This window comes from Gossypium raimondii, chromosome 4 (assembly GCF_025698545.1).
Source record: "Gossypium raimondii isolate GPD5lz chromosome 4, ASM2569854v1, whole genome shotgun sequence".
NCBI lineage: Eukaryota > Viridiplantae > Streptophyta > Magnoliopsida > Malvales > Malvaceae > Gossypium > Gossypium raimondii.
In genome coordinates, this window is record NC_068568.1 from 50,024,363 (window position 1) to 50,094,983 (window position 70,621).

General features: G+C 33.3%; 7 protein-coding genes across 15 annotated transcripts; 5 read left to right on the top strand and 2 right to left on the bottom strand.

The window, feature by feature from the left end:
* Positions 1–15,207: 15,207 nt before the first annotated feature.
* On the top strand, positions 15,208–23,586 carry LOC105779626 (pumilio homolog 4). Of its 3 annotated transcripts, none has more exons than XM_012603460.2 (12): positions 15,208–15,333; positions 15,448–15,476; positions 16,073–16,769; positions 17,552–18,401; positions 18,498–19,062; positions 19,144–19,285; positions 19,379–19,486; positions 19,869–20,081; positions 20,167–20,277; positions 20,625–20,819; positions 22,740–22,914; positions 23,026–23,586. In XM_012603460.2, the coding sequence occupies exons 3-12, from the start codon at positions 16,083–16,085 to the stop codon at positions 23,070–23,072; spliced, it is 3,093 nt and encodes a 1,030-aa protein (XP_012458914.2). In that variant the 5' UTR covers positions 15,208–15,333; positions 15,448–15,476; positions 16,073–16,082; the 3' UTR covers positions 23,073–23,586. The 3 variants fall into 3 exon arrangements, with proteins under 3 accessions (XP_012458914.2, XP_052485786.1, XP_012458915.1); XM_012603461.2 differs by having other exon boundaries at positions 15,211–15,333; positions 15,443–15,476; XM_052629826.1 differs by lacking the exons at positions 22,740–22,914; positions 23,026–23,586 and having other exon boundaries at positions 15,210–15,333; positions 15,443–15,476; positions 20,543–20,674.
* Positions 23,587–24,937: 1,351 nt separating this feature from the next.
* LOC105779627 (OVARIAN TUMOR DOMAIN-containing deubiquitinating enzyme 9) lies at positions 24,938–33,977 on the bottom strand. The gene is made up of 14 exons (XM_012603463.2): positions 33,840–33,977; positions 33,630–33,670; positions 33,387–33,473; positions 33,215–33,269; positions 29,684–30,064; positions 29,411–29,598; positions 28,600–28,673; positions 27,310–27,364; positions 27,046–27,120; positions 26,837–26,910; positions 26,697–26,745; positions 25,928–26,012; positions 25,361–25,417; positions 24,938–25,186 (listed from the first exon to the last, which is right to left on the bottom strand). Exons 1-14 carry the CDS (start codon positions 33,889–33,891, stop codon positions 25,149–25,151), a joined length of 1,311 nt encoding a protein of 436 aa, XP_012458917.1. The 5' UTR covers positions 33,892–33,977; the 3' UTR covers positions 24,938–25,148.
* Positions 32,959–36,141, bottom strand: LOC105779628 (protein WHAT'S THIS FACTOR 9, mitochondrial). Of its 5 annotated transcripts, none has more exons than XM_052629828.1 (3): positions 35,932–36,141; positions 33,387–35,416; positions 32,959–33,269 (listed from the first exon to the last, which is right to left on the bottom strand). In XM_052629828.1, exon 2 carries the CDS (start codon positions 35,236–35,238, stop codon positions 33,973–33,975), a length of 1,266 nt encoding a protein of 421 aa, XP_052485788.1. In that variant the 5' UTR covers positions 35,239–35,416; positions 35,932–36,141; the 3' UTR covers positions 32,959–33,269; positions 33,387–33,972. The 5 variants fall into 5 exon arrangements, with proteins under 5 accessions (XP_052485788.1, XP_052485790.1, XP_052485791.1 ...); XM_052629830.1 differs by having other exon boundaries at positions 33,387–33,473; positions 33,840–36,141; XM_052629831.1 differs by having other exon boundaries at positions 33,387–33,670; positions 33,840–36,141.
* A 3,135-nt stretch (positions 36,142–39,276) lies between these two features.
* Positions 39,277–40,895, top strand: LOC105781022 (lysM domain receptor-like kinase 3). Its single transcript, XM_012605588.2, has one exon. The coding sequence runs from the start codon at positions 39,466–39,468 to the stop codon at positions 40,732–40,734; it is 1,269 nt and encodes a 422-aa protein (XP_012461042.1). The 5' UTR covers positions 39,277–39,465; the 3' UTR covers positions 40,735–40,895.
* A 1,009-nt stretch (positions 40,896–41,904) lies between these two features.
* On the top strand, positions 41,905–45,203 carry LOC105781021 (synaptotagmin-3). Of its 3 annotated transcripts, none has more exons than XM_052629832.1 (12): positions 41,905–42,082; positions 42,493–42,597; positions 42,671–42,721; positions 42,806–42,929; positions 43,026–43,144; positions 43,218–43,319; positions 43,418–43,492; positions 43,606–43,682; positions 43,760–44,009; positions 44,090–44,467; positions 44,616–44,744; positions 44,809–45,203. In XM_052629832.1, the coding sequence occupies exons 1-12, from the start codon at positions 41,972–41,974 to the stop codon at positions 44,935–44,937; spliced, it is 1,650 nt and encodes a 549-aa protein (XP_052485792.1). In that variant the 5' UTR covers positions 41,905–41,971; the 3' UTR covers positions 44,938–45,203. The 3 variants fall into 3 exon arrangements, with proteins under 3 accessions (XP_052485792.1, XP_012461041.1, XP_052485794.1); XM_012605587.2 differs by having other exon boundaries at positions 42,499–42,597; XM_052629834.1 differs by lacking the exons at positions 41,905–42,082; positions 42,493–42,597; positions 42,671–42,721 and having other exon boundaries at positions 43,418–43,503; positions 44,809–45,202.
* A 2,540-nt stretch (positions 45,204–47,743) lies between these two features.
* LOC105780624 (uncharacterized) lies at positions 47,744–50,370 on the top strand. The gene is made up of 4 exons (XM_012605055.2): positions 47,744–47,944; positions 48,571–48,693; positions 49,526–49,628; positions 49,910–50,370. The coding sequence occupies exons 1-4, from the start codon at positions 47,850–47,852 to the stop codon at positions 50,153–50,155; spliced, it is 567 nt and encodes a 188-aa protein (XP_012460509.1). The 5' UTR covers positions 47,744–47,849; the 3' UTR covers positions 50,156–50,370.
* A 6,872-nt stretch (positions 50,371–57,242) lies between these two features.
* On the top strand, positions 57,243–60,311 carry LOC105780565 (auxin response factor 18). Its single transcript, XM_012604962.2, has 4 exons — positions 57,243–57,538; positions 57,745–58,891; positions 59,005–59,882; positions 59,967–60,311. The coding sequence occupies exons 2-4, from the start codon at positions 57,815–57,817 to the stop codon at positions 60,034–60,036; spliced, it is 2,025 nt and encodes a 674-aa protein (XP_012460416.1). The 5' UTR covers positions 57,243–57,538; positions 57,745–57,814; the 3' UTR covers positions 60,037–60,311.
* The last annotated feature ends 10,310 nt before the right edge of the window (positions 60,312–70,621 follow it).

Consider the following 70,621-nt stretch of genomic DNA (forward strand, 5'->3'; position numbering starts at 1 on the left):
CATTAAAAATTTGGGTCATATCTGCTCTTTTTGACACAAAGCCTAAAACCCATAAATAAGAAGATAATGTACTTCAGTGCACTCAAACTCACATCCTTCTATATTGACAATAGTACTCGTATTAATTAAATTAAGACTCAATCGGTTATATTTTATAATATTTAACTCTAAGCACGTGATGTGCTTGCAAGAAATTGATTGAATGGAAATTTAGATATGAGTTGATTAATTGTTAACAGTAAAACGTAACCTTCCAAAATTGGATGTGATATAACGCTCTTTCAAAGGTTCACGTGTCTAAGCTCTAAATTGGTCCCATTCCCACCTCCATGGAGGCCTCATTCACGTGTCCTCCAAAATTGTCTTTAAATTTTCCCCTTTTTTTTCTTTTTGTTTTTTGTTTTTATATAGATAAAACAACTATTTTAAATCGTGCATCAACTTAATTATGAAAATTACAAAAATATATTTTGTATTTTAAAATTAATTAAATTATTTAAAAGTACTTTAATATATATTTTTTAAATGCCGATAAAAAAATCAAATTAAGGCCTTTGCATGAAAATAAAAGGGTTTATTTGGTTAATATATATATATATATATATATATACTATTATTTAAGTTATTGATTAAGTTGATGTCATGAGTCAATCAGACACTAATTTAATTATGAAAATTATAAAATATCCTTTCAAACTTAAAATAAATTATATTATTTGAAGGTTCTTTTTCCTTTTATTTTTAAAAATGTCAAAAAAAATTAAATTAAGGCCTTTCATGAAAAAAAAATTAAATAAGGGCTTATTTGGTTAATATATATTATATAAATTATTTAAGTACCCGACTGAGTTGGTATGACGAGTCAATTTGCACCAACTCGGTTAGGAAAATTACGAAAATATCATTTCATATTTAAAATAAATTATATTATTTGAATGTATTTTAGTCTTTTATTCAAAAAAACTAATAAAAAATTTACATGTGATGGACTTTTAACCATACCATTTGCATCGGTTCATTATAGGTTCTGATCATATCTGCTCTTTTTGAAACAATAAATACATAGAACTATCCATATACCCTCCCCAACCCATGAATAGGAGGGTAATGCGTTTCAACACACTCGAACCCACATTCTCTTGCAATGACAACAATGCCTATGTCAATTGAGTTAAGACTCAATCGGCTAATTTAATAACTTTTTAAATATATTAATCATTCGTAATACTAAATTTGTATTTAATTAATAAAATGTAATTATCATGATAATATAAATTGTAATTATATAATTTTAAATTCTAAAAATAATATTAGTTATTATAAAAATTATCAAGTGAAAAATTCTCTAAACAAATAATAAAACCTAAAATCAAATCATTATATATAATATAAAATTTAAGAAAGTATTTACCAATACAATTATTAATAAAATTAAAACAAAAACAAACATCCTAAGTAAATTTATCTAATCGCTCTAACACTCTATATTTATTGACTATTCCGATGTAACATTAAATATATACTCTTGTCATCATTGACCGATACTTGATCAAGTATAAACAATTAATAATAAACACTATATAATTTAATTAAAATTATTGTAAATAGTTTATAATAATTTTTTAATTTAAAAAATACTTAAAATAATTTTATTTATTAAATGATTTTAATGATTTTTAAAAATAAATTTCATAACTTTTTTGAATTTTAAAAAATTTAAAAATTAAATATTTGCGTGTCATTCACGTGGTAATCCATACATATGCCATGTCAGCGAAGTTTTAAAAACGTCAACCTTTTCAACCATTTTGGGGTTATTTGACAAAAAATATAAGTTTAAGGGTTAAAAAAGACAACAAATTAAATAGAGAGTTAAAATGACTTTTGTTGTAAAGTTGGAGGGTTGAAAGGGTGATTATACCAAATTTAAAGAAAAACTTATAAGACACGTGAATGACGCCTCCATAAACGTGGTAGTGGGACCAATTTAAAGCTTGGAGCTTTTTGAAATTGAGAGTTCCATCTATCAATTTTGCTTCGAAATTTTCCTTCAATCAATTCTTCCTTTTCCAGCATTAGTAACTCATTACTGGGAATAGTATGTGACGATGTCTCGCTTAAGATGACCCACATGAATTTTTTTTGTATGTTACCTTAATCAGCTTAGAGACGATTTGCTGCATATTCCTGTGAGGACTATTAAGGGACCGCATTTATCATGAGTACCATTGAGACGCAATAATCTCATACAACATTAGAAAGGAGAATGTTAGAGTAGGATCATAGAATACACCACTGTATGACGATAATTGACTTGTAAAGGTCTTGCTACTTGACTGACCACACGGTCATACTTATCCTTCATATTGTCAACTACGTGACATTATAGGACAATGGTTAACCACTACATATATATATATATATATCTCAAAACACAAGAAACTGGTCTGACCAATTCGATTAAATAAATTATTAACAATTCATAAAAAATAAAAATATATTAAAAAATTTGGTTCATTTGATTCAACTAATTTTTACTAGATTCAACTGGTCTAATGTTTTTCTTCGGACTGAGTTACTGATCAGGCAATTCAATCCGATTCAAATAACCATGAATGAGTATGGAGATTCTTTATGTACTCTTTTCAATAAGTCAAAACACATGAAATTTACGAGGAATTATATATCAATGAATCTCGATATTCATAAGTGTCAAAAACATGACGTAAAAAAACACATTTTATAAATAATTATTTATTATAAATATTTTGAGAAAGAATAAAACCGCAAAAAATAGATAATAAACTCAATAATGGATATGATATTTTCTATGTTTTATAATTTTTATAATAAATCCATGAAATGTGCCTTATTGACTTATGAATGTTTAAAGGGTAGGAGAGAGTGTGAAACGACGTTGCACGTGTGGGTGAAAGCGAGAAGTCGGAGCGTCCACTTCACTCTCTTGCAACAATTCTCCCCGTCGTAAGTTCACGTCTCTCTAGAGTTCTTTATTTATTTATTTTTTAACGTTAATTTCATTATAAATTTTTATTTTATTTATTTTTTAGGAAAATATAAATATCAATAACAAAGATAAATCAGTTTCACTACAAACAAGCTACCTATCTATTCAAAATTGCTCAATGATTTCTGTCGAAACCTCATTGAACATTTTCGTATCATACGAGAGATTTTGCATTACACCAACCAGAGTATGAGCTGTAGCATTAGCTTCTCTTGAAAACAAAAATATATAAATATAAATAAATATATATTTATATAAATTAAATTGAATAATTTATATTTAATCAAATTGGAGGAATTTTGGAAGCGAACAAAAATATTCGCAGGCCCTTGATCGGTCTGAACATTTTGCGTGGGCGCCCTCAACCCCCACGGGTTTGGACCTACAACCCCTATGCGCAAGGCAAGGTTCCAAGCTTAATTATTCAATCACCTTTCAGTGAGTTGTCATATATATACACATCTCACACTTGGTATTTAACCAATGTGAGATCTAAAATTTTCTTTTACTCAACAAATATTTCCAAGTAGCTTACTTTAAGCATCAATTTCTCATTCATCACTCAATCATTTTGAGCATATGATATACCGTTGTAAAAGTCTCAACCTTTACCAATTAAGAATATGCCTCAAAGTTCCCATAAATTACAATTTTTCCAACACTTATAACCAAGCCCTATTCGATTTTCCACAAGTCTTGTTTGAAATTTCCGTAAGAGTTTGAGCACAATCCGTTTCAACAATAATATTATCCCATTTCGCATCCCAAGTCAGAGTATAGCCATTATATCTGCTATTTTTAATACAATGCTTAGAACTATCCATAACCCCTCCCCAATCCTTAAATAGGAGGATAATACGCTTTAGTGTACTCGAACCCACGTCCTTTTATACTGGCAACAATACCGATACCAATCAAGTTAAGACTTAATGGAAAAAAAAAGTTTAAATTTAAAATAGTTTAACTGAAACTAAGTGGTAAATGCATATGAATTTTCTTTTGGTATATTACAATTTAGGGCAGAGAATGATAACAATAAGACTATAAATACATATAATGGGCAAATTACCAATAATTTTTTTTTTAAATTACTAAAATGGGCTAGGTCCTAAATTAATTACCGGAATAAGCCAATTTCCACCAAAACGCGTCCACGTCAGCGCGTTGTCAGGTGATAAAGCATGAAAACACATCCTCAAGGAAGCACTTTGTCCACGTAGACATAAAGCGCGCCCTCAAGGACGCATTTTCAGTCCACGTGGATAAAGCGCTTCCTTGAGGAAGCGTTTTCGCCGTGGGTCTGTGTTAGGGTTTTGGGTTTAAGGTTTAGGGTTAGGGTTTTGAGGTTTTGGGTTTTTAAAAAAAATTCAAATAAATAAGGGATTATGGTTTAGGGTTTCTTAATTAAATTAATTATAAATTTTTAAAATTAGATAAGGGTTTTATGTTTATAGTTTTTAAGGAAAAAAATCAAATAAATTAGGGTTTAAGGTTGATTAAATTAAATATAAAATTTTAAAATATTAGATTAGGGTTTAGTGTTTAAGGTTTTTAAGGAAAAAACTCAAATAAATTAGGGTTTGGGGTTTAGGGTTACTTAATTAAATTATTTGATAATTTAAAAAAGCTCCCACGTGGACGCTCTTTTGCTACAGTTGTTCCTGAAAAAATAATTTTGAGAAGACGTTTCTGAGCAAATAGTGGCAAAAACGCTTTAAGTAGGATGCATTATCAGCAAAAGTACTAAAAAAAGCTCCCACGTGGACGCTCTTTTGCTACAGTAGTTCCTAAAACGATAATTTTGAGAAGACGTTTCTCAGCAAATAGTGGCAAAAACGCTTTAAGCAGGATGCATTGTCAGCAAAATTACTGAAAGAAGCTCCCATGTGGATGCTCTTTTGCTGTAGTAGTTTCTATTTGGCCTGAAGCTGTAAATGAGCCAAATTTTTTTCTCAGGTTGCATAAGTTACAGCAAAAAAATTGGAGAGGCTAAAAAGGATAGAAATTGAAGATGAGTGAACGTATTAGTACTGTTATTTACTATGATGGTGAGGTTCGTCACACCGAGAACGGTGTTGTTTTTTTATCGGAGAATACAGTGCGACTGGTTTTTAACCAGAACATAGATTGGACAGAACTTCGTAAAAGAATTAGGAGTAAAATATTCGAAACGACGCCAATGAAAGTTTTGTCTATTACGTATCGATTTTGTGCTTCTGTTGATCCGATGACATATGACTCGTTCGACATTAAAGGTGCTCGTAGCTTGGAGGCAATAGTGCAGATTCATCTCGCTAGTGGATCACCCTATATTGAGTTATATGTACAATTTACATCGCCAAATGATGCACCTGCGACTGATGTTCGAGAGGTATACACGACCCTGCCCGACACTCCATTAGTGGGTTACAAAACACGAAACCGCCCATATTTGGTAGCGGTATGAAATACACAACCCCTGCACATCACTCCGTTAGTGGATGGGACATGCACCTCGGTGGGTCGATTTTTGATGCTGAAAATACGTACTGGGGAACGACATCAACTTGTAGTGGTTGACAATCTACATCTAATTAGGGACGTTATGAAGCGCCCAGAAGAAGGGATGATGTACTCCCTACGACGTCCACCGATAAGGGGACCTCGTACGTTACAGATGATGGTGAGTTAGAAGATGACTCCGATGTGGATCCACCTCGAAAGCCCGGGCCCGATGGTGCAGAAGTTGCATTATTTTCTGAACCGGAGCCTATTCCAACCGAACCTGAAGATGTTGAAGGGGCAAAAAGGGATCTTTTTCGACAAAAAGTGCGGCAAACCGCCTTCGGCTGTTTGTCAGCGCATAGATCTCGAAAATTTATTCGAAATAAAAAAAAATCGTCTCAATCGGACAACCGAGCGAAAAGTTATGGCCTTTCAAAGTTTTCCAAGCTAAAAATGAGAAATTGTTCATCCACGTCAGCAAATCGCGTCCTAGAGGGCGCGATTTGTGTCCACGTAAGCAAATCGCGCTGACGTGGACGCGATTTCTTGGCGCGTACCCTGACATCGCGCTAACATGGACGCGATTTCGCGGAAAATGGACTATTCCGGTAAATAATTAAATAATTGGCCCATTTCGGTAATTTTTTTTAAAAAAGGGCTTTTTTTGGTCATTTGCCCCAACTTCCCCACTCAGGGGATTTATATTTTTTTCAAAAAATTATTTTTGTTAAATACTTATTAATTTTAAATCAAAATATACTTAATTTAAGTAATTATTTACTTTTATATACTTAATCTTTTAAGTAGTCATAATAACATTAATATATTATGATTTTTAATTATGGAAATTAAATTTACTTATAATAATAAATTAGGATTGAATAAGTATATTAAATAGATTTGTGAGTCAAATTTAAAAGAATATTTTAAATAAATAATTTGAAGTAAAACGTAAAATAAAACTTTAATGGTGTAAAAGTCCTTAATTTTTTCAAAAAAGTAATTAAGCCCTTGGTCTTTTTTTTTTGGGCTCAATTGAGAACTTAAACTTTTAAAATGTATAAAAAAGACCCTCAAACTTTAAAAAATATAAAATTAAACCCCTGCTTCTTTTTTTTTTTTTTTGCACTCAATTGGCTACTTGAACTGCCAAAATGTATTAAAAAAGCCTTTTGACCGCTAACTTTAATAGTTGATCGTCAAAGTTAATTACCCATAATTTTTTTAGTTAAAACCACCACGTGCCACAACCATGGCGTGACATGTGGTAAAAAATGATAAAAAATAAAAAAATTAAAAAATTAAATATTAATAAAAAAATTAAAAAATATTTAAATTTTATTAAAAATTAGAAAAAATTGTAAAATATATAGAAATATAGAAAAAATTATAAACTTTTATAAAGGCGTAAGAAAATTATAAAAATATAAATAAATATAAAATTCGTAAAAAAATTATAAAATTTATCATACAAAAATAAGTATTTTATAATTTTTTTATAACTTTTATAGATTTTTATTTTTTTATCATTTTTTGCTGCATGTCACGTTGTGTTGCGACACGTGATGGCTTTAATTGAAAAAAATTGAGAGTTGTTAACCTTAACGACCAATGGTTAAAGGGCATTTTTGATGTATTTTGTAATTTTTTATGTTTTTTTTATAGAATTTTACAATTTTTTGTAATTTTATATTTTTGGTTAAAGAGCTTAATTGCTTGTAAGGAATTTAAGTTTAATAATATGTTGAATGGTCTTATTGGTTGATTGATTGTTTGTTCAAATGTATTGAATTGCATATTACACTAGAATTGACACATCTAGTGGAAGATTTAGATAGACGAGATTGAGAGAATACTTTATTATGTAGAACTCTGATACACTTGTGTCTTATAGTGAGACCGAGAGGAAATCTATATGACTAAGTAAGACCGAGAGGAGATTCCTAACTAAGAGTGGAAAACAATATAATCATCGTAGGTTTATTAGCTTAATTAGTAATCCATGATTCATTCAACTATCATTTCAACTCATTTACATTGTTTCTAGTAAAATGAAGAAAATTAATTTGATATTTTTATTTGGTAATTTAGATATAGCTCAAATCTTTTTTTATTTGGTCGCATTAATAATTTTTGACTCAACTAAATTAATGTCTCAACAAGAGATCCGTACTCCCTGTTTCCTGAATTTCTTTAACTAAAATATTGGAATTTGTTTTAGATAATTTAAATAAGCTGAAATATAAAATTGATACATAAATTTATCAAGTTCTCCTAAATTACTACTTATGATTTTTTTTCTATCCTAGATTGATACCTAATTTTTTTCCCTCCACTATTTTGATACCTAAAATTAACGGTGTTAATTTTTTCTAAAGTGGCAGCGTTGACCAATTGCACGCCACCATGTGGCATTATCTTATACCTCACTTTCCTTTTCCATCCTGATGTATAAGAGGATGTCACATGACAATGCGTGATTGATCAGCATTACCATATTAGTAAAAACTTAACACTATTCGTCTCAAGTACTAATATAATGAACAGCAAAAATTTTGAACACCAATTTGAGATAAAAATTATAAATACCAATCTAAAAAAATTGAACAAATTTAAGTACCAATTTTATATTTATGAATTTTCTTGAGGTTGGAAATCCTCCAAATTAATTCTTATTGTATCATTGGCATAATTAATTGAAACCCATTTAGAAAACATGTTTTGTTTTTGTTTTTACAGAAAAAATACTTTATTTTAGTACTATTAATTCTTTTTAGATATAAATACTATTAAAATTTGTCAAATCATTCTTTTCCATAATTCAATTTCCAACAGGAGGAAATTGGTATTGTTTGTTGGCCAAACAAATTAAATCTGGAATAGGAAATATATATGTAATTATAATTCATGAATCAGCCATAAAAGTTATGTTTCTACGTATTCTTGTATTGACAATAATTTTAAATTAATCGAGGTAAAAACTCATCCCATCATAATTTTATCATTAAAACTTGATTTTAACATAAAATACAACAGCAGAAAAGAAGAAGAAGAAGAATTAACCTAAAAATAAAGAAGAGAAGAAGAAGAAGAGAACCCTTCCTTTTGATGTGTATTAATTCTAATATATATGTTAACATATAAACTTTCTTCTAACATAATAGGGTTCTTCAAGTGTCGCCACATTCATGCCAGCAAACAAGCATGGTGACACACCGGCGGAGAATGTAGAACTTTGCTCTTTGCTCCTCCACCAACCGGGTACACCGCTGTCCGAACCGGGTGCACCGACGTCCGAATGCCTTACATGGATCCGCCACGTGCCGGCAGCAGAAGCTTGTGTTAATCTCAGCTTGCTTCATTTCTAGAAATAGAGGGATTGGTTTTCCCTACTATCACTTTGTTTTGTGGACAAGAAGGGAACTCTTCTTATATAATAATTTGATGTGAATCAATTGAACGGCTAAAAGACGATAATGCCCATGTTAATTATGATGTTTATATCAATGTAGTTGGGTAAAAGGGTGATTTGGTTTGACCCAGACAGATGGTCTGGCATCCATTTACAAACAAAATGGGTTAATATGATTAATCAAATTTGGTAAAGATGAATAAATTTATTGGGTTTCTAAATTAATTTATTAGAATTAAAGGACAAACCTAAGATTTTGGGAAGAGTTCCACTATATCTTTTTTGGGTTTTTCATTGTTTGACCGATGACTGATTGTGAATTGAGTCTTAGCTTAATTGATATTGGTACTGTTGTTAACGTAGGAGTGTGTGGGTTCGAGTGCGCTGAAGTGTATTATCCTCCTATTTAAGTGTTGGGAAGATGTTATGAGTAATTCTGGGCATTGTATCAAAATGAACAGATATGATAATAAAAGTATCATATAATAAGAAAAATAATATACTCTATATTATATTTTTGAATTTTATCTCCCTAGAAATTGAGTTTTTGTTTTATTTTCATTTTTCAAAATGAAAGTTAAGAAGTTATCATCTTTTGAGAAAATGCGAAGAGTATCCATTGGGATTAGGTGCCTTCTCATTGTCCAGCCAAATAGAGGTGATTATGGGTTGGGCTAGGTTGTAACAAAATTTCAAGCCCATTTGATAGGTCTAGGCTTGGTTCAAACCAGATAAAAAAACTAAAACTCGAGTCCGGCCTGACCCATTCGTATTAATTTTTTATAAAAAAAAATTTAAAAAATATAATATATCAAATACACTAAAAACATTAAAATAAATGTTTCCCGATAAATTAAAAATAAATTTAAAAAAATCTTTGTACTTAAATAACACTAAGACAGATGCAACTTAACAAGCAAATGCCTTTAAAATAGTAGTAAAATTAACAATAAAACAAGAGTTACACAATATAATAGTGTAATGACAATAAAACAATGTAAAAACAAAAACAATTTTTTTTTTGCAAATTCGAGTTGAACCCTGAAAAAAAAAACTTTACTCAAGACTCAATCAGTTTCTAAACGAGCCTTATTTTTTACTCGGATCTATATTTTTACCCATACCCCATTTTTTTTGGCCCATGATTAGTTGTAAGCGGAAACATAGACTCCTTAATTTCCTCTCTTGTAATATCTCTAATCATGTGCATCAGCTGGTAAAGTAACATTCAGTAATTCCCTAAGAAATTGGATTGAACAACCCTTTTACTCCCTTATCAGCAGTGCCAATAAGTCCACTATAAAATCTTATGCTCTCCATTGAAATTTGCTCATATGTTTCTAACCTGTTATCATCATCATAAGTCAACAGTTTGATAGGTTGTCTACTCTGTTTCATAAGTCTAGACATAGGATCACCATCAACAGGTTCTTTCCAAGATTGTTCAACAGTCTTCATAAAATCAGGATGTTTTGCCCAGAAATTAAAGAACCTAAAAGGTTTAGCTCCTGGAGCTTGAGGAAAACAGCTCAACCAGACATCATTTGCCAAGACTCTGTCCAGTTTTCTGGGAAGAAAAGAATCCTTCTGATGATTTGACCAGGTAAATTGTGGACCATTGAACACATGATCAGTTAAGCACTCCTGAAAATCCCTCATATCAGCTCTCTTGAGGATGGACAATTACCAACACTTTCCTTAACATCTTTCAAATGCTCCCAAAGTCTTTTTCTTTCACCCCCAATATTACTTCCATAAACTGCAGCAAAAGAGATATCCGGGCCATTTAGATTAACACAGCTAGACAAACACTGACCAGTAGAAGAAACTTTGATAATCTGTAAACTTTCTCTCCACAAAACCCAAATTCTCCCATTTACAGCTTCATTGTAGTTGTAAAACCATGAAAAGTACACCCCATTATTTGCTGCATTTTATCTACTTTCACTCTAGTTTCTAATAAGCAAACTACATCAATCCTCCACTGCCTAATCCTATCAAAAACAAATTTCTGCTTTAGAGGGTCTAACATTCCAAAAAAGAATTTTCATCGCACAGAGTTTAACAGTCAAACCTCCATTGGTAGGTAGAACTACCATACTCCTACTGCTTTCAATTTTCCCCTTCTTCTTAGTTTTCATGGCCTGCATCAAAGTAACAATTCCCATAGAAGCAGCTCTTGAATCAGAATCATATTTGAATCAGAATCATTTTCTACATTAGAAGTCACACTAGTTGAGGGCAATCCAACATCCTCCATAGAGCTTAGCACCTCAAAACGATTACTATAACCAGTAAGAACGTTTTTCCCTTTTCTGGAACCTACTTTCCTAGTTGAATCAGGTGAATTAGAGCTAGTAGCAATAGTTTTAATTGAGTCGTCGTCATATCCCCCTCATTAGTTATAGTAACAATAACAACATTTCTGAGGCATCCAGGGAACTTCAACTGCAACCGAAGCTATTAAGCCATCCTTAAGAACCACATTAATAAAACGAAACGAGGTAACACTTGATCCACTGATAACTCCGCACACACCTTAGCATAAGGTAGGCGTTGCTTAGAAGCAGTAATCCCGTCCATATACAGAGGATTTCCTAGAGCACTAGCAATATAGCTCAAGCCACCTCCCGTGAACAATTCAAGAGGAACATGCTTGAGATGAATCCAAACAGGTAAGCGATCCATATTAAATTCCAAACTCTTCAAATTTGGCTCCCACTTCCGTAAAATGACAGGTTGATTTTGAATATGCTAGGGACCCTGCTCAAGAACACAACTCCCTAGCTTCAGAATTAGAAAACTGAAAAATGAAAAGATTATTCCCTGCCAATTTAACCACCACAACACTTTTCTTACCCCAAAGAAGATTCACAGTCCTCTGAAGTGAACTAAAGTTTGGAGGCCTTCCCAAAATTGAGCAAAAAGTGAAATTTGCCTTCATAAAAAATTGAGCTTGTTAGGGGTTATGGTAAGAGGACTTCATCATCAAGGTGTGCACTAAAAAATTATCATTGCTGTTCTATCAGCCTTGGGATTCCCAGAGCAGGTTGTAAAATGGATCAATGTTTGTGGTACTATTTCCAGGTTCTCCATCTCTTTAAATGGTGGATTGGTGGGCTACTTTAAAGGGGCAAGAGGCGTAAGGCAGGGAGCTCCCTTTCTCCCTACCTTTTTTTGGTATGAATGTTTTCTCCAGACTTTTGGGTATAGCTACTTAGTATGGTCAGTTCAAGTATCATCCAAAATGCAATAGGATTAAATTGACTCACATATGCTTTGCAGATGATCTGTTGATTTTTGCTAAAGGCTCTCTTGACTCTGTACTTGGTATTTGGAGTGTGCTCGAGTGTTTTTATGAAATTTCTGGCCAAAAGTGAGATTTTTTCTACTAGGATGTTAGAAGATGACCTGAAGGAAATTAGTGGAATTACTGGGTTTAAGATTGGGAAACTCCCTGTTCGTCACTCAGGAGTTCCCCTTATGACAAGGAGGTTGAATGAAGGATGTTAGCTGGAATGTGATTTGTTCTCCAAAAGCTGAAGGGGGTTTAGGAATGAAGGACCTGGAGAATTGGAATAAGGCCTGCATGATTCAACATATTAGATCTATTCTTGCTGGTGAGGGATCTTTATGGATTGCTTATGTACAAGCATATATCCTGAAGAATGATTCTTTTTAGCAGGTTGAGGTTGAAAGAAATTATTGAAGTTGAGGGATGTTGCTTCTCAAGTTCTTAAAAATATAGAAGAAACTAGTAAGGTATCTGTGTCCAAAATATGGAAAGAAATCAGAACAAGGAAGGAGAGGGTTGCTTGGAGCAAACTCCTTTGGTTTCCTTTACATATTCCAAAGTTGTCTTTTGTTGCTTAGATGGCTATCCTTAACAGGCTTCCTACAAAAGACAGACTCATTTCATGGGGTTTGATATTGAAGGATGTTGCAATATTTGTCATGATGGAATGGCAACTCTAAATCATCTAGTTTTTGAATGGGAGTGCTCTAAATAGATTTGGCAAGATGTACTAAAACTGTGTCTTATTCATAGAAGGGCTATGTCTTGGATTCAAGAACTTCATTGGGTTGTTACAAGATTAAAAGGAAAGTCATTCCTTATATTGATTTTGAAGATTGATCGTAGACCTGCACATAGCCCGGGTTACCCGTCTAGGCATGAAAGCTTGTTTGAATTTTAGGTGAGTTTGAGTAAAAATATTAGGCTTGAAAAATGAGCTTGGAAAAAAAAAAAGGCCCATTTAATATATAGGCTGAGCTCGAATTTAAACATTCAAAGTTCGGCCCGACTCGACTCGACTCGACCCGACCCATTTTTAAGTTTATAATATTTTATTTTTATTATTATGTAATTTAGGACACATTAAATAAATAACTATACTAAATACATAATATTACTCTATCGTAAACATTATAATAATGTTAAGATGACTATATAAAAAATTTCAATAAATAAAAAATATATAAAATTATTAAAAAAATTTTAAAAATAATATGGGCGGAACTAAAATGTGTTTGGGTTAATCTTCTGCAAATATGGGAGGGTCTGGACAAAATTTTAGGCTCATATTTCGAGTCGGGTTAGGCTTGAACAAATATAAAGTATGTTAATATTATGCTTAAACTCGACCTGAACCTAGCCTGACTTAGTCCATAAACACCTCTAATTGTTTGGGAGCATTTATCTACTTGATTTGGAAAAAAGAAAGAAACAATAGAGAGGTCATGAAATTTTAATCAACATTATGACATATATCAACACGCATTAGCTATCTTTTAATTTACTTGAGCTTCGGTTTCAATTTTTTTTTTTAAATATCTATCAGAGTGAACTTAGTAACTAATCATCTGTATTCTATAAACTTATTAAAATGAAATTTACCATATGATGAGTGAGAATTCGTAAGGGAGTTCCACTCAGGGGCATAAAAATGGAAGTCAATACCATGTCCACGATTAAAAAAGGAGCATGCAATCACCAATTTTAACTTTATCCAGTATCATCACTCAACACATTTCTTAGTACAATGTCGCTAGCACCGTTGATCCTCAACAAAGTCATCTCAATTCTTTCAAGTTGGCTAGTAGTAGTAGCCACCTTAAATGTACCAAATTGCGAGATTTATCTAGCATTAGCAGACCCCTATCAACCTCAAGATGAATGCGCGCGCGAATTGTTCCTTTTCAACATCACTCGCAGAAGCCTCAATAGTTTGGAAATTGTCCTCTAACCATTTCATCTTAATCTGGTTGCCCTTAATCTTGTTCGGCACCTTCCCTAATAGTTGTTCGCATGTTGCACTCTAGTTGACACTAATAATTGGACCTGTAATGACTTCCTCATCGGCAGGTAGATCGAGTTGTAGATTAACACCCTTGAGTGTAATTGTACACTCGCTGAAAGGAAGATTGAATATGTGTGTCTTCAGCCTCCATCTTTCAACCAAAGCACTGATAAGTGAGAGATCCAATTTAGTCCCCCGAGCATGCGAGTCATGTATAAAAATATTGCATCTCGCAAGTGTGCATGAATGACATCTGGTACGCCTTCGCTTAAATTGTTTATGCATGTCTCCAAAATTCGACCTTCGAGTTGAGTATATAAACATGAAAAAATTAATAATCTAGGCAACATAATAATTAACTATTTAAAATTAGATAATTTAATAAATTTTTTACCATTTGTAATTGAATACGAGAGATATGCTTGTCATCCAAACAACTAAATTGATTTTCATTTAAAAATTATAATGAATAAAATAAAATTAAAAAACTAAAAAATAATTGAGGATTAAAATTCAAAATTAAATATTGAAGATTGAAATTAAAAAATTAGAAATCGAGGATTGAAAATTGAGTATTTGATTGAAAAGAATGAAGTTTGGAGAGGTTTATATAAGAAAAATTATAATTATTGGACTCCTTGTAGCCGTTGAAAATTATAATTATTGCCGTTGAAAGAAAAATGCATCCTATAGAGCACCTTTTATCTCCAAAAATATCATAAATGGATAAATTTTTAAAATTTCTAACCTAATTTCTCAACAAAAAATTTCAGCATATTCACATAAATTAACCTATCCTCCATGTTAGTTTAGCAATAAAAAAAACGGGGGTAAAATACAAATAAAATAAACTACTTCTTACATAGCAATTAACGTCCATGCACGTAATCACCGTTCATCACCGTCCATTGTTTATCCAACGTCTGAAATCACATTTTTCTGGTCCTACTTCCCCCTCTATCTCTGATTTCCTTTTTCTTCTTTTTGCTACTTTAATTTACAACTTCATTGATAATTTGAAAAAAAAAAACGGCCGTTTCGGAAGAATCTCAGAGAAGACATTACGCTCTCTCCTTCTCTTCCTCCTTACCTCGCCTCCGTCTTTGCCTGTACATTTTTTATCCTTTTTTTTTCAATTTTTAAATAATATTTGTTGCTTCTGATTATAGTTTTAATTTTTTTTTTCTGTATTCTAAAATTTTATAATTTTCTTACAAGGAAAGAGGAAACGGAGTATTGATCTTCAGGCAACGTAAGTTTCTCATTATCGACGTTGATTTAATCGCAATTTAGTTTTAGGATTACATTTCTTTTGGGTTGGGGGGGGGGTTGGGTTTCAGGGAGATTACTTTTTGGTGCTTGGTAGTTAATTGATGCGGGAATTTGTTTTTAGATTTTTAAGTTCCTTGTTGAATTTTAATGTTTAATTAACCTATGTCGTGATGAAAAAAATACGATGTGAGTTTTTGTTCTTTTTTCTTTTCTATTTTGGTTGAATTTAGCGTCCAGTTATATGGTTTGTTGCTGAGAATATTATGAAATTTTTAAAATGAAAACTTGCTTTTTTGTATAAGTCTAATGGTCGATTGTGCTCTATTTGGTTGCTGAAGATTTCATCTAAAAATTTGTTTCTTTTCTTTTCTCTTCGTTTTTTAATGAAGATGGGACTTTTTTGAAATATAAAAAGTTGTAAAGTTGTTTCTGGTATCTTTTAAACACAAAACCCATTATTAATTGTAGTAAATGAAGAGGAGGAACTAAATAACATTTAGACATTGAAAGATGGGTTTTTATTTTCTTGTCTTATTGATATAGTTTTATTGATTGATTTTTTTTCTATGGATGTAGGGTTTTGAGGATGGTTACCGGCAGTAACATAGATATGCTACCAACGATGGATAATGGTTTTGAAATACCTAGTGGGAGTTTGGAAGAGAGTTTGACTGAACTAGAATTGCTTTTGCGAGCTCGTCATAACCAACAATCTGTGGGTCATGACAGGGATCTTAACATATATAGAAGTGGCAGTGCGCCACCCACGGTTGAGGGATCCTTGAGTGCTGTTGGTAGTCTTTTTGCTTATCCTGATTTTGGAGACAATAATGGTGTCAGTGGTGTTGGTGATAGTACTACTGGCAATAATGGAATGCTGTCTGAAGATGAGATACGTTCGCATCCTGCATATCTTTCATACTATTACTCCCACGAAAACATAAATCCAAGGCTGCCTCCACCATTGTTATCAAAAGAGGATTGGCGAGTTGCACAAAGGTTCCAGGCTAGTGGCTCTTCCATTGGGAACATTGGGGACTGGAGAAAGAAGAAGTTGGTTGATGGTGGTGATAGTTCATCATTATTTTCGATGCAACCTGGTCTTTATGTGCAACAAGGACAAAATGATTTGATGGAACTGAGGAATGCCAATGCAAGGAATATGTCCAGGAAGATGTCTGCTGAGTGGCTTGATAGAGGCCCAGATGGTTTGGCTCCGCTGTCTGCTACTGGGATTGGTGCAAGGAGGAAGAGTTTTGCTGACATTCTTCAGGTGATGTAGCCCCCAGGTCAATTGATAAATTCTAGGTTTTGTAAATTATTTTTATCCTCATTGTAACATGATATGTTTTAATATTTCTTTACTGATATGGGTTGTTTTGTCCTGTTTTCTTGTGATATTCCTAACCCCACGTCAAAAATATATTGATCTTTAGGTGATTTCCAGTTTACGTCCCTTTTTAATTCCTTTTTTTTCCTTGTTGGACTTATCTTTGAAGTTACTAAACTATTTTCACAATACAATTTCTAGATCAGACAACTTGTAGGATTCCGTGAATTTATGGGAACTTAACCATATATTTTGAACAAGTTAGGGATGCTAGTTCCTTTTTTCTCTTTTGTTCTTGTCTTTCATGCTAGAAGGATTATCTGAAAACTGAATAATACAATAATGTGATAACTTACTTTAACCTTCATATGATGATCAAAATAATCTGTGCAAAGAAAAGGATGGTATCAAATTTCAGCTTCTAGATCCTACATTACTTTGTTCTGCCCTTTAAAATAGTTTTCCAACATTTATGATGGAATGTATTCAATTATTTAATAATGTATGGTTATTTTTCACTTTGATGTTTTGTTTAGTAATGGTGTAGTCTTTTCTTATTCCTATTGTTTTTCATATATAAATTGTTTTTTTATGCTTGAAACATCTTGATATTGCTTAACATTAAACAACCTAATTTAAGTTAATTGAAAATGGATCATTAAGTGAAATACTATTTATTTAATTTAACTTGTTTTGTGGCACAACTGATATGATAAATCCTGCAGGGTGGACTTGATCGACCTGCCATCTTAACTGGCCACCTGTCAAGGCCAGCAAGTCGAAATACTTTCAGTGATATGTTGGATGTGGCTAGCATTGCTGATCCCAGCCCTCCTGGTTTTGGTAGTGGAGCAGAGTCCTTGGAGGGCTTGCCTGCTGGTGTAGCTCATCTTAAGAGCCATGGTAAAACTACTTCTCACTCTTTTGCCTCCGCTGTGGGTTCTTCGCTATCAAGGAGTACAACTCCTGAACAACATTTAGTTGGGAGGTCTCCTGGTTCTGGACTTCCTCCTGTTGGGAGCAAGGTCAGCCTAGTAGATAAAAAGAATATTGTTGGATCAAATGCTCAAAATGGGCATCCGTCTGCTGCGCCTGAGCTTGCTGAACTTGCAGCTACAATATCTGGGTTGAACTTATCGAAAACTAGACATGCAGATGAGAATAGCCACATGCGATCTCATCTTCAGGCTGATCTGGGTAATCAGCAGAATTTTCCATTAAACTTGCCAAATGGTCATAGTCATAGTGTGCAGCAGCAATTCATTGACAAGTCCAGTGCTGAAAAGCTCTTATTTTCTCCAAACTATATTGACTTCGCAAGGGAAAAGGGGATTGCACCTAATATTAATGCTTCTAAGATTAGTTCCAATGGGGAAGTCAGGATTCCCAAAAGAACTTCCTCTTCTGCAGATCTTTATGCAAAAGTGCATCCTTCTGGATTTGGAAGTTTGGAAGGATCTGATGTTGCACATCCCAATGTGAATCTTTTGAACACAGATTTCATTGGCCGTCTACCTGGTGCTTATTCGGTTAACCAGAAGCTAAATTCTGCAGTTAAGAACAATTTAAGTGCGGGTATGGTATTTTCTCAAATCTTGTACTTTGCTTTTGGTATTTTTCACTTTCTACATTTTTCTCTTTAACATCTTTTTCTTCTGGTTTTTATTTTAGGTTTCTCCTTGACTGGTACTGGTGATAGGCAAAGTTCAAATAGAGCAGGAAATCAAGGGTCTGACCTCCTTTCTCCACTTGTAGATCCTCGTTTTATGCAATACTTACAAAGAACTTCTTATGGGACACATACTGCGGCTAGTCCTGATTCTTTGCTTGCCGGGAACCATGGTGGTACTTTGCATGGGGATTTGGATGGCCTTCAAAAGGCATACATTGAGGCAATACTAGCTCAGCAGAAGCAGCAGTATGAATTGTCGCTTTTAGGTAAAGCTGGTGGTCTAAATCAGGGCTATTATGGGAATTCTTCATATGGCCTCGGCATGCCATATGCTGGAAATCCACTGGCAAATTCTGTACTTGCGAACATTGGTTCTGGGAGCATACAGAATGATAGAACTGCACGTTTTAATTCAATGATGAGAAGCTCATCAGGGTCATGGCACTCAGATATCAGTAGTAGTATGGATGGAAGATATGTATCATCTTTATTGGATGAATTTAAGAACAACAAGACTAGGTCTTTTGAACTCTTAGACATTGCTGACCATGTTGTTGAATTCAGGTTGGTGTCTCGGTGCCTTCCTTTACCTTATAATGCATTCGTGCGTGTAATGTCCTGACCCTAATTTGTATTATGATGCAGTACGGATCAGTACGGTAGTCGCTTTATTCAGCAGAAATTAGAAACTGCCACAGAGGAAGAGAAGATCAAAATATTTCCTAAGATTATTCCCCATGCTTGTGCTTTGATGACTGATGTCTTTGGAAATTATGTCATACAGAAAGTATATGCTTCATGATGTACTCATTTAAATCTTCCAACCACCTTGTTTATCCAGATATAATTGGTTAGTCTAACTGTTAAGCTGGATTTGCAGTTTTTTGAGCATGGTACAGAAAGTCAAAGAGCGGACTTAGCCACTCAGCTTACAGGTCATGTGTTGCCTCTTAGCCTTCAAATGTACGGTTGCAGAGTGATTCAAAAGGTCCATCAACTGTGTTTCCCTTTCTTTTTATTCTTCCTATAAAAAAAAATTCTCTTGCTTTCTTGGAGTCATTGACTACCAATAGTCTCCATGGCACTGAATTCATTTTCTATTAAATCCAGGCATATTGGTATTTTTACTGTTTTACATGCTGCTGGAGACCAGTGTAATCATTTAAATTATAATAGCTATTGTTTTGTTGTTCGGAGCACTTGAGTGCATCCAAGAATCTTTGAGTGTAACCGGATATATTAGCATTGTAATGAGTTTGGAGCTTTTCATGCACGTGCCTTATGAGAATGTTTTACAAGGTTAAAGTAAATTGCTTGTATATCTTTGGGGTTATGGAAGCCTCTGATTGCTACAAATCTGGTGACTGCAGGCTTTAGAAGTGGTTGATGTGGACCAGCAAACCAGAATGGTGGCAGAGCTTGATGGTTCAATCATGAAATGTGTTCATGATCAGAACGGTAATCATGTTATTCAAAAGTGTATAGAGTGTGTCCCTCAGGATCGAATTCAATTTATCATTTCAGCTTTCTATGGCCAAGTCGTGGCGCTTTCTACCCACCCTTATGGTTGTCGTGTCATTCAGGTTTGAAACATCCCAATCCTACCCTTTCATTGCTGGAGATTTGTCATTTACTTTTATTGATTTTACTCACTATTAATGCTGATAGAGGGTGCTGGAACATTGCAATGATGCAAAAACCCAACAAATCATTATGGATGAGGTCATGCAATCTGTATGCACTCTAGCACAAGATCAATATGGGAATTATGTTATTCAGGTATCCGAGCATCCCTTTTGAATCTAGCCTATTTACTTTTCATTTGGGAAACTGATCTACTTTATCTGCTTTATTGTTTTTGCATATCCATTGCTAATTGTAATATGTTTTGTCTTGGTTTCTAGATCAATCTTATTATTGAACTATTTTGAACAGTGTCTTGAACCTGTTTCTGTGTATGTTTTGTTTTATGCTTAAATGACTCATTAGTTGTCCCATTTGACTCATTATTTCTTCCCTTCTTTCCTGTTGCTTGTTCCTCTAGCCACCTTCTGCGAATATGTCCTATGTCGAGCATCAATGTTGTGGTATTATGTGTCACTGACACGTTTATCTCTGTGTGGTAGCATGTTCTTGAACACGGTAAGCCACATGAGCGGTCCACGATCATCAGCAAGCTTGCTGGACAAATTGTGAAGATGAGTCAGCAGAAATTTGCTTCTAATGTCGTTGAAAAGTGCTTGACTTTTGGTGGGCCAGAGGAACGACAAATTCTGGTCAACGAGATGCTTGGTTCAACTGATGAAAATGAGCCATTACAGGTATGTTGCAATAGTAATTTCTTTTTCCACATGTAAATAGTGATTCATCATTCATATATTTACTTGTGTATGCCATTACTTGTGTATGTTTTATCTTCTAGTACTATTCCTTCTTTTTCCTTTTTACAACAAGTTCTATAAAAACCTTTGAGTTTTGTTACAATATATGTTGAAGCATCATCTCTCTTTGTTTCCTAATCAAATGAGTACAATAAATAAATTTAGCAAGAAACTTGCAAAAATATAGGAAATTTGGTATTATTCAATGTCATCCTAAAAAATATGGCGTGTTTGTAGAATACTTCACATCTATGTTGCTTGGACTCTTCATTTTTCATGAAATACCTGTATCCAACACATGGATATGGGGGTTATGACCTCCAAGGATCCTTCAAATACATGGAAAAACCTTGAAAATTAACCATATCCGTATCCGATACTCACACCCAAGTCCGAGAAACATAGCTTTGCATCAGGATTTAAATAGTAGCTGCACTGTGACATTGCGGCCACTATTTTCCGATTTCAGATTTCTCTACCATGGATATTCACTGCTTATATTTACCATAATTGCCAACAATAGCATCCATTATATCCGCAACTACAATAGATGCTACATGACCAAAAACACATCCGTGACCATATTTTAATCCTTTCTTAGCATCCCCTAGACCAGTCCAAGTGCATTTTAGGCCCCCTTTTCTTTGTTGTTTTACCTTTGGTTTTTCCTGCACTCCAAATTTTTCCTTGTATATATGTTGATGCAAAATTCCCAGGTACCATGGGATGCTTTTGTAAGCAGTATAACTGTGCATCAGGATTTAAATAGTAGCTGCACTGTGACATTGCGGCCACTATTTTCCGATTTCAGATTTCTCTACCATGGATATTCACTGCTTATATTTACCATAATTGCCAACAATAGCATCCGAGAAACATAGCTTTGCATCAGGATTTAAATAGTAGCTGCACTGTGACATTGCGGCCACTATTTTCCGATTTCAGATTTCTCTACCATGGATATTCACTGCTTATATTTACCATAATTGCCAACAATAGCATCCATTATATCCGCAACTACAATAGATGCTACATGACCAAAAACACATCCGTGACCATATTTTAATCCTTTCTTAGCATCCCCTAGACCAGTCCAAGTGCATTTTAGGCCCCCTTTTCTTTGTTGTTTTACCTTTGGTTTTTCCTGCACTCCAAATTTTTCCTTGTATATATGTTGATGCAAAATTCCCAGGTACCATGGGATGCTTTTGTAAGCAGTATAACTGTGCATCAGGATTTAAATAGTAGCTGCACTGTGACATTGCGGCCACTATTTTCCGATTTCAGATTTCTCTACCATGGATATTCACTGCTTATATTTACCATAATTGCCAACAATAGCATCCGAGAAACATAGCTTTGCATCAGGATTTAAATAGTAGCTGCACTGTGACATTGCGGCCACTATTTTCCGATTTCAGATTTCTCTACCATGGATATTCACTGCTTATATTTACCATAATTGCCAACAATAGCGTCCATTATATCCGCAACTACAATAGATGCTACATGACCAAAAACACATCCGTGACCATATTTTAATCCTTTCTTAGCATCCCCTAGACCAGTCCAAGTGCATTTTAGGCCCCCTTTTCTTTGTTGTTTTACCTTTGGTTTTTCCTGCACTCCAAATTTTTCCTTGTATATATGTTGATGCAAAATTCCCAGGTACCATGGGATGCTTTTGTAAGCAGTATAACTGTGCACTTGTATGAACTGACAAGCAATAAATTTTAGGTGTCCCTATTGCAGACCTCACATTGTGCTATTTTACAAATCAAATATCATATATATATATTTTTCTGCTTTTGCTCCTTGGTTTGCAGTTGCATAATATGAAGTTTGTTGAATGCATAACAGGCTATGATGAAAGATCAATTTGGAAACTATGTCGTGCAAAAGGTTCTTGAAACATGCGATGATCAAAATCTTGAGTTGATTCTTTCTCGAATCAAGGTCCATTTAAATGGCCTGAAGAGGTATACTTACGGCAAACATATTGTTTCCCGTGTTGAGAAGCTTATTGCAACTGGAGGTAAGCACCGGTTAATATTTGTCATAAAGTTCGACGTACTTTCTATTTAGCCTACTATTATTAGTCACTCATGCAAACTTAAAAACCACATTTTTTTTTCTCTGATCACAGAAAGGCGTATAGGATTACTATCCAGCCTATCCTCATTGAGCTCCTGAAAAGCCCATATATGGCTTCTCTTCTCTGCATTCATGACAAGACTGCAAATCAATGCAATTTTGTACAGCTGACATGGATGGTGAGTTTCTTATTCATTATCCTGAGTCTTATCCCTACTGAAAAGGAGTTTGTAGATAAACACAAATCTGCTAGACCTAGAGAATAAGATGATCGTTGTCGATATATGATTTTGTATATTCGTCGCACTAGCACTATTATGAAAAGAAGACTTCACCGATGGTTGAATCGGAAGAGGATGGCATATATTTTTCATATCCATTCTGGAAATTTAGATGATTGAAGCTATATAGATTGTAAAAAGCAGAAGTTTGGGTGTAAATTGCTTAATAACAGGTAGAGTTCCCTAATTAGGTGAAGTCTTTTTGAACTTTGAGAATTTTTTATGGAAAGCTATATATATATATATATATATATATGTAAATATGCAGCAAAGTTTTGGACTGTTATTTTATTGGTAAGGCTTATTATCTGATGAATATTATTTATTTATAATGTTTTTGCTATTTATTAATGTACTCACCATCCTAATTTACTTAAGGGTTCTCAGTGCATAGGAATATTCGTATTGATTTTTCAATCTATCATTTTTGTTCTTGTTTTGGTACCCTCCGGTTAATTATTAGTGCAATTTAAGCACTTGTTTAAATGGAGAATTGTATTTTGGCTTCTTCAAAATTCAAATAATTTAATATAAGCTCTTTTAATACAATTTTAATTTTGATTCTTTCAAATTTTAATAATTTTATCTCCCAACTTCCAACATATATTCTTGGCTTCATTTCTGTGGATATTATCTTTTAGTATATTATTTCAGTGATATTTGATATTTTCTCAAATATTTTTAATGTATAGCTCAGTGTTAATTCAAAATCAATATTAGTACAATATTTTTGGGAAATTTTCATCACCCCTTTTAAACATTTTCTATGACTAGAAGTTCAAGTTATATTTATTTATTTTTTGACAAATATTTGCACTTTCATGCGTACTTGTTTTTGGTTATGATAGTACTAGATTTGATCATGAGCTGACTCATTCATTTAAGTTTGTTTTTGGTTATGTTGGTACTAGACCTGATCATGAGCCGGATCACTCGTCTCAGTCTAAAGTCCCACTTGAAAAGTGGGAAGATTTAGACAAAATTATAGGTCCAAAAAATGGACTTACATAAAAATATAAGACTTGTTTTTTAAATGTGTTGGGTCTTAGGTAGGATATTTTGGTCTAAGTTTGGCCTAAAACAACTGTTTTGTTATTGTTTTGTTGCCATTTTGTCACTGTTTTATTGTTATTTTATTACTATTTTAAAAGCATTTTGTTGCTATTTTAAAGATTTATTTGTTAAGTCGCAATTATCTCAATGTTATTTAAATATAAATATTTTTTAATATATTTTTAATTTGTTGAGAAATATTTATTTTAGTGTATTTGATATATTAAATTTTTATAAAAAAATTAAAAAAGAAGCAATCCAGATGAGTTGGATTGGATTGGGGTTTAACATTTTTAATTTGGACCAAACTTGAATAAAAATGTTGACCCATTTTCTGGTAAGGCTAAGCAAAACCCAAATCTAAAAAATGCATCAACTCAGCCATTCTGGTTTTAGTTACTCTCTCTGTTTGTTCGTGTCATGTAGTGGTATAATGCATGGTATTGCCAGTGCTAAGCATTATCCGATAAAAATTTTAGCAACTTAAAAAAGAGCAACTAGAAAAGACTCTGTAGAAAAGGAAACGAAATCTAAGAAAAACAAACATGTTCATTAATCGAAGAAATTCTTTTTTTGCATTCCGTTGGTTTTAGGCTTCACAAACAATATTAGCAAATGGAAGATACAATGTAAGTGTCTTATAATCTTAATAATGTAGTTTATTTATTTAGTAAATTAGAAATAGTTTTATAAGTAAAATAAAAATGAATAGAAAATATCATTACGTACACTTATTTACACAAAAATGGAACTTGGAAAAAGCAACCCAAGAAAGACAGAGCAGCAGATGCTTGATGTTTTCTTTGAGCTCCTTGGAAAGTTAATGAAGTGCTAAACTTCTTCAAACCATCCACCATTTCTTCTTTTTCTTAGGCAGTTCTGGACAAAACACAACAACAGTTTCTTTAATCTAATCATTATCATGTTCTTGTCACATTCCAGTCCAGGTAACATAGGTAATGTCCATAACATAAAAGTACTGATCTGAAGATATATCTATCTGGCAACATAAAAAGCATTGGGAAAAGAAGAAACGAGTGTTGCTGTTTTTACCTCCTTCTGGATATATGGAATTGTAGTGCACCTCAGCCCAGAAACTCAAGAAAATAACTGCACAAATCACAAATCATAAACAAGCAACATGGAAGTAAGCATCAAGTACATAAAAACACTGGCATCCAGAACAGCCTATTAGACAAAGTATAGCACCAACTTAATCCCAATTCCAAGCAGTTCTTGGCTTTAACTACAATGCTTAAATAACTAAAGACACAAACATAGCAAATTGATTATCAATTTGGACCATGATATGACAAAATAAAATCTCAGCACAAGTATATCCACTCGTCAATAATTCAACAACCTAAACTGTTTCACAACCAGCAATGCGCACACATCCTTCTTTTACATATCTAAATTTTTCATTTTCTGTTTTATACCATAAAGTGTATACACAACAAGCATTGTAACTTCAGATTGACCTTGAAATCTAAAATCTAATTATATATTGGAACATCTCAGACACACGAATCATATCTGTCATGAAAAATTAATGCTACATCTCCAATATTAAATCAAAAAGGAAAAAAAGAAAGGATTAAAAACATTAAGGTATCTTACTTCGTTCAGACATTTGATAATGTGGAAGGATCTCAATGTAACATGTATCCTTGAATGAAGTTAGTACAAATATCTTCACCCCATACTGCAGTCAACAGCAAATTTACATTTCTCAAGTGGTCCATGTCAGAAAAAGCGAAAACACTAGCATTGGAAATGAAATGAAGTATCTTAATTTTTGAGTGCTGGAAACCATATAAATTTGCGACAATCACACATCTCTTCATAGCAACTTCTCAAGCATACCATGCATGATTCGACAAACTAATTCTCTTTACAATAAGTAAATGCTAAAGAAAATACAAACAGAAGTCCTAAATTATTATGCTATGAGACTTACCCAATATGATTAAGGTTTAAAATTTCAATGAATAGGAACCCATATTACACGATTTATTTTGCTGCATTACTTCAACCCACAAGTTTGCAGCCATTGTCATTTCTTTAGGCAAGCTTTACAAGATATTGCTTCACATAAATTTGCAAACTTAGAAAAACCACCAACTCATTGTAGTAACAAAGTTTGACAAAATAGGTATAGCTTCATGTTATACTTCTTTTAGAAGATAAGCATGAATAAAGAACTTAATGGCGAAGTTTCAAAAGAAAAAAAAAGTAATAAAATCAGTTTCATATATAACAGGAGTTTTAAGCCTTATGGTAGTACAAATTTATGGTCTACATTCAAATTCTAGCAACTCAACAGTCAGCTGGAAAAGAACTATGCTAACTCATGTTAGAAGTAAAAAGGTTTGGTAGTTGACCATACCCAATCAGCAGCTGCTTGCAATGTAAGATGATCCCCCCATTCACTGGTCCTGTATCATCAATGTAAATAAGTATATTAAGGATGAACGTGTTCTTAGAAAGTTTTTAGTGATAAAATAGTAAAGAAATAAATATTATTACTTGTTCATTTTCTTCAAGTAGTCACCATAAGCCATTGGAACATAACCCTCATACATCTCCGGATTTGATTTAAGCTAATGAAATCAACACATCATCAGAAAACAGAAGCACAAGACTAACAGATTAAACTATTAACTATGCTGTGAAAGGACTTAAGTTGACAAGATAAAATTGAACTTACAGAAGGAGAGGGAAAAAAGACAACCAACCTGGGAAACAACTTGCTGCCTCACAAACCTGTGGTGGTCTTGAGAACGGTAAAGTTGGTCTGACAAAGAGCGAAACTGGGACATATAAAATAAGGGAAACATGTAAGGTATTGACAAGAAGGGCTAATCAAAATTAGAAAGAGACGCTCTAGGGTTATAAAGTCAGTTAATAAGTCAATACTGAAGCATAACAACCTATTTAACACCCATGCATGTTAATATGCAATTTAATATATAGTTTATAGTGAATCAAGTAAAAACAACCTGACAGTTACCATCACCATGAACCTTATTCTCAACCAGACCATACAACAGCAACCTGAAAGATAAAATCATAAATTTAAAATTGAATATATGTGATAAAATCATAAATTGCATTCATGACTAAACCAACTGAACACTAAAGCATCTTTTTAAGAAAATGGAGAAGAAAAACAAATGGAAAAGGAAGTTTGTAGAGAAAGGGAACTGCATGGCAAAGGAACAAACATTTTACCAAAATGGATCCCAACACAAGAATTGAACTATCTTATAAAACTGTCAACAACCACTTGGCCTAGTGGCAAGATATCTGTGTTGTGTTATATGAGAGCTTTAATTCAACAAGTTTTCATTGTAAACAAAATATGCATGCTCAAATACACCTTACTACATTGAAAAAAAGGAATTAAGGACCCCTCCGAAAAGGAGAACTATCTACTAATATGGATCCAAACATTAGCAACCACATCATAGAAATGGGAAAATGTCAAATGTACCAATTAAATGGCACCAATTATCCTCTATCCACATCAAAATATATTTAAAAGATAACATTCTTTTCATTTTTCATTCCTTGATTTCCCACTACTGCAAGAATGAAACTTAGAGCAAGTGGATCTCATTCTAGTGAGTACAGTTTGGAGCTAAATGAACTCAGGTAACTAGATTGGTGAGATTTCTATTAAGGGACTTTGTTAGTTACTTTTCTTAAAACATACTGCAAAACAGAGTGAGGAACTAAACTTGATTCTTATTTTACAGCTGTTAATTTAGAATTTGCACTGTGATTTACTTGTAGCACTGCATAAATTTAAGGTATCATCCTTCTAAGGTATTGCTATCATTAAAGAAAAAAGCTTCTTTTAGGAATTTTATGGCTCTTGATCGGGAATACCAGAAAAATAAAAAAGGGGAGGGGGGGGGGGAGAGACTATAACATTCAAAGAGAAAGCAATGGGCAGATAAAACAAGAGAGATCATATTTTAACCAAGTAGTATCTAGTGATGCATAAGGTTCTAAATGAGTGATATTTAGTCTTCGATAGACCACGTAACAAGCATGAAACCAGCAGTACTACCCTAGTTGCTTGATATGCAAATGTGCTTCTATCAATGGTCAAGGGTTTTCTTCGAATTACTGATCCTGGGATTGCATCATATTCTGGAATGTTAATTCTCATAATATGAAAATTAAGATATGAAAGCAAAGCAACCCAAAAATAGTATTTTGCCTCAAAATCAAAAGAGAAACAGATGAAACAGACCAAGATAAAAGATAATGTCAAGCCAAACCTATCAAGCAGCCTTTGATGGTCTGATATCTCTTCATCAACCGATGGTATATCTCCATTAATTTTAGGTACATGCTACACAATCACAAAATTAGCAACGTCAATTCCAATTAAACTCACTAATAGGAAAAGGGTCAAGAATTCATATGCATGAAAGAATTTTTCCTTTTTAAATCAGTAGAAACAACTTAATGGTGAACCTTGAGACACTTCGAACAATCCTACCCTACTCAGCTCTAATGGTTGAAGTTTAAACGAAGAACATATAAACAATGAATCCATTTGAACAGTTATGAACATTAATCCTTCTGTTCCTGAAGACATTGTACACCGAACAAGTTTCATAACATTCATTAGAAATTTTCTAACCAAATGGAAAAAAAAATCATAATTATCCTTAAACTTAACTACATTTGGCTCTTATTTTTCAGTACATTGGAGGAAAAAAAAATGGTAATCTTGTAGCCTTCATTACTGATCTTAAAAATTGGATATACTTCCACAAAACATAAGGAATGAAGTCAGAACAGGCATTCTTTTATTGAAAGAAGAGCTTGTCTAAGATTGCAACTGATGCAGGATATCTTTTAATTACCATGAGTTATTCTTCAAATTTCATTCCTCAGGAAAGAGATCGAAAACACAAGGACTTCATCAAATTTATAATAAAATAAAATCAACTAACAATGAAAGAAAAAGAAATGTGATGAAATGATGCTTCCACCACACTGCAGAGGAACTTCAGTTAAAAAAAAAAAACCTTTGAAACCTAATAAACAAAGCAACTTTCCAGACTTGTACGTAGTACTTACAGGAATAGGAACCATGTCATTCAACCTCTTCTCTACTTCACCATCAAGAACAGATGACTCGTCGATTGTATCTATACGCAACATGTCTTCACCATGATAAAGGTTGTCTCCCATGCCATAATTACCACCTAGTTCACTTCTAAAATCATCTGAATCCCTTGTCCCATGATTAACTTCATCTTCACAATCTATACACAGTAGGCAACACTATTGCATTAAATAAAATCCCTATAATCAATTAGTCAATATGGCAACTTCAGAAGTTCACACTACCGGAACTATGTTGTCTTCCTTGAAGGCCAAACCAATCTTGGGAAAGAATAGAGTCTCGACTAGGATTAGTAAATCCAGATGCCTCTGCGGCAGCGACTCGTGAGAGTTCCTCTTGCAGGGCATGTGCAATAACAGCATCATTCTCTACATTTACACATTCAGGTTCGTAACAACCCTCTCTAATATGCACAGTTTGACTATTGAATTTTTCATACTGAGTAACACTACAACTGGCACCAGAATGGCTATATACACAAACTTGTATATCTTGGAGACCCCATTGAGCAACATCAGGATCTATATCACATGTAATCATTGGTAAAATTATAAAAGAATGTCGTCCACGTTTCTTCCTTAACTTGTTACTCCCCGAAAGAAATTCTAAGAAAAAGAACAAAAAAAAAGTAAATGAATCATAATTAGCACATGAATATCCCCCATCTCAGATTAGGCAAATATATAGACAAAATGCTAAAAGAAACTAACATAAAATTTTGAATGTAGGATAGAAGCACAAAAACTCTAATTCCAAACTACAAATTCTTAGAAAAGGTTTACGATTTTCCAAATATAATATTTATAAACAAAAATATTGCAAAAATTCTATAACATTCAAGATATGATTGTCATGATCAAGTTATAATGATCATATCCAGTAAAAAGCTTCTTATCTTTAGCAATTCCATCAATGAAAATTGATGCATACAGTGTATAAGTCGGTATCGGCCAAAACGAGAAAAAACAAAATGAAATTTTGATGGAACGTTACCGACTACCATGGTATACACTGAAATTTAGCTTCAATATTTAAGCGATGAAATGCCTTATCAACAATTTTGAGTGAATTTTTAGTGAAGATTTTATGTCTTCATTCCAACAATACTACCTCATTGACATCTAATTCAAGATTTTTATTGTAAATAGGAGATTGGAATTCAGGTTCCTTTTATTTTACACAATCTGGTGTTATATATACATACATCCTCCCATCTTTATCTTGTGGTAATGTTTTAGAAGTAACATGAGAAACCAATTCCACTTTATTTACTGGTATCCATCTCATCGATTTGATTCCTTACAATAGGAATTCCATAGAATTTATTTCCAGTAAGGAAAATTTTTCAGATATAGAGAAAATGAATTGAACAAAAACAAAAACAGAAAAATCCAATTATCTTTCATGGATAAGAGAAATAGAATCTTTAAAAGTTACCCAAAAAAAAAAAAAAAAAAGAAGCAAAACCTTACCTGATCTAAAAAATTACAGCAGCGAGCCAAGAATAGCAGAAGAGAATGATTTGATCTTTAACTTACTATTTTATAGTGATATTATAACAAATCAAATTTTAATTATCTTAAGAAATACTATTACTGATGCGGCTCAGTTTGAAAACTTCAAAAAAGTACAGCCTTGAAAGCTAAATACACCTAACATTAGCACCTGTTTGCCTAATATTTTTGACAAATGCCTAATTTGTCAACAAATTATAAATATTCTCCACCAAAATGAAAATAAATCACTCAAAATATGTAATAAAATATGAGTTTTTTTTTTTAAATTAATTTAATTTTGGAACCAAAATGAAATTAAGTTTTAATATTTGATGTACCATTTTATTTTTTCTAGTTTATTATTATTATTATTTATAAATATTTAAATTCACATGAAACAACATTAATTCTAATATTAAATATAAAAATTAAAACTAAAATTAAAAATAATTTAGTTAATATATATATCTTCGAATAAAAAAACTACTTATACCTTTTATATTTATATACTTTTATTGGGTTTTCCATTCATGTTAATTATGAGTTAGTTTAATGCAACACGTGGTTAAAGGATTAGACTATAAAAATAGTCACTTTTATTTGCCTTATATTACATTTTGGTCATTTAGGTTTGAAATGTTACGTTTTAGTCACTTACATTATCGTTTTGTTACGAAGTGGTCACTCTATTGTTAAGCTCCGTTATCTTCCTAACTGCGGTCCTACGTGGTAGTCCAAATGGGTTTTAAATGTTAACTTGGATGTCCTACATGACAGTCCAAATTAAATTTATTTAATTAAAAATCTATTTTTATCTCAGCAACTGAAGATCCAAGTTGGCACTTAAAACCCATTTGGATTGCCATGTAAGACTGCTGTTAGGGGTAATGAAGTTTAACGGTAAAGTGACCACTTTGTAACAAAACGATAACATAAGTGATTAAAACGTAACATTTCAAACATAAACGACTAAAATATAATCTGAGACAAATAAAAATGACTATTTTTAATTGTTTCCACTGTCTGATGACTTTGTCGAGAAATTGACATTCTTAAAGGAAGGAATTAAGCATGAATTGGAATGTTGAAAAAACTACATTCTCTGACGTATGCTTAGATATTTTAGGCATCCAAATCTTATCTTTCCACTGCAGATGATAAACAAATAATAAAAGGGAAAGTATTACAATCCCTAAATTTTTTATCTTTAATTTTATATTCAATAATTTTAATTAAAAATATAAAATTTTAATTAATTATAAAATAGTAACAACAAATAATAATATGATTGTCTTTCTATATAAAATTTAATTCAAAGAGCAAGTGAATATTTTTAAAACTATAGGAATCAAGTGTGTTTTTTACATTAAAACTGAAAAATGATAAGTGTCGTCTACTCAACCACCGAGTGTTGGACGCAATGGCAAAACCCAAAAAGAAAATAGGGCTTGAGCTTTGAAGACAACATCGTTAGAAATGATAGTCATAAACTCCGAATATGGACCATAAAACAAACATAAAAAGAATCAAAAATTGACTTGAATGATTTATTTTAATTTGACTTCACATATGTTCATTGGTTCCATTGTAGAAAAAAATGAAAGACCCGATGAATCAGAACACTGTCAAGAACACCAGACCAACCGGTCAGACCAGTTCAATCGGGAATGGGAGACTGGTCCAGTGTATACCATCGAACCAGTTGCAAACCAGTGAACAACTGATTAAACTGGTAAAAATTGGTTTTAAGTTTTTGCATGTATCTCCATACACGTTGGACATGGGCAACAAAGTACATAAGATTTTATATAAGAACCTAGAAGCTAGCTACTATTTTAGGGTGAATCACATACAAGCTACTCTAAAGCATCTAAAATTTTTAATTTAACTATGCAGAGTTTGATCTAAGCTTCCATCAAGGTCAAGGTAGATTCAGATTTTATGTAGCAGTTCAATGTTATAGCCAGTTGGCCCAGTTCAACCCTCATCACCAGTACACGATATTGCCAGAAAAAAAGTTTTAGAGTCCAACCCACCATACAGGCATATATATTATCAGCTTATATAATAGAAATAGCTTGAAACACCAATCCAACTTACACGATATTGCCAGAAAAAAAAAAGAAGCTTATATTATCAACCCTCATCACCAGTACACGATATTGCCAGAAAAAAAGTTTTAGAGTCCAACCCACCATACAGGCATATATATTATCAGCTTATATAATAGAAATAGCTTGAAACACCAATCCAACTTACCTATAAGTTTGTATATTGCCTTCTGTATGCACCTTTCAAGCTTATTAAACTGCTTCTGCATATAACATTGCAGATTCAAGTTTAGTTTCTAGGAAGCAACATTGACAAATTGATAACACACAATTTGATTCACAAATACAATAAATTGAAACCAAAGACTATTGCTTAGTACCTCATTGACTTTTGAAGACAGACATGCCGGTGCAACAGGGTTTTCAAATTCAAACTTTGGTAGTAATGTGTGAGCAACTTTAACCCTCTGAAATTGCCCATCATTCGATACATAATTTCAGCACAAAGTTGTGTTCGAGTGAAAAAGGTGACCAGGACAATTACACAAGTTAATGATAGAGAGTCTTAACAATCATTGTGTACTCATATTTTACTTGCAAACAAGTAAATTCAAAAATCTTACACGTTGGATCCAAGGGAAAAGACGGAAATGGTGTTGTCTCCCTTGTTTAACCAGAATGGTGTATTGTCAGCTATAATCTCTCAAGAATTATGTACACTAACTACTGCTTCTATTGAACAAAGATAAGTTGCATTGCATATTTCCTTTGGAAATTAAAGATTCTGGAATTGACTGAAATATTTTAAACCATTTATAAGTTTCAAAAAGTACCTCCACGATGAAAGGAATGCTCGAATGTGGCAACAAATCTAACACAAGCCATTCTTGACTGCTCTAGTTAGTGACAATGTCTAAAACAGATCCCCCCCTGCCCACTGACAAACTAGTGCATAAGCATTAAGCTTCAACAAAAGCTCTTTGATACTTCTTCTGCTTGAATATCTGTTCTGTCATCAGAATCTGCATCTATATCTGAACCCTTCTCCAACTTTTCATGCTTAATAAACCGATTGTTTATCCTTCTATTCTTCAAAATCCGATCGGATTCCTTTACCAACCTTATGTATTTCTTCCTCACAACCAGCATAGGATGTTTTTCTATGCTAGAGTTACCACAATATGCCTCCTTAAGAATTGCAGTACAAGTTTTGTTCTTAAAAGATAAATAAAACATATGAGGATGCCTTTCGAATGCTTTATGGACTTTCTGAGGTAATCCAAAATATTTCTTAAGACACAAAAGCTTCTTCCTTTCAGCTGAGTGCTCAACAAATAAACTCAACAACTCATGAAGCATCCCCACAACTCTCTTCTCGGCAAAATCACTATCCGGATCCAAATGCCAAAAATCCTCATAAGGTGAAACATACGGAAGTTTTTGAAATTCATTTAGCCAACTTTCAATCTTCCTCCTTAGCCTTAAACCCTTTGATGGAAAAAGTGGAAACTCAATTCCTTCCAACGTACCACCAAAATAAACCCCATTTTTCATTGCATTCCTTTGCATTATAGACAATAATTTTTCTCCATTACTCTCAACAGTCAATCCTTTCAACCCATCTTCCATATCCACAAACCTAAAAGACTCATCAAGAAGATCCCCTTTTGATTCATCCAAAAACCTTTCAGGCAACCCCAAATACCAAGCCATTCCTTTAATAATCTTCAAAGGCAAAACTTTATCTTTACTCATCAAAACAAACCTTCTCAACCTATCTTTCAAATCCTCCTTGCATTCCTCCAATACCCTTTTCTCCTCTCTATCAATCTCAGCAGCTTCAGAGGTCAACCTAAACCAAGGCAAATTGTGTTCACCTCTAAACTCCTCAAAAACTGAAGGGTATTGCCTTAGGAACCTAGCAACCCTAATGGAAATATCAAATTCCAAGCCTCTTTTTGAAACAGCAGAAATTGGGATACAACCATTGGGATAATTCACAATGAAGTTTTTGAGTTGAATAATCGGTTTAAGCTCAGCAGATTTATGGATGTGTAGTATGGAGTCAAAGAATGGATCTTTCTTCCATTTCATGTACACATTCACATAGTTGCTAATTTGGGTATATCTAAAAGGAGATTTCTGGTGATCGAAGAGGGAAAAGATTGAAATTTTGGAACAAAAAAATTGATTTCCAAAGTGGGTTGTAAAGTAGGAGTTGTGAAAAAACATGGGTTTAGTATTGTTGGGGGAGATTTATGAGGTTCTTACCATGTTACCAACTCATTGTTGTTGGGAGATGCAGAAGAAACAGCAGGATTGCAAAGTTGAGAGACCTCGGATGGAATCGCTACTGCAGACACCGCTGGTTATGTGGTTGCCACTTGCCAGCCTCACTGCTCACAGGCGTCTACGGTGTACGTATGGAAAAGAAATTTAATCAAAAGTGATGGGCCCAAGCCCCATACAAGAGAAAGGCCTAAAAAGACCAGAATACTACAATGAATGCAACACCCCAAAATCAGAGCCATCAACGGCCAACAATTGGATAAAGGAGAGGGACAAGATTCCACCCCCCAAGGAGGGGGAAACCAAGAGTCGCACCATTAAGGGGGGCAAACAGGGCTGCATATTTGTTCATATCACTTCAATTTTAACATTAAGTTCATTGAGTTGAAAGTTGGATCATTATACATGTTATGCATTACTAAACTATCACATTCAAAACTTTGATCTATTTCCTGTAATTTTAACCTCTTTTTTTGTTTTAATAATTCATTTTATGTAAATTTTAACTTGTTTGCATATTTTTCTCTTGTTTATGTTATTTTAGTGCTCCAAAGCTATGTTCCTGTCCTATTTTTAATAATCTAAATTTCATAACCTTGTGAATAGAGGTGTTAATGGGTGAAATCAGATATTAACCTGGAGGAAAAGGAGGAGGAGATAAGCTAGCTGCACCACCACCTGCGCAGCTGCTCAACCAGCCATGGTTTTAAAGAAGTTGATGAAGGAAAAAGTAAGATTCCTTACTGAAGATTACCGATCGCCCATGACTGTAGACATTTAGCATGTCCAAGTAATTTCATCCAGCCAATTTTGTTATGTTACTGGTTGATATGTCCTTTTTTCTTTTCTTTTCTTTTTGAGATTTTCATCTCATATATAGTTAATAAGGTCTCCATTAATGGTAAGTAGACCTGATGAATTTTAATAATTTATTTACTTTGGAATGGATTGAGAGGAGAATAGATGAATTTTAAAATGATGACTTGATCAAGTCGAATCCTCATAGAAGCCGACAAAACGCAGTTTTCTTAAATGAAAACATGAGCTGGAACTTCCTACAAACTGCAACTCTAATGCTCTTTATTTATTTATTTGCTACTTAAAAAACACTAATAAAGTAAATAAGCAGCCGTCAGCTCCCATGGCACATGATCAAAAAATCTTCAAACTCAATATTAAAAAAAACCATATTTTAATTATATATATATATAGTTGTTGTCTTAATCTTTCTCACCTCAGTCATAATCCACATGAGTTTGTCAAACATTATTATTGCTTTTCTTTCTCTTGGCGGCGGGGTTTCATTTATTACCTTAAAAAATATTAAATTATATAAAAGAAAGTTATTTTAATAAATTTTTAAAAAATTTACGAGAATAAAACGATTTTAGTAAGACACTTTTAATTAAAAGCATTTTTAAAGGAAATCTATAAATTTTTGTCATACTAAAACTAATCCATTTCCATAAAATTTTAAAATATGTTTTTTGATTATTTAATTTAAAAAATCGACATACATATTAAATAGGTTAGTGATCGACCTGATTAAGCAACAAGTAACAAAAATAGTGAAATAAATTGAGAAATTAAACACACAAATTTAACGTGAAAAAATCCTTCCAAAGAGGATAAAAATCACGGGCAAAGATAATTTTACTATAATTGCAAAAGAACGAAAAGTACAAAAGATAGAGATAAAACTAAATCCCAAACCCTGAAAATAAAGCACCATCAAAACGTAATTGTAAAAAAGCCTATTTATAGGCTAAATTTATATGTCAAATACTAATAAAATAATCTAAACTAATCAGTGTTTGATTGAAACAAATAAACAGAGTTTAACTAGAATATTATTTCTCAAATTTAACTGAAATAGGAGTCATACTTAACAAAATATAATTAAGAAATTAAAATAAAGGTTTTTATTAATCTTCTGTTTTGTCTTTATAAACTGGTCTCTCAGCTAAGGGGCTCATGTCATAGTCCCACTTCCTTTTTGAGCTTCCAAATCTATATTTTATTATCATTTTTTTAGGTGTTTATTATAGAAATAAAATCTTTTCTAGTACCTCAAAAATATTGAATTTTCCCTCAAAATTTTAGATTCAGGTTTAACTCGACTTGAAAAATGAATTTATAATTCTGTTCAAGTCTGACTCAGTTTAAAAATGGTAAACTCGAACTTGACTCGATCTGTCCGTATTAATTTTTTTAGATTATTATTTTATAAAAATAAAATTTAAAAATATAACGTGTTAAATACACTAAAAGCATTAAAATAAATATTTTACATCAAATTGAAAATACATTAAAAATAAATCTTTATACTTAAATAACATGGAGATAATTACAACTTAACAAAACGTCTCTAAAATAGTAGCAAAATTAACAATAAAACAAAAGTTATACAATATTCAAACAATAACAAAAAAAAATAGTAGCAATATAATAGCGAAATGATAGCAAAACAACAGTGAAATGGCAGCAAAACAATTGATTCGGGCCAAACCTTATTTTATGTCCAAACTCGTTTTTTAAGCATATATCTTTACTTAAATCCTCTCACTTTTCAAACAAGTCTTTGGACCTGAACGAGTGACTTAACCCATTTTTCCAAGCTCATTTTTCAAGCCTATATGTTTAATTTTGTAGTAGATATTTGAGTTTGTTAAGTATTTGTTTTATTATTATTATTTTGTGATTTACAAGAGGATGACAAAGTTCTAACAACAACACGAGTAGTAAATTTAAACATATTACTTAAATGTTTAATTCGGTAAATTTAATGTTTGATTGAAATATTTAGTTTTATTCATTTGAAGTTATATCGATTCAATTATAAGAGATATATATATATATATATAATATTTAATTTCTTAAATGTTTTAGTATTTTTTAAATAATAAACAAAAATTTCAAAGTCTCACAAAATCAAAATTTATTCTTTGAATTTGATTGTATCTAGACCTGATTATGGGCCGGGTCATTCGTTTAGGCCTAAAAGCTTGTTTGAAAAGTGAAAGGATTTTGGTAAAAATATAGGTCTGAAAAATGGACTTGGACAAAAGATAAGACCCGTTTTCTAAACGAGTCAAGCCTCAGACATAATATTTTTGGCTCGGATTCAGGCCGAATCACATGCCTATATTATTTTTTTGTGTATTTTCAATTTGTTGGAAACATTTATTTTAATATTTTTAGTGTATTTGATAAAATTTATTTTTACATAAAAAATAATCTAAAAAAATAATTGCAATCGGATCAAGTCAAGCTCGGGTTTAGTATATTTAATATGGGTCGATTTTGAGTAAAATTTTAATCCAAATTTTCGAACTAGGCCTAAAAAATGAGCCTAAAAATTGGATCAATTTTGTACTAGGTGTTTGAGTTTGTTAAGTATTTGTTCTATTACAAAGTCCAAACAGCGATGTAACTAGCGCGACTCAAACTCAGACCACACCCATAAATCAACATACGGGGTTTAAGTATTTATTTTATTAATCACTTAAACTCAAATAGATTTCATTGAAACAAACATTTATTTTATGTTGATAAATTTATTATTAATTTTAAATGGTACCAAAAAATTATTAAATTTAAATAAATTTATCTTTGGCCGATCAAGATTTTTAAGGCATTGGAAATGAAATTTTAGACCGAAATATTTTTCCCAATTAAACCTTGTAATGGTATTATAAAAATACATATATTATAGAGTAAAAATAAAAATAAACATACTATAAATATTATAATATAATTATATAAGCCTTATTATCATAAATATATTTTTAATTAATTTATTATTAAAGATAATACAAATTTAATATTAAATATAATTATTTATCTAGGTAAAAAGAAAACCCTGACCCCAGCGTATCAATCAGGCAGTCAAACATCGAAATTCCAATTTTAGCCTTGAATCTAATTTGACAAAGACAACACTGCAAGTAATTCTTGTAAATGCCAAACATGAGAAGGAAACAAAGGTTTCAAAGTCTCTGCTTCCATTTTCTTCCTTAGAAAATCACATCTTTTCACCCCTCCAAACTACCACCACCACTTCCTCCGCCATTACCACCACCTTAACCACCCTGAAGAACCAATCACACCTTAAAACCCTCTAAAATTTCCCCCAAGGAAAAAATTGTCATTTCGTTTTCCATCTTCCTAATGTGTAGATCAAGAAAAAGCACAGATGCAATCCAACCAACATCTTCAAATTCAAAAAGACGGTCTTTTTCACCATCTTTTCAAACACCCAAATCCTTGAAACCCGCATCCTCTTTTTCTGATCCATCACCTTCCACCACTTCCACAACCAACGACTTAGCTTCCTCCTCCAGCAATTTTTACTTCAACTCTTCAAGCTACTCCCTTTCAACCCAAACCTCCAACACCCTCTCATTTTTAAGAGCTTCTCTCCCTGAAAACCCCCATATCTACGACTTCTCCCTCATCTCTTCAGCCACCACCAACTTCCTCTCCAAGCGCTTCTCTTCTTCTTCCTCGTCATCTTCATGGCTTTGTCACCTTCATGGTAAACAAGTTGTCGTTTTTCGAAGAAAATTGAGGCGTTCCATTGAGTTAGATGACTTGGTTCACAAGTTATCGGTCATTTGTAGGAGTCACCATAGTAGTTTGATCAAGCTTTTGGGTGCTTCCCTGTCTGGGAATTTTGTTTATCTCGTGTATGAATATGTTAAAGGGACTAACCTAGGCGATTGTTTGAGGAACCCCAAGAACCCAAGTTTCACGCCACTTTCTTCTTGGATTTCCCGTATGCAAATTGCTATTGATATTGCTCATGGCTTGGATTATATTCACCATTGTTCAGGTCTGGAAACTAGCTTCACCCATAACCATATAAAGGTCACAAGTATTATAGTCGCTGAAGATTCTTTAACAGCCAAAATTTGTCATTTTGGCACTGCTGAGATATGTGGGGAAGTGAGCAAAGAAGAAGGATCAAGAAGCCTTGGGAGAACAGACAGTAAAGTTATGAAAATTGAAGGAACAAGAGGGTATATGGCACCTGAGCTCCAATTCAATGGTTTGGTGACACAAAAATGTGATGTTTATGCATTTGGGGTAGTGGTTTTGGAGCTGTTGAGTGGAGAGGAAGCCTTGAAGTTTATGTTTGATGAAGGGGATGGAGGGTACAAGAGAGTGAGTGTGATAGATACAGCAAGGGAGGCAGCGGCGGGAGGCAGTGGAGGGGTGAGGAGGTGGGTGGATAGGAGGTTGAAAGACTCATTTCCGGTGGAAGTGGCGGAGAAGATGGTGTTGGTGGCATTGGAATGCTTGGAGGAAGATCCAGAAAGAAGGCCTGAAATGAAGAAAGTTGTAGGGAAGGTATCAAAGTTGTATTTGGAGTCAAAGAATTGGGCTGACAACATTGGTTTGCCTACTGATATCTCAGTCTCAATGGCTCCAAGGTAAAAACCATAAATAATTTGGTTGCAGGTTTTGGTTATTTGTAAGAACAACAAAATTTTTGAGAGCCTGTAATTTTTATATTTTTTTGCTTTCTTATACTAACAATTCATGATTCTTTTAAACAAGTAGAGGTAAATGTAGATATTTGTACATGTTGTGGATGATACAGAGTTAGGTAAATGTATGGAGATATATATACACACACAAACACTCTTTCTGGCACAGATTTTGGTATGGATTTGTTTTCAAGTTAAAGTTGCTGAAGTCTTGTACAGATATAAATTAATCTGCTGAGCATACAGTTAATTAGTTGCATTCGAGGGTATTTTAATCTTTTTATTTTAACAAAAATCAATAAAAATAAGCATATGATGCCTTTCATTCTTCACAAGCAGCAGCTAATTTAGGACTCCATTTACTAGCCTCGCGGATAATTTCATTACCCTAGCGGGCAAGGTCACGTCTCTCATTACGAGCTTGTAAACATGTTTCTAAAGCTATTCGATTAGCTACGGCACCCGGTGCATTTCCCCAAGGGTGTCTTAAAGTTCCTCCACAGAATTGTAGGACGGAATCATCTCCAAAAATCTTGGTCAAAGCAGGCATATGCCAAACGTGAATACCCCTTGAAGCTACGAACAAAACGCCACGACTTCGATCTTTTTCAATAAAATCATCACGTAGTAAATCAATAAAGCCCAAAGCTATGCCCATTTCTACTTCCAAGTTTACTTACTATTGTGAGATTTAGGGTCTTATTATTATTATTTTAATTTGATTTTTTTATAATTTTTGTTGAGAGAGATCAATTTGTTCATTTTTAAGATTAACAAAAACTAAAAGATATTTACATCAATCAACTCGACTCGAACTAAAAACTTAAATTACCTATTTAAATTATCTCAAAAATCAAATAATTTAAATTTTAAATTTTAAATTTTTTAAATTATTTTTAATTCGAATTTTGGTGAGATATATATTATAAGACTAAATTAGCTAAAAAAGAGTTACGTTGTCATGGAATAAATACTTACCATAAGAATCAGTGATGCGCTACATTTTGAAGATGGCCCAACACCAATCCCCATACCCAACACTGCCTTTTAACAGAATATAACTGAATTTCAAACAAAATTCCCACATTCTAAATCAATTATTTTGGTTCCTTCTGTCTCTAAAATCAACCCTGATTCTGTTTTTTTGATTATATAAAAAAAACAGAAAATAAATAAAGGGGAAAATGGCATTTTTGAGTACTTTGACGGGAATTATTGGTTTTGGAATGGGAGTTCCATTTGGACTCTTGCTTGGATTCTATTTCTTCATTTACTCTAAACCCAAAATTGTTCAGGTAAACACAGAATTTACCCTCACTTTCAATTTTTTTTTATTTAGATTTGAATCTGGATTTTTGTTGCTCTAATTATTTTCACTTTGTCTGTCATGTCAAAGTTCAACCCTTTTCCCTGTTTGGATTTCATCTGGGTATTTGTTTCTTTCCTTCATTTTGTTCTATAATGCTTTTGCTATTACTGGTTTAGAGATAAGAATGTATCAAAGCTTGGTTGTATTTTATTGATTTCTTCAAAGCCTTAACAAAAGTGGGGGAGGGGGCGGGGGGTTCTGTTTAATAACTGCTAAATTATAATTACTTTTCCAATATGGATTCTTTTTTTTTTTACTGTAATTTCAACTTAGAGAATTTTTTTAGGATAGAAAAGCTTGAGATTTGATGTTATCATGCAGCTAAAGCATGCTTAGTTACAGGAACCGATCACAAGGCGGGTGAGTCAGCTAGACAACACAGCTTTGCTTAATCTTCTTCATGATATTCCATTATGGGTAAAATGCCCTGATTATGAGAGAGTAAGTCATTCAATTTGTATACCCGTCAATCCTAACATAATATGGGATTATGATTATTTTTGGGTTGATGCAGGTAGATTGGCTGAACAAGATCATTGCTGACATGTGGCCATACCTTAATAAGGTTGTTTGATGAGTTTAAACAGTTTGAGATTATTCAATTTCGATTTTTTATGTTATCAAGGTGGAGTTTAATTTTAATCTACAGGCAATTTGTGCTTCAATAAGAAGCATGACAGAACCCATGTTTGCAGAGTATGTTGGGATGTTTCAGATTAAAACCATTGCCTTCGAAAATTTAAGCCTCGGAACAATTCCTCCTGATATTTATGGTATGCTCCTATAGATTTCAAACAATCAATACTCTTACATTTATGTTGGAATATACACATGAAAATTGAAATTCGTATAATTTCACCAATTTGCAGGTTTTAAAATCTGTGAAACTAATGAGAACGAACTAGTTCTTGAACCAGCAGTTAGATGGGCTGGCAATCCAAATATAGTTTTGGTGGTCAAAGTGTTGACTTTCCGAATCACAATTCAGGCAAGTCGAACCCATGTATGACATCAATATCATTTATCATTGAAAGCTTTGATTATTTATTTATTGTTCACAGGTTGTAGATATGCAAATACTTGTGGCCCCAAGGGTAACTTTGAAACCTCTTGTTCCAACCATACCATGTTTTGCAAATGTTTCAGTCTCTCTGCTGAAAAGAGTTAGTATTTCCAAACATTCATAGGTTTTAAACCCTAAACCCTGAACGTTAAACTGAAATACCGCGTTGTGTTGATGGTGTTTATCGTCTTCTTGCAGCCCGAGATCGACTTCGGATTGAATGTTCTTGGAGGGGATCTTATGTCCATACCCGGAGTTTATCATATTATCCAGGTGCTGTACCGGTAATTTCGATATACAAGTAGATTTGACAATGTTTGAGGTTTATTATGGAGCTGATGTTTTTGTCCAAGGAGATGTCAACTAATTGTTTTAATTGCTTGCAGAGAACAATTAAAATGCAAATCGCAAGCCTTTATCTTTGGCCACAATCGTTAGAGATACCTATCCTTGATCCTTCAACGTAAGTATATTTTGCCAGTATTATAGATAAAAAGAAAATGGAAGTGCTTAAGAGTAGTATATTTTGATGTTTCCTAGAGTGGCTATAAATAAGCCAGTGGGAATACTACACGTGAAGGTAGTACGAGCACATAAGCTCTTAAAGATGGACTTCCTGGGAACATCGGATCCTTATGTGAAATTAAATCTAACTGGAGAGAGTTTGCCAGCCAAGAAAACATCCATCAAGAAGAGGAATTTGAATCCCGTATGGAATGAGAAGTTCAAGCTGGTGGTAAAGGACCCCGAGTCTCAAGTTCTTCAATTGGAAGTCTTCGACTGGGACAAGGTTTCTTTATCCTTTTTGGAATTGGATGGAGTTTTCAATTAGTTGATGACAGAACAGAAATGAGATGTTTGTGAGTGCAGGTGGGTACTCATGATCGGCTGGGAATGCAGTTCGTGCCATTGAAACTACTTACAGCCAATGAGACCAAGGAATTTAAGCTGGATTTGCTGAAGCACACATTCATTGCAGATCCTTATGATAAGAAGCCACGAGGGAATATCGTGATCGAGTTGACGTATGCGCCGTTCCGAGAGGAAAGCATTAAAGTAGATGGTATAGGTGATGTACTTTCCAGAAAGGAAAGCAGTCTCGACAGACCATCTTTGAATAGTAGTGAGGTGTTAAGTGGAGCAGGTTTGCTTTCGGTTACGGTTCAAGGAGCCGAGGATGTTGAAGGTCTACGCCACAATAATCCCTATGCTGTCATCCGATTCCGAGGCGACAAAAAGAAGACTAAGGTGCATTTCTTTCGTCTTTCTTTACTTGTGTTTTTATATAGGTAAGTAGGTTTGTCATGGTGGATATATATTCATTTTGATTAGTGAACACACACACAGAGTTATGTATAATTCAATCATTTCTGAGGTGGTGAATGAATGGTTTCAGAAAATCAAGAAAACACGGCACCCGCTGTGGAATGAAGAGTTCCAATTTATGCTGGAGGAGCCTCCTTTAAATGACACCATTCGTATCCAAGTTATGAGCAGACGAAAAGGCATTGGTTTCCATTCCAAGGTACACTTCATTCTCCATCCATTTTGCAAACATATATAATCTATTTGCATGTTTGTGTTTGTAGGAATGCCTGGGGAAACTGGATATCAATCTCACAGACGTGGTCCATAACGGCCGAATCAACACCAAATACCATCTCTTGAATTCCAAGAACGGGAAGATACATGTTGACATCAAATGGACGATTGTTTAAGCATTTGGGATCTGTCGGATTGTCTTTTAACCTACACTCCACTTTCTTGCATCAACATGCAAACATTGCTACCATGTCTCAAAACACAGGGTATTAAAGACTCAATGGACACAAAAACACCAACTCAAAATTATACACAAGACAATATTACTTTAGTGAACACCAACATCAAATTGAATTTTGTTAGGAATGAGAATAGTAGGCAAAAATCGGACGTCAAAGATTAATCCATTTATTTTATTGGGATTCCGGTATTGGATTTTTTAGACATAAGATGACTCATCTATGAATAATTATACATTCAATTTTGATACAGATGATGTTAGACTATTTATACTATTATTTAAACTTTTATTTGGTATCATAAGTTAATCGAGTATCAACTCAGTTAGCGAAATTAGTTTAACGACTTTAGTGTCATTTCGTATTTGAAATGAACTTTGGCATCTCCTTACGAATCAGACTAGAAGAGGACCGATCTTAGATCTGGTTGACTATGATATTGCAGCTCTAGTGGAGTTCTGGGAACACTGTCTCGTGGGGTTCATGCTAGATAGTCGATGGTTCTCCATCCATAGACTCCAAGAAAAAATCAATACGGGCTGGAGACTGAGAAACAGGATCACAGTCATGGGAAAGGTTGGAGAACTGTTTGTAGTGACACTTTGATGATCCAATGAACAGAGATTATTTATTTGCTGAAAACCCATGAACCTTTGATGGAGCTTTTTTTGTTTTCAACCAATGGAGGCCTGGTATGGTGCTCAGAAATCTCCAGCTTCTTAGTGCTCCCATTTGGGTGCAAATATGGGGTTTACCCTTAGAATACATAACCCCATATATTGCATTGAATATAGGAGCTTTGGTTGGTAATATTCTGCAAGTTGATTGGAATGGGATAGTGCCCATGAATATCCGGTATTTAAGAGTGAAGGTGGCGTTCGACCCATAGAGTCATTTAATGGAGGGATACTTCGTTAGAGTGAATAATAGACGCCGAATCTGGGTTGACTGTAGATATGAAACACTTTATAAGTTTTGCAGGAATCGTGGTCGAATAGGGCACACGTTCCCAAACTGCACAATGGACAATACGAAGGCTTGAACGAACAGATGGATAGGACTGGTAAAAGGTACAACGTTGGCATAAGCATGGACCTAGAGGGGGTTCACTTCATTAACAAGATACGTGCCTATGAGAGAAGACCAGAGAAAAGAAACACAGTTGTTCAATTCTTTAACCAGGAAGATGATTGGGATCAAGCATTTATTCCAGTCATGGAGGAACCAATCCAGGTGATGTATGGTGATCCTGATTTTGATCCCTTGACGTTTCGACCAGAATCGATTTGCAGGACATGGAGGAATCAGGTCGACAAAAAAGGGGCCACTGAATCTAGCCGAAATAGATACAATCCCCATAAGGAACTTCAATGCTGGTGAGGGTTCACCTCTCAGTATGGTAATCCATAACATAGTAGGGTGACCACTTAATGATAGGGAAGGCTTCAGCAGCTTGAAACGGTCTAGGGAGCACATAAACAACCATGCCGAACCATGGAAAAAAATGAATATGGAAAGCTAAAAATGGTGGAGGTGACACCGGATGTGGCAGGGCTTACGACGAGCACTTATTTTACATCGGGAAACTTCGAAGTTGGGGAAGTAGTAAGAAAGCCGCGAGTTTTGGCCTGAATGAAACCCTACACCACCCAACCAACAAGGAGTGTGTCATGCACATTTGATATTGATATTTTGGAGCTGGAGAATGAAGTTATATTTGAAACTTGGTTAAAGAGTATGGAGGATCCTTCATCGGACCAATAAGAGAATGCTAAAGAAGAGGGCATAAATGCGATCCAGTCACTAAATGATGGCAACCAACAACAAGTGTTAGGGAACCGAGGTAACCTGACACTGAACTTTGATGTTGAGAGTCAGTCAAGCTAGAAAAGAGAAGCAACAGAAGAACGTGATGAATCACCGGAGAAGAAGAAAAGTAAGTCTCATAATTACCAGTTATATGATTTGAGGCACCTGAGTCAATAACCCATTTAGACGATGAAAATATCATACATGTAGTGGTTTTACCTAACTCGGCATTGGTAGAGATAGGAGTGGATAATTCATAGTATGTAGTAAACTCACGCTCTCGGTACAATTATTGTTACAACCTCAGAACAACTTACCAAAATATAATAGTCCAACAGGGATCCCAACCCTAGTTTTCACTACCAAAAACTTAATACAAACAATGCGGAATCGTACCAAACAGTGGCTAAAACCCTAAAATGCACCATAAAACTCTTGAAACCACCTCTGATTGAACATCCTACCATCTGATTGAAAACCCTAAAAAGTACCTTGAGTATGCAAAGCAATATCCCGGTGAAGTAAGAAGATACGTGACCCATCGACCTTTATCGTAGCATTGGTTGCAAACATGATTCTAGCGGACAGATCGGTATTAACATTGTTCAACATCCATGAAAGAACAATTGCATTACAATGATCCCATTGTGATTGAAAGATTGATTGCACGGACTCTCTTGAGCAAGATCCGTCAACAAAACTAACCTTATTGAATGGGCGTTTACTTTCAGTATGGTGCGTTTAACTTTCTTTTTGTCTCACCTTATAATTTTGCTATAGCATCTAATCTCACTATCACCGTTATTTTTACATTAATTGTAAAAAAAATCATTTGAATAAAAAAAAGGGGGACTTCCATCAGCAAGTTCAAATAAAAAAAAAAAAGCCCAATAGCCAATACCCATTACCCAATTCATCCAGCCACAGCCGAGAAAATTTTCGATTTATTTTTCTTTTTCTTTTTCTTTTTCCTGAATTGAGGAGAAATCTACCGCGAGAAGAAAAGGGAAAAGCAGGCAGCAAACTAAAAAAGCGCAGACATGTCTTTCATGAAAGGAGATTTGTTAACGAAAACAAGGAAACTCGTCAATGGTTTAGCCAAACCTCAACCTGTTTGGCTTAAAGCCATGGAACAGTTTGTCTCTTTCTCTCCCCGTTATTTCCCCCCTTTTTTTATGTTTTTAATTGGGTTTAAGCTTATTTTTCTTTTGTTTTGTTAACTTCTTACAATTAAAATCCAAATGGATCTTAAAGTTGCTTTGTTTTAGGATTTGAAAATCTGGGTTTTCTTTAAGTTGTTCCAATGAGTTAATTTTTAGTGTAGGTAATGAAAATCGAATTATTTTGATGACCCTAATTGTTTGATTTCTCTCGTCTTTTACTCGAAAACGAACACAAATAACTTTTAGTATCTTGGCTTAGCTTCAGAATGGCGACTCCACTTCATTTTCTAGGTTTTATTTTTCTTAGGTGATGTGCCACTTGCTTTGCTGCAATATGGAAAAGAAAAGATAAGGCTTGTTTTTATTTATCTGAAGCTGAATTATTGTTATGAAGCTCTGATTTGCAACTTTGCTATGTGTGAAATATGATTAAGAGACTGAATGTTGTTTATGAACTTGTTTGTTATCCCTTGTATTGTTGAAGGTCCATAACTAATTAATTATGCCATTCATGTCCTTAGTTTAGGGTTTAAACTTTGTCTCTACAGAATTTTAGCTGATTTAATCTATGAATGATACGTGATTTTGTGTTTTACAGGGCTCCACCGGCAACCTTTCCTCGTCCCGATGGAAAACTTAAGGCAATCAGCCTCCCAGAGGATGTTTACATTAAAAAGTTCTTCCAGAAATATCCGGTTGCGAAAGGTCACGATGCCATCAAGTATAATATTCCTCCCTTTACTATGTTTTTGTTATTCAATTTTGTGTGTAACATGGTATTAAAAACAATAGATTTAGACATGCACTCTTGGAGCCAATTTGGCTTGAATTATCACTGTGTTAATAATGAAAATTGGTATTTTATTTTCTTAATCTTTTGTCTGAAGAAAACAAATCAAGTCTTATGAGTTCGTGTTCTCTATGCTAACTGGATATGATGCAGATAAAAATGGTGCGAATATGGTCTTTTGCATATAGTTGAGTGAGATGCTCATGTGCTTTTTTTTAAATCTTCTGAATTTGCATTTTTATTTTAAGGGTTTCTTGTTTGCACATGTGTATGGATATATCTATTTGTTTGGTTGTTGAATTTTGAAAACGATTGTAAAAGGTATGGTATGTTGCTCTAACTCTTCATTTTTCTCAAAGCACTTGTGTCCAACACATTTGAGTTAGGGATATGACCTTCTAAGGACCCCTCAAATAACCTACTCTCTCATGGAGTCTCAAGTAACATAGAGTAAAAAGAATTCTTTCTGTAGAAACTCCTGTGAGTCAAAATATGGATTTACTGAGGATTTATTCTGCACAATGGAAGTTTGGTTGATAACTCACTGCAACTTTTGTATGCATCTGATATTAACTTAAGGATGATTGATCGACACAAATTTATCCTTCATGCAGTTCTGAAATAAGAGATCTCTATGTTTTGCTTCTTTTAATAGTTTGTTACTTTTTTTTTCTTTTAATCTTTGATTGAATGATTTCTTACTCTGGTTTCATATTAGACATGGTGGATGAGTCGATTAAGTTTATGCCTTTCTTCCATGCAGAATATCTGCTTATGACCCTCCACCGGCACGTCTATTTGGTTTGCGAGTACTTGAATTGAAAGAGCAGGGAGTCCCTGAGGAGGAAGCAATGGCCGTAGCTGATGTATGTTTCTTGTGTTCTGAGACTACCTGTTGTTCTTGTTTTTGGTTTTTGCTTCTATAAATTGCCAGTGCATGCTTTGATGATTGTTGAATGGAACTGTCCTTGTTACTTTTTGCCTGTTGTGTCCATGAGTTCATCATCACTATTCATAGGCCATGAACTTGTAATTCATGGTGGGTTCTATGAACATGGATAGTGATAAAAGTTGGTGGGGATCTCCACCCTGTAAAGACTGCTTAAGTCTTATGCACATTTTGTTAACTCTTGGCATCTCATTTTAGATGGAATATCGGAAGGAGAAAAAGGAGAAGAAGAAAGCATATGCTCGTTTAAAACAAATTGCCCGTCTTCAAGGAAAGAAACCACCACCAAACCCGTACCCTAGTGCAATCAAGGAGAGACAAGCACTGGAGAGAAAGTTTGTCCGAGAACGTTTCTCCAGTCCAGAGATACTGAAAATTGTTGAAAAAATTAAAGAGGAGAGGCGAGCTGAGAGGTTCAATGGAGCAGCTGGTGGTGGCTTTTGAGATGACCTGTTTTCGGTGAAACAGTGCTGGTTATTTTAACCGGAACTTCATTTAGATCATTGCTATAGGTTTTAACTTTCTGATTTCTGCTTAAATTTGTTATGTCATTGGATGTTTTGGACCAAGTTTTCTAAATTGCTTGCATCTGATACAAGTGTAAGAAATTTTGTAGGATTTTGAAATAATTGGGATCCCAATGCAACATGTTTTTTTAAGATGCCACCAAATTGATTAGATAATAAGATTATGCTACTAAATTGCACATTGTGTATATTGGAAATTAGTTCTCTTTTTTTAAATTCAAAGCTGGTTAATAAAGAATGATAATGACTCTTGTTTTATAGTTCGTTTTGAATAAATCAGAGTAATGTTGTTTTAGATTTCATTTGGATGTATGGCAAACGTATCGAGTCCCCCCCGCATAGTTGTTGTCTCTTGTGCACAAGTTCGAACATGTAGCTTGAAGAGTTGCGTCATCTCCTACAAGTCACGACTATCTTATGTAATATTTTTGTTATTGTTGACTTCTAGTTATCCATTGGTGGCAAGTACACAGGTGGTCTTCACTATTATCTTATGTAATCATATATATGCGATTTGTCTTATGTTTTACCATAAGTAGGGGTTGTTGGCTAAATGCATGCGAGGTATGGTTGATTTTGATAAGTAGATCCTTGTGCTTAAAGAGTGATAGTTTAGGTATGCATTAAGCTTGTGTATGGGTTGTAGGATGATAGGTAGCTTGGTTGGAGATTAGAAAATGACTTGGTAAAGCTTTAGATGGCCATTTAGGCCTTGAAACTATTGGTCAATTAGCTAAAATGTTATTCAAGCAAGAGTAGGGCTTTCTTACTAGCAAAGAAACCATAAATTAGCCTAACTCGTGCAATTTAGCACACAAGTCTCGATACCTAGGGTGATGGCATTGAGACCCTCAAAGTTAGTAGCCAAAAATAGAAAAATAGACGATCCAAGTATAGATACCAAAAGGGTTGGCATTGATACCCATAGCCATACATCTCTCGATAATGTTTTGCTCTAAAGCTCAGATAAACGTACGAGGTAAACGTGTTATATGGCCTAGAGTTACCGCTTAACAACACAGATTCATTGTATAAAGGTAGTAGAATCAAATAATCTCTATATAGACATTGACCATATACTGTATCATTGGAGATGCCCCAGGCATCAAATATGGTACTTTCTGATTGGGTTGTTGCCAGTTTAAGTTAGGGGTGTTACATTTAGTGGTATCTAGTAATGGTAATGAGGTGAAATGGGGTGAGTCAAATTTTTGCTTGCCCTAATTCCAACCTAAAATTCTAGACCTGTGCCCTAACCTCGACATTTTTTTTAAGATGCCCACCTTGAACATGACCTCCAAATTTTATAATAATAAAAAAATCCAACCTTGACGCAACCTGCTATGAATTTATATCATTTTATTGCTTCAAATAAATTATTTAACTATAAAAAGTGATGAATTTCTCAAAAATATTGATTTGTTTACTTTTTTTTGATACAATGTTTAGACCTAAACATAGTCCTTCCTCAATCCATAAACAAAAAGATAGTACGCTGCAATACACTTGAACCCATGTCCTCTGATATTGACAACAATGCCCATATCAATCGAGCTAAGACTCAATTGATTTGATATATATATATATATATATATATATATAACAACTAAAGTGGTTATAATTCTAATAAATCATTCATAACATAATACAAAGTTCCACATAAAATAAGTTCAAACATAAGCCATAACATAAGTTCAAAACACAAGCTAATCAAAAACAATTCTCGCTACACTAAACAACCGAACCAATAGGAATCCGCCATTGTCATCAACTTCATTTTCTCCATTTTCTTCTAGCCTCACTGTAGATGGGTGGCAAGCACCAAACACAGGTTGGTTTAAAGTGAATGTGGACGGGTCTGTTCAACAAATTACTAGTTAGGCCTTAACAAGGGGTTTAGTTTGGGATGAGCATGGGGCTTGGCAGCTGGGTTTTTGCAGGAATATTAGGCTTGCTCTGTTCTCGAATCGGAGCTTTGGGCATTATTGGATGGGCTGAAACTAGCATGGAACTTGGGAGCAAAAAGGTTGCAAGTTGAGAGGGACAGTAAAGTTGCAATGGAGATGGCTTCAGATCGAACTGTTGAGTGAGTCTCGAGTATTGTCAAAGAGATTAGAGATTTGTTGGATCAAGATTGGCAAATTGGGCTCAAACATATATTCAGTGAATCTAATTTTGCAGCTGACTTCATGGCGAAAATGGCGGTTTCTCTTGCTGTTGGTCTGCATGTTCGTATCAAGCCTCCCATGTCGATTTTACCAGTGTTGGATCATGATACTATGAGTTGCAGTAAGAAGTCAGTACATTGTAGCTAAACTAGATTTCAACTTTTCACAAATCTCTTCTGCAAGGGCACCTATCATTTTCAGTTGGCAAGTGTTTGTACAAAAGATCATGATGTAATTGCACACAACGAGGGAATGCATTCTTATAAGCTAAAGTAGATTGGAGTATCAAATAAGTAGAATTTCATCGTATTTCAACATCAACACATGTTTTTATGGAATTGGGTGAGTTTGAATGGGCGGTGCATTTACTTGCTGCTAGTGTAAAAACAACAGTGGCGGTGAGATTAGATATTATAGCGTAAGACAAAAAGTAAGCTAAACGCATCGCACAACACCCAATCGCCCATCCAAACCCACCCTAAATGCAAAATGTGTGCATGACAACGCATATGGAAAAAACTCCCATTAAGCATGAATGTATTAACACCCCTCACCCGTCCCGATGTACAGTACGAATGGAAGGTGATACCGATATACTAATATGACAAATACATTTTTATTTATTCAAGAAATTCTTAACTTGAAAATATTTTTTATAAAACTATAGATAAATATTGAAAATTCTAAACAAAGTTCAAAAATCTTATAGTAGATAGATACGGGGATAATACTTTCGGTTGCTAGGGGATCAGATCGACTACCTAGTAGATGACACTTTGAAAAATTTTCCTATCAATGCTCTTTATAGGGGAATGCTAGGGGACAATACTTTCGCCCTTTTCGACATGATATCTTTATAGTTTCACCTATGACCGCTAAAGGAATACAAAAAGGGCGTGTTAAGATTACTAAGCTTGTCCGTATATTGTAATGATGGATAATGTTAATAAGAGATTGCACGACTAAATTAATAAAATGTATAAATAGTAATGTTAAATTTATTATTATATTAATAAAAAATTATTTTAGTTTTTCGTTAATTACTTAAAGACTGATTTATCAAAAATTAAAATTTAATCGAAAATTTTATAAATTAAGGATGAAAATAATAAATAATTATGTATTATTTAAAGGTGGTTTACCAAAAATCAACCAAAACCGATGGATAATTATTTAGTTTAATTAACCATGGTTGGTCCCGAAGAGTTAGGGCCTCGGTTCTGACAAAATGAAAAGTTTTAAAACTCGTGATATCTTCCACCGAAATATCGTGAGATTTTAAGATTAAAAATAATAATATTTTCTGGGGATTATTCTGATAAAAAAAAGTAACAGAGATTTATTAATTAGGAAAATAAATTCTCTGATGATTTTTTATTTGGATATGATTTTATTTTCTGATTTTGCCTTATATTTTATGTTTTATAACCCTTTTAAAATGTTTTTTATTATTATTTTCGATTGAGTATTAATTCGATTAATATCGATATTGTTGTCAGTGCAAGACATAGATTCGACTGCGTTAAAAGTGTATTATTCATAACCCATGCAATATGAGAATCATTTGATTAGATCAATATCGTTATCAATTAGATTTTAACTTAGCTAAAAAAATAACTAAAAACCCGTAAAAAATGAGAAATGATGAGATTTGAACCCAAACATTTTATTGTGTTACGATCTTAGTTTTACCATTTCAATTAAAGTCACATTTTATTTTATATATTTTTATAAATTTATTTATACTATATATTGAGTATTTGATTGAATCAATATCACTCATCACCCGATTCTAACTTAATTATAAAATAACAAAAAAATTCATACAAAATTATCATAGTTTTTATAATGTCAGTTTTACAAATTTAACCAAAATTACATTTTATTTTTATATATATATTTTTTTATAAATTTATAATATTTTTATACTCACAAATCTAATAAAAAGATTATTATTGTAACAGCTCGATTTTCATTGGTGTCAGAAACAGTGATTCGAGACTACTAAATTCGACAAGTAAGCTTGTAAATTTTATTATTTAGTATTTATGAGTCAAATATGGTTATAGAAAGATTTTTGAATTAGTGATTTTTATTTAATAAAAATAATTAGGTCAAGTGGTTTTAGAAAATGAGGTATCGAGACCTCGATTCTATAAACCGAGCCGTAAATATTTTTATAAATATTTAAGGAGTGCCATTAAGGTAGTATTAAAGTTTCGTTAGAAAATTTTAACGTTTTGATAGTTAATTAATTAAAAGGACTAAATTGAAAAAAAGTACAAAACTTGTTAATTATAAGAGATAGTGATTAAATGGCTTAATTATTAAACAAAGGAGGACTTAAGGAGTAAATATGCCCAAATGGGATAGATGAGGCCGCATAAGTAAGAAAAAAAAATAAAATATGCCATTTAATGGCAAATTTGTAAATAAAGTGAAATTAAAATATTAAATTGAAAATCTAAAAGTTTCGAGACAATTTCTTCATCAATTGTCTGTCCAAAACGCCATAAGAGAGTCCCCTTGATCTGGCTTTCATATATTTGCTTCATGTAAGTTTAATTATTGCCCTTTTCTTGAAATTTTTATATTTTTGAGACTTTTACAATTAGGTCCAACTAGCTATTTCATTAGTTTTTGATTTTATTGAAAATTTTGAAAGTTACCATTGATGAATATAGGATGTTTTGGATGAATAAACATGAATTTAGATCTTTAATTATGTTATATAATGATTGTATAAAGTGATTTTGTTAAATGTTGATTTTAGGACTAAATTGTGAAAAGTTAAAGTATTAGGGTTATGTATTAAATTTTGTTTTATCAAGGGCTTTATGATAGCCTAAAATATTTAAATAAATTATTAATTGAGAAAAACTAGTTCATTTGATAGATTAACTAGTTAAGGGTTTAAATTGCAAAATTGTAAACTTTTGGGATAATTGTGTAAATTTGAAAAATTGAAGGGTATTAATTATGAAATGAATTGGAACTGAAATATATGTTAATATATGAGTAATTTTATATTTTAGATCAAGAACCCGTAGATACTCGTGAAAAAGAAAATTTTACGGAATTGTCATTAAACTTCTGCAAATATTACAAATCAATCCAGGTAAGTTCGTATGGTTAAATTTTAATATATAAATATATATATATTGAATTGATGAATGGTATTATGTATTTATTCATATCTATTTTTGAAAGTGAAAATTTGTTAAAGTTATGAATTTAAATTGAATGTTCGAAATGATTGGAACGCGGGATTTGAGTACATTTGGCACTCAGTGAATTGACGGAATTGGAGGAAAATGTGGCAAATTACCCAAGTAAACCGAGGTTCAGCATTTGTTGCGAATTTTCGTGTTTACTTTCCGTTTAGATCTCACGAGCTTCTGTTTAACTCATATGAGTTTTCATTCAGCTCTTTTGAGCTTCTATTTAACCCTTATGGGTTTCTGTTCAGCTCTTAAGAGCTTCCGTTCAACCCTTATGGGTTTCTGTTTAGCTCTCATGAGCTTCTGTTCAACCTTCAAGCTTCTGAAAATGACGTACTCTTATCCATAAGTTAGTCACCGATTTAGGAAGACTTGGTAAGTGAATATGTAATTGAAATTGGAAAACATATTATTTGTTATTGGTATTGATCTGAAATAAGTGTGTTCATCGATTGAAGTTGTGATTGGCAGGAAGTTTACATTGAATGAATTTTTTTAATTGATGTGTTATTGTAGGTTCAATAAGATTTATGTTTAACCGATCGAACTTACTAAGTTTAATTAAGCTTACTCGAGTTGTTCAATGTCTTTGTAGCTTTTCAAGAGGTTGGAAGATCGAATCAGCACATCAAGTCACACTATCCAGCTTATTCTGATAGTTTTTGAAACGTTCAATATAGTTTATATGTCATGTATAGGGTTTGTGCGGATTTAATTAAAGTTTGTCTTGTGTAAATGTTAATAATTATAATTTTGCTTATATATATGTTGGGTTGAAAATGAGACATATTAGTGACGTTGATGTGAACGATATAGGTTTATTGTATTCAATTTGTGATTAACTTTAGTAGATTAGTTAGATGGATTAAATAGGTAAGTATAGGTATTTGGGTATATATAAATGATGTTATGTTATGTTTAAAACATGGTTTTGACTTGTTTGTTGGGATATATTGATGTGTTAAAATGTTGTGTTTAGGTTGATATCAAAATGGTGAGAAATGTGGCCTTGAAATGACTTATTTTCGTCCACACGGGTGTGTGTCCCCTTCACATAGGAAAAATTTTGGAATTTTGTGAAAAATTCTCTGAGTTTATAGTTTAGTCCCGATTTGCTTTTAATGTGTATTTTTAGGCCTCAAGGGCTCATACAAGGGACAATATGAGTGATTTATGATTATATTCTGGTATGCATGTTAAATAATATGAAATATTCGTATTTGATTTGGAAAGTCTGGTAATACTCTGTAACCCTGTTCCGGCGACGGACAAGGGTTAAGGGTGTTACAATTATAGTCTCATTTATTTATTAAGGATATATGTTACCCTTTTTACTCATGAATAGAGGTGCGTATGGGTCAAGCCGAGTTCAGACCTGACATATCATAATATTTATATATTTCATGTTTGTCCAAGTCAAGCCGAGCTCAGGCCTGACATATCATAATATTTATATATTTCATGTTTGTCCAAGCTCAACTCAACCCGAAATAATAAATTGTCTTTTTTGTCCTCCATTCTCATCCCAATAATTTCTTTTATTTTTTAAAGGAAAAAGAAACAATATATGCGTCTAATATATTGTATATTTTGTCTCTGCACAGTCCTCTGGTCGGCAAACAACACAAAATCTTTCCAGTTAAAATCTCTTTTCTCTACCATTATCTCTCTTCTTTAAAACTCTCATTTTCTATTCAGTTTCCCATAACGACCTGGTTTTTCATTTTCCTTTCCTTTCTCAAACTCTGTTTCTCTTCATTCTCTAAGTCTTTGAATTTTTATATCTTTGATTTTCTTTTCTTGTTTTGGCCTTAAAAGGGTTGAGATTCTTGCATTGTTTCTGCTTCTTTTTGTTCATTGTAATTTGGGTTTCTTCCTTTTGGTGGAAAAATTATCTCCTTTTATTTAAAGGTAAGGTCTTTTACTCTTTCCTTCTCCCTTTTAAGTGAATTCTTTGATTTTTTTGTTTGGGTGTGTGTGGAAAATATGATTGTATATAGCTATGGTGTTTTTTTTTTTGTTGGGGGGGAGGGGGAGCGGATTTTGTTCTATCTTCTAATTTATCTGTCTAATTGATTGTGTGATTAAGATATATTTCCAATTTCATGTGTTAGCAGAATAATCAAGTGAGGAAAAAGAGGAAGGGTAGTTATCTGTATGGTTTAGACCTCAAGAATTGGGAAAACAATGATAACAGTAATGGATTGTAGGAAAGAAGTGGTTAAGACATCAGAAAAATGCTTAGATCCTCAACTATGGCATGCTTGTGCTGGTAATATGGTGCAAATGCCAGCGGTGAACTCCAAGGTGTTCTATTTCCCTCAAGGTCATGCTGAACATGCCAATAGGAATGTAGATTTTGGGAGTCTTTTAATTCCTTCACTCATCCTATGTAGAATTTCGGCCATTAAGTTTATGGCAGATCCTGAAACTGATGAGGTTTATGCTAAAATTATGCTGGTTCCTTTGAGAGAGAATGATTTTGGGTATGAAGATGGTTTTGATGGAAATATTGGGATGGAGAATCTTGAAAAACCACCTTCTTTTGCCAAGACATTGACTCAATCCGATGCTAATAATGGTGGGGGTTTCTCAGTTCCGCGGTATTGTGCAGAGACTATATTTCCTAGGTTGGATTATAGTGCTGAACCCCCTGTTCAGACCATTCATGCAAAGGATGTACATGGTAATGTTTGGAAATTTAGGCATATATATAGGGGAACACCTCGCCGGCATCTTTTGACGACGGGGTGGAGTAATTTTGTGAATCATAAGAAGCTTGTGGCTGGTGATTCGATTGTCTTTCTTCGAGCAGAGAATGGAGATCTTTGTGTGGGAATCCGTAGGGTGAAGAGAGGTATTGGAAGTGGACATGAGTATCCTTCTAGTTGGAATTTGGGGGATGGAAGCTCCGGTTATTCTCCACTCTTGAGGGAGGGGGAGAGTAAATCGATGAGGAATGATTCGAATGGGGATCTGAGGGGAAGAATAAGGCCCGAGAATGTGATTGAAGCTGTGACTCGTGCTGCCAATGGGCAACCCTTTGAGGTTGTTTACTATCCACGAGCAAGCACTCCTGAGTTCTGTGTGAAGGCCTCATCAGTTAGAACTGCAACGCAAATCCACTGGTATCCTGGGATGAGGTTCAAAATGGCTTTTGAAACCGAGGACTCCTCACGGATTAGCTGGTTTATGGGAACAATATCTATCGCTCAGGTTGTTGATCCCATCCGTTGGCCTAATTCTCCATGGCGCCTTCTTCAGGTATATCCAATATTTCTCATAACTTTATATTGTCATTGATTTGCAATTTACCTTATATTCTGCTCTTAGATTTGCTTCTAATAATTTTTTCTCAAATTAACATCTTTTTTCAGGTGGCATGGGATGAGCCAGATTTACTACACGATGTGAAGCGTGTTAGCCCATGGTTGGTTGAATTGGTGACAAACATACCAGCCATCCATCTTAATCCTTTCTCGCCCCCGAGGAAAAGGATGCGGCTTCCGCAACACCCTGATTTTTCTTTACTTGGCCAAATTCCAATGCCATCTTTTTCTGACAGCACTTTCAGGTCCAGCAGCCCCGCATGTTGCATTACAAACAACATTCCTGGAGGCATACAGGGAGCCAGGCATGCACCGTTTGGATTATCTTCATCAGATCTCCGTTCCAGCAAGCTGCAGTCGGGCCTCTTTCCACATGGTTTTAATCAGCTTGATCATACTATCCCACCTATGGGACACTCCAGTGACTATGGGAACAATAGGAATATTTCTTCCTCGCCCGCAATGGGAAATCTTACCCAAAGTTTAAAAGAAAGCAATGAAATAAAGACGCCCCATATCTTATTGTTTGGTCAACTCATTTTCTGTGAGCAGCAGGTTTCTCAGAGCTGCTCAGATACAATTGGAAACAGTTCATCCAACGGGAATACAGAGAAGACTATGATTTCTTCCGATGCCTCTGGATCTGCATTACATCAAAATGCTCGTGAAAATTCTTCAGATGAAGGGTCTCCTTGGTACAAAGAGCTCCCAAAAACCAACATGGGGTTGGAGACTGGTCACTGCCAAGTCTTCACGGAATCAGAGAATGTGGGAAGAACCCTAGATCTTTCAGTTCTCAGATCATATGAAGAGCTGCACGGCAATCTAGCCAACATGTTTGGCGTAAAAAGTTCAGATATGCTGAGCAATGTGTTCTACCACGATGCTGCTGCTTCTGTTAAGCACACAGGAGATGAGCCCTTCAGGTACCAATGGTTCCTTGGGATCATTTGCTTTTTAATTTTTCAAAGGTCAATCATTTTGTTTACTTAATGCTTTCAACGTTGCAGTGAGTTTTTGAAGACAGCAAGGAGGCTGACCGTTCTTACAGATTCAGGCAGTGACAACATGGGAAGATAGAGATTGCATATTTTCGCTAATTGTACAGTTTCAAACCCTTGGTTTTGATTTTCATTTCATTTCATTTCTTTTTGGGTAGTTGTGGGAAGGTTTCACTTCTCACCCATTTTTGGGTTACTTGTAAACCACATTTCTTTTTATCTTAACTGTAAGCTTATGACTGAAATGGCCGCCATTTTAGTCCTCACGGAGTTTAGGCCTACAACTTGCTCAATAATTGTTTCCTAGTTATGCCTTTGTATCAGACTAAGAAATGAAGAGAACTTTTCTTTTAAGATGATTGAGGGAATTCAAGTTCGAACTTTAAAGAAGACATGGTGAATCAGAATAAATGCATGTTGCTCGTTGCCATTGGTTTCCTAAACAATGCAAAAAAGATTGAAAGATGATAGGTAGGCGTGGTGGTGGTAGAATCAGACAAAAGCATTCTTAACAACAGGGTGGTTAAGGATACACCATTGGTCTTACATCTTGAAATAACTTTCCAACCACCACAAATATCAGACTAATTCGTCTTTTTGTCATCTCATAATCCTAAAGTGTTTTTATACCAACAAAGGAAAACGTGTTTAGAGTCAACCAAAATTGAATCTTGAAATGTTTTATGTTTATGGTGGAGAACATAAGAATAGGTGGGTTTTCTCGGATTCAGGGTCAGAATTAAATTGTATATTTTTATAATAATAAAAATATAATTTTATTATTTTAATAGTCTATATCTTTATGATTTTTAAAGAATTAAATTAATTTTTATTATATTTTTTTGAATGGTAAAAAGTACAATTTTACTATTACTAATTTAATATTTTATAAATTATAAAGAATGTAAATAACAAATTTTCTATTTTAAGAATCATGGCTGAGAACCTGCTAGCCTCCTAATTTTGCCACTACTTGCGTTCAAGTTAATAAGAAAGAGTTTTTATATATATATATATATGTATAAGAACTAATTTGGAAAGTTTTTGCATGAACAAATGTTGTATTAGTTGAGATTACATTTTGTTGCGTCAGAACTCGAGGTGTAAATGAGACTTTTGAATTATTTGAGTTTGACTTGAAAACAAAAAGTTATATTTAGTTAGATCATTGTCGAGTCAAATTTGACAGAATTGAATTTAAATATCTGTGGCTACTCAATTTTTATTTATTTATAAATAATATTGAAAATCTCAATTTTGAATTTGAACTAAGGTCAAGCATAAATAATCGAAGAATCCAATTTCTTTACTAAATAAATAAGCTTAACTAAACCTAATTGAACAAACACAAATGGTTAAATTTATATCTCGAATATGTCAAAATTTTTATAATTTGATAAGATTTTCTTTTCAACCTTAATAAAATTTATTTACTTAAATATAAGAGTGAGTGTTAACCGAATCAAGTGAAAATTTTTTAGTTAACCGAGTTCACGAGTCATATTTTATCATCCTAACTCAATTTGAATTTTTCAAATTAAGTCGAGTGAAATTAAATTTAAGTCAAATTGAATCGAGTGAAATTGTTCGAGTTAAATTTTAAAAATTCAACATGTCAAATTAAAATCTTGTTAGGATATAACTAATTTTATGTTAGAGTACATAAATTTGAAAACATATAATAATAAAGATACTTTAGTATGATAAACTTGAATAATTAATTAACTTATTTATGTCTCAAAAATATTATTTGAGAAAATTTTAACTTTCTTTATATATTCTTTAGAATTTTTTGAATTTTAGAACTTTTATAAATATTTTGAATTTTAAAATTTATTTTATTTTTTTGTAATTTTGTTGAAAGAGATCATTTTGCTCATTTTCAAAATTAATGAGACTAAAGGAGTATTTACACCAATTTGTTATTTAAATTATAAATTTCAATTTAAGTCGATTTCGAATAATTCGATTTGATTAACTCAAAAAATTAAATTTATTTTTTAATTTTTTTAAATCGAATCGAATTTAATGGGAGTAAAAGTTGGATCTGATGTTTGACCGAAGAAGGAAGTAGGGGTTTGAAATTGATAGTGAAACAAAAGCAAGCATGCATCAAGATTCTGCGGAATTTCTGTTGAGATGATGACACAGACAGAGATGAAGGAGGTGTGTGTTGCCTTTGCCTTTGCCGGGTCTCTAGGCATTTAATCTCCTTGGGATCTTCAATAAATATCCTTTTTTTAACCAAAGTCAACACCCACCTTTTTATATTTTCCATTTACTCTTTCTGCCATTTTAAAAATATGAAATAACACTAACTATTTAAAAAAATAGGATTGAGTCTTAATTCGATTGGTATAAGTATTATTATCAATACAAGAGGACGTGAGTCCGAACATGTTGAAGTACATTATTCTCCTATTTATGAGTTAAGGAAAGGCTACGAATAATTTTAAATAAGCTCTCGTAAAAAATAAATATTATCAGAATCTATATTTCGAAATTGAAAATATGGGGATTTGAATGAAAACAAAAACAAATTGGTTAAACCAGCTAAGGTTTGATTCAGACATTGAAATAGAACTGGCGTTTGCCAGTGCACAAGGCAGACAAAGATTCGTGAGTCAAGGAATGCTGGCCCCACCTCTTTTATTATCTCCAATTTCTCTTTTTCTCTTTCAACTTCTCTTCATATTATCCTCTCTTCTTTTTCTCGCCTATAAAACATTTTAAAATTCAACCCAATTCAACGTATCAGATTGGAGTAGACCTGTCCATGGGCCGGGCGGCCCGGCCCGGCCCGATGGCCCGTCTGAAATATGGGAGAGTTCGGGTAAAAATATAGGCCCGAAATATGGGCTTGGGCAAAAAAATGAGACCCGTTTAAAAAATGGGCTGGGCTCGAGCTCAACTTTTTGGCCGGGCCGGCCCACCGAATATAATAAATATATATTTTTATTTTTATTTTTAATTTTAAAATACTTTAAAAATATTTTTTATTTTTATTTTAAAATATTTTTGTGTTTATTAAAAATCGGTAGGGCAACTCAAGCTTACTTTTTTCCCAGTAGAACACAGGCAAAATTTCAGCCCATATTTGGGCGGGCCCGGCCTAAGAGTCGGGCCGAAATTTTTTCGAACTGGCCCTACCATGGACGACTCTAGATTGGAGCCGATTGAGTATCAGCTCGAATGTGTTGAAATGCATTATCCTCCTATTTATAGGTTGAGAGACAGCTATGAATAGTTTCAAATATTGTGTCAAAAAGAGCCGACATTAAATTAGGAAAATTAAATGGATATTATTAATTATAAAAATATAAAAAAGTTGATGAAATTTAAATATTTAAATTATATATTATATATTATAGTGTAATGGTCTAATCCCAAGAAAATTATAGTATATTAATTGAGACATGGGAATACAAAATTGTACAACTTGTATTCAAGTTTCCTGTGCACTTGAATAAACAAAGATGGTATTGGAAAACACAATTAGACCATCAAGATTTGAACCAATTAAATTTCTTTAATGGATTTAGGTTTTAGAAGTTGTGGTTGGGGTTAGCGTTCGATTGAATTAAGTTGAATTGAATGAAAAAAATTTTAAGTTAATCGAGTTGTTGAGTCTTATTTTATTATTCTAACTCGATTTAATTTTTTTTAATTGAATCGATGAAATGAAATCAAGTCGAATTGAGTGAAATTGTATGAGTTAAATTAAAAAAATAATTAAAATCTTGTTACACCATATATATTTGAAAAATTTTCAAAACAAAATAAGAAAGAAAAAAGACATTTTAGTATGATAAACTTGAATAATTGATGTGATATTTTACTATCGTGTCATGTAATCACCTAAAAACGACTTTTTTATAAAAAAAATTAGGTGATGATGTGACAATTTTTGAGTGTTACGTCATTATATGAACCAAAATTGAAAAAAGTTACCAAATTCAAATACTAATGTGCGAGAAATTATTTTATGGATAATTCCCACCACATCATCTTATAGTCCATTTCTAATTATTTAATGACATTTCAGCAATTTTTTCCATGTTATTGACACATAATATTGATAAATTTTTTACTTGGATATTAAATCTCGGACTCTAAACTTGAACTCCAAAACCAAACCCCGAACCCGAACTTAAATTCAGCTTTAAGTTTAGGATTCGATATTCAAGGTTTAAGGTTCGAGATTTAAGTTTGGGGTTTAAGGTAAAGAAAATACCAAAATTATGTGTCAATAACATAAATAAATTTGTTGAAATGCCATAAAATAATTGAAAAATGACCATATATAATGTGATGGGAATCATCCATAAAATAAAATTTCCTAATGTAGGCCCTAATTGGATTCGAAGTGCGGAATACATCCTAAGTGACCCAAATACATTTCTCCATTATCAAGAGCCCAAATAACCCTAGTTATCAATCATCCACAAGCCCAAGCTTTTATTGGAGTTCTACAAAGCTTGAAAATGTGCCCCACTAATTAATATGAGGTTAAACTTCGAGGCTAGTCCCTGCACTTATTGATTTGTGTAGTTTTAGTCACCCTACTTTTATTTGCTTAAAATTGGTTCTTTTACTTTTTGATTTGCTCATTTCCAGTCCCTCCATTAGGCACAATTACAAATTTAACCCCTCAAGCTTTACAACTTTTTGTCAATTTGATCCTTACTCTTTTTATTTTTGTTTTAATTGTTAAGAAACTTAATATTAATCACCACTAAATTATAAATCATTATTCAATTAATTATGGGTTTATTCGTACGCAATTGCAAAATTAAAATTTTTTAATAATAAACTTTGAAAAAAAATCCCTCTCTTTCAACTCTCCTTACTTTCTTCTTTCATATTCCCTCAACTCTCATAGCTTCTTCTAATAATCGAAACTATCAAACAAAACCTTCACTCTCCTCTTTCTAAAAAATTGAAACCCCAAAAGAAGGAACAAAAGTCTTCATGTCCCCCCCCCCCTTTTTTTTGTATGGTTTCCTTCAATTTTTTAGATATCTCTAAATATTTTATGCAAAATATAAACATGCTCATAAATATTAAAACATGAAAAATTAACTAAAAGATGAATGGAAATTTATCTTCTAGCCATTGATGTTTATTTTTTTATGTGTATTAGTTCTTCTATAGTCTTAACAACTCAATTAGATTATGTTTGAAACGTATTTATGAGATTTAATTATATGGAATGTTGTGTATGTTTGATATGAGTTGCTTTAGCAACGTACTGTGATGTTACACAGTCGGATCCGGCAATCAGGTTGGGTGTGGGGTGTCACATGTAACTTTAAAAATTTACCAAAAATTTTAGAAATTTAATTAAAATTTGAACCATATATGGTCAAAAATCTTAATGATACTAATTTTTATTAGAGCAAATGAAACTTGTGTTTGAATTTTTTAAAATGAGATAAATTTATTTTAGTGTGTCAAGGTTAAAGTGTTAGTAGTTTCCCATGTTTCAACTTGAAAAATTGTTATAAATTGTATAAATGAATTAGAATATGATCCTTATATGTATGAAATGATTACCGAGTCTAGTTTATAATGGAATAAATGGTAATGAATTATGAATTATGTATTAAAGATAAACATTTTTAACCGAAGGAAGGTCAAAACTGCCTGGCAACAAAAAAGAAGAAGAAGGTAACTATAAAAAGTTTTGGAGTTAATTCACTTGTGTGAATATTCTGATTTTTTTGTGGTGAAAGGTTAGTAAGTATAGTTTCTAAAACATTAAATAGATCTTGATCTTGAATTGTGTGCATTTAGAAATAAACATTTTAGTAACTGCTACTCAAGTAGACAATCATGTTATGCGTATATGTGACATGGAACACTTGAATGTAGCTATGATATGCATATAAATATATGAATTATTTGTATGATTGAGTACCTATATGTTGAAATAATTTTTTAAGCCGAGATATGATTGGCATGCTAATAGGGACTAGATGCATTTCTCTTATGCCTTTTAGCCTTGAAATTAGTATGTACACTCTTTATTGCCTTCGGGCTCTACACTCATGTGCACTATTTGATGCCTTCAAGCCTAACATTTACGTGCTCCCTGGTGTGTTTTGGCAAACTAACACTTATTTGCTTTATGGTGTTGTTTTGGAAGGATGAGATATGGTACTTTATGGTCAAGCACTTATATACTCTCTGGTTGTGTCTGGATGGTCTTGTCTATCTACATTTTACTTAAGGTTACTGATGGTTATAAGCTTAATAAGTTAAAAAGGAAGTGCGTAAATGAATAAGTTAAAAAAATGTGACATGCCATCATGCTCTGATTCTCTGTGCCATAATGGGTTATTATATGAATGTGTTTTAACAATAAAGGGAAAACTATGGGTCAACTCATAAGTATTTGGGCCATAAGACATAGATGCAAGATCTAAACTTCTAATTTTGTATATCCTTAATAAAGGGAAGGGGAATATAATGGTTAACTACATCTATATTGAACAAAATGGGTATAAGAGGAATAAAATTCATAATATTATTGACTAATATATAATTAATATGTAATTTGTCACACCTCAAAAATCGGGATAGTAGAATCGAGTTAGTAAATTGGGGGTTAGTGAATTGGGAACTGTAATTAGTCTAGATAATTAAATAATTAGGAATTAATAAAACAAAATATTAAAACAATTAGAATTAAAATTTTAGATTAAGAAGTTAAAATTAAGTGTCCGAGAATTAATTTGGTTAAAACGGATTTTAAAAACTAGATCGGATTTGAAAATAATTTAGAAAATAAGTTTTAATTGAAAATAAAGAACTATTTGAAAGAGGGAAGAAACTAGAGGTGGTTAGAGGGCCAATGACCTAATTTTTTTAAAAAATTGTTGCCTATTTAACAACCCCCACCGTCCCTTCCTTCTCATTTTCACATCTCATTCGAAATTTTCTCAAACACCAAATCAAGGCTTTTCTCTCGAAATTAGTTTATCCTTTATGATTTTCAAGCTCTTCAAACACAAAATCCTCATTCAATTTTAAAGATTAATCACGTTTTCATCCTCAATTTCTCAAAGAGATCTTCACACGTTTTAGCTCGAATTAGCTCCATAGTTCATCGATTTTGCAAAATTGAGGTGAGATTTTAACTTTTTATTATTAAACTAAGTGATTTGTTATTTCAATTTGAGATTTAAATGATTTAATTAAGATTTCAATAGATCAAGTGATTTTAAGTTGATTTTTAGCTTGGAAATTGATGCGAGCCTTAAGGCCCAATTTCAAACCCATGGATGTGATGAGCTCACATTACTTCAAGGCCCAATAATGAGGTTAAAGGCCAAGCAAATCTGAGCAAGATTGAACGGGACCATCCAAGACTTTCTTACCAAGGCCCTAGATGAGCACACGACTGAAAAAGAAAACCAAGATTCACTTTCTTGTTCTCAAGAAAATTAAGAAATCGAATCTTGGTCCAATTTTGTTGTTTCGGACAATTTCAAGGATCAAGAAAATCAAGATTTCAAATCTTGGAAATCTTGGCTCAAAATACTGAATCTTGCAACCAAGGCGCATTGGATTTCATATACGAGCTTGAACGAGCCAATTTCGAGAGCAAACGAATCACAAGACCAAGTTCTTGAAAAAATGACCCATTAAGATGTCTATAAGCCCATCCTTGAGTTTGGAAAGTAGTTTAATTGAATATTAGGCCAAATTATCAAAGTGGCCCAAATTGTAAAATATTTAAACTATAGGTCTAATTTTATTTTAATAGGTGGATCATCATGTAAGAATTCAGTCCAATGAGCCTATTCAATTCATTTGGCTGAATTCCCATTAAAAGTCCACACTTAAAATTATTTTGTTTTTTTATTTGATGAGTTGTCATGTTAGTTATTCCATTAGGGTTAGGAAAACTTATTTTAGGGGCCTATAAGTAGCATGGACGTTCACCCTTATACACGTACAATTGATTTATGTTTCTTTGAGTTTTTCTTCAAGAATTGCTCTTGAGATTCTTTTATAAGTTGTTTTAACAATCTTTCAAGTTGTGGAAATCATCTTCAAGCTTTTTCTTTCCAAGATCTTTTTCTTAGAGGGGAATTAGAGCCATTGAAAGGAGTTGTGGATTCTTAATGTTTCTAAGGTTTCTTAGGATGTCATATTCTATTTTTTATCCTTAATTTATCATTTCTTTCTTATTTAAGTTAGTTCTTACTGTTTTAGCGTGTTGATTTTATTGATTTTCATTCTAGGTTAAAGTTGCTTCAAGAAAGACGTTCTCCTATCATGTTCCATCAAGAAACACATCAAAATTAGAAGTTTTAATATTTTCTTATTGTTTTAAACATCCTTGCACAAAATAGTTTGCTTGTCTTTAAAACCACTTTTAATAAATTTGTTTGTGTTTTGTTTTTCCAGATTTGGTTAGGTTGGGGCGTTTTCTTAAGGTCCAAGGACGGTTTCTTTCCATCCAAGAAACCCTAATTTGTGTTTTGTTTTAAGGACTCTTTACTGGTCAATTCATCTTTCTTTTGTTTTAATTTTGTTTGACTCTCCTTTGTGACAACTAATTTGTTTTTGTTGTTTCTCTTTCAGTTTACGTTCGTATAGAGATCTAGGATAAATCCGTAACTTAGACAAACTACGATCCTGTTCCACACGCATGTAGTGTCATTCTTTATCAGAAATGGTGGATTCTGTATTACTTAGTTAAGCTTTGATTTTAAAGTGAATTCTAACTTATTTTGTTCTAATTAAAAGGTTTTTAATCTTGATTTAACAAATCCTTTGGTAATTTAAACAAATTGAACGTTTCCCCTTTCTTGATGTTCATATAAGCTTGATTTTTCTGGAAAAATTAGATCCGTGTAATTAGATAAATTGATGGTTTAGATCTATAATTAGATGATATTTAGGAGGTATGAAGTTGAAATCTAAGCTTAGAAACAAGGTTTGAGTGGTTAAACATATATTTCTATAAAATTAGCTAAGTTTTAGGTATAAAAGTTAGTGGGTTGTGATATGTGATTTTGGAGGAATTTAAATGTGTCTGATGTTGTTTATAATGCCTATGTTTTATAATTGATGTGTATGTGAAGTTCCAAATCAATTGGGAGCCTCTACAAACAAGGACAAAGGTAAGCAAAAGCTTATTGAAGCTTTGTTGTGCAAGCAAGTTGTTGAGGTGAGTGGTCTTGTGTGCTATAATTTATGTACAAATTAGTGAGTTAAAAGGGGATTAGGTGGTCTAATAATCTAATGTAAGTCCTAAGATCAAGTTTTCTTACTTGAACTTTGTTATTTTTATAAGTAAGCTTACATGTGTTGTGATATGTGCAAGTTGTAATGTGAATATACGTGTTAATTATATGACTAAACATGCCTTGTGAACAACTAATTTTATGTGCACACAATTGAAATGAAAGTGTATTTTTCTCATTGAGCAAAGTGTTTGTACTTAGGTGCATTATGTGAAAATGACAAGTGATATGGATATGAAGTGTGTGAGTGTGCATAAACCAGAAAATTAACGTGTGAAATGGGTATATTGGCCTTGTGAACTTTTGAAAACATTGGATATAGTTGGCATGCCATAGAATTTGAGTACTCGTATATGTGTTTGATGTTGTGACATGTGGAGGGATAAAGGAATATAGAGCATTGCTCCATTCATGGGTCATGTTGGTGTATTGGAGAGTGATAGCTTTATGCTACACTTTATGGGTTCGATATAAACTTTATGAGTCAAGTGTGGAGTGCTGGAGATCCCTGTATCCAATGAGTGTCATAACATGTATTTTCATTTTCACAAGTAGCCAATGTATCAATATGACATGATGTTAACGATGCCATGTGTTAAATGTGTCTAGCATGCTTGTTTTTAACTTTTGTGTTTGTGGATTATTGTAGCATCTTGAATACTCACTAAGCTTGGTTAAGCTCACACTCTTTTATGATTATTTTTGCAGTGATAACTGGAGTGGAGTGGTGAGGTGAGCAAGTTGGTGATCCAAAGGCAAATGCATCTTTAATTGTGAATATGAGATGGTTTTTGGTTCATAAAGATGGCAATGTGGGTGCAAACTTGAGGGACTAGATTTTACTTTTGATTTGGATTTGTTAATGGACTTTTTGTGGACTGTTTAAGGATTTTTATAACTATTTGTGTGTTTATACTGCTTGAATTATGCTTGAAAAATGCAGCAATGGTAGATAAATTGATAAACTGTCAAATTTATTTAGGGGTTCGTCGTAGGGTCCGCATATAGCAGCGATAGGGGTTAGCATAGGTAGCTCAGCAATAGGGGTTCACATATGACAATTTAGCCATAAAGGGTCCGCATAGTTGAGTTTGCCATAAGGATAGCGTAGGTGAGATCACCTGGGTGAGTTTGCGTTAGGTTTCGCATAAGAGAGTTCGCATAAGTGAGGTCGCATAGGAGAGTTATCCACAGAGGGTTTTCCATAGGAGTTCTCCTTAAGGGTTCACCATAGTAGTCCTCCATAGGGTACGCCATAGTAGTTCAAAATAAGGTTCATAAACTTGTGATCACCCTAGCGGTCCGCCAAATACGAGTTCACTATAGGGGTTCACCAAATACGAGTTTACCATAGGGGTTTGTCAAACATGAGTTTGCCACAGGGTGCGCATAGGTGAGCTCGCA

Bases quoted from the DNA above. Each gene is read 5' to 3' on its own strand.
- LOC105779626 (XM_012603460.2), top strand. From the start codon at position 16,083: ATGGTTACCGGCAGTAACATAGATATGCTACCAACGATGGATAATGGT. The intron at 19,286-19,378 runs GTATATGCTTCA...CTGGATTTGCAG, and splicing joins GAAATTATGTCATACAGAAA to TTTTTTGAGCATGGTACAGA. The intron at 20,278-20,624 runs GTATCCGAGCAT...TCTGTGTGGTAG, and splicing joins ATGGGAATTATGTTATTCAG to CATGTTCTTGAACACGGTAA.
- LOC105779627 (XM_012603463.2), bottom strand. From the start codon at position 33,891: ATGGCTTGTGTTAGATTTGTTGCCACATTCGAGCATTCCTTTCATCGT. The intron at 26,746-26,836 runs GTAATAATATTT...TTGATGATACAG, and splicing joins TACTTGAAGAAAATGAACAA to GACCAGTGAATGGGGGGATC. The intron at 25,187-25,360 runs GTAAAAACAGCA...TGTTTTGTCCAG, and splicing joins TTCCATATATCCAGAAGGAG to AACTGCCTAAGAAAAAGAAG.
- LOC105779628 (XM_052629828.1), bottom strand. From the start codon at position 35,238: ATGTTTTTTCACAACTCCTACTTTACAACCCACTTTGGAAATCAATTT.
- LOC105781022 (XM_012605588.2), top strand. From the start codon at position 39,466: ATGTGTAGATCAAGAAAAAGCACAGATGCAATCCAACCAACATCTTCA.
- LOC105781021 (XM_052629832.1), top strand. From the start codon at position 41,972: ATGGCATTTTTGAGTACTTTGACGGGAATTATTGGTTTTGGAATGGGA. The intron at 43,145-43,217 runs GCAAGTCGAACC...TATTGTTCACAG, and splicing joins CTTTCCGAATCACAATTCAG to GTTGTAGATATGCAAATACT. The intron at 43,493-43,605 runs GTGCTGTACCGG...AATTGCTTGCAG, and splicing joins GAGTTTATCATATTATCCAG to AGAACAATTAAAATGCAAAT.
- LOC105780624 (XM_012605055.2), top strand. From the start codon at position 47,850: ATGTCTTTCATGAAAGGAGATTTGTTAACGAAAACAAGGAAACTCGTC. The intron at 47,945-48,570 runs GTTTGTCTCTTT...TGTGTTTTACAG, and splicing joins TGGCTTAAAGCCATGGAACA to GGCTCCACCGGCAACCTTTC. The intron at 48,694-49,525 runs GTATAATATTCC...TCTTCCATGCAG, and splicing joins AAAGGTCACGATGCCATCAA to AATATCTGCTTATGACCCTC.
- LOC105780565 (XM_012604962.2), top strand. From the start codon at position 57,815: ATGATAACAGTAATGGATTGTAGGAAAGAAGTGGTTAAGACATCAGAA. The intron at 58,892-59,004 runs GTATATCCAATA...ATCTTTTTTCAG, and splicing joins CTCCATGGCGCCTTCTTCAG to GTGGCATGGGATGAGCCAGA. The intron at 59,883-59,966 runs GTACCAATGGTT...TCAACGTTGCAG, and splicing joins ACAGGAGATGAGCCCTTCAG to TGAGTTTTTGAAGACAGCAA.